The sequence below is a fragment of the Microtus pennsylvanicus genome, chromosome 2 (assembly GCF_037038515.1).
Source record: "Microtus pennsylvanicus isolate mMicPen1 chromosome 2, mMicPen1.hap1, whole genome shotgun sequence".
NCBI classification, from domain to species: Eukaryota; Metazoa; Chordata; class Mammalia; order Rodentia; family Cricetidae; genus Microtus; species Microtus pennsylvanicus.
The window spans coordinates 93,512,966-93,585,054 of NC_134580.1; positions in this window are offsets into that span (position 1 = coordinate 93,512,966).

A 72,089-nucleotide genomic window follows, 5' to 3' on the forward strand; every position below is an offset into this window, starting at 1 on the left:
CCAAATCACACCTGTCAATGACTATGATCAAGAACACAGTGATATCTCATTCTGGAGAGGATTTAGAGCAAGGGGAACAGTCCTCCATTGCTGACATTAGTGCAAACTTGAAAAGCAATATGGTGGTTTTTCAGAAAATTGCAAATCAGCCTAGCTCAAGATCCAGTTTTTAGCATATACCCAAAGTATGTTCAATCATACCACAAGAGTATTTGCTCAGCTATGTTCTAAGAAACAATCTGTAATAGCCAGAAACTAGAAGCAACCTAGATGTCGCACAACTGAATAATGGATAAAGAAAATGTGTTACATTTACATAATGGAGTATTACTTTGCTGATAAAAACAATGACATCATGAAATTTGCAGGCAAATGGATGGAACTAGAAAGAAATCATGCTGAATGAAGTAACTCAGAGCCAGAAAGGAACACACAGTATGTACTCACTTGTAAATGGATATTAGCTGTAAAGTAAAGGATAATCATGCTACAATCCACAGACAGAGTGAGGCTAGGTAACAAGGAAGGATCAAGGGGAGTTGAGCAGATGCTCCTGGAAAAAGAAATAATAAATTTTACATGTGTACTAGGGGTGGATGGAGATGAGAATAAGCAGTATCCGGTGATGTTGGAAAGGATGGAGGGAGAAAGTACTGGGAGAGTTGACTGGAAAGCCTAGTGCAATGGAAACTCCCTAGAATCTATGAGGGCAGCCCTAATAAAGACTCCTAGTAATGAAAGATACAGAGCCTAACTAGCCATCTTCTGTAACCAGGAAAGGCTTCCAGTGGAGAGACTAGAACATCGACCCAGCCACAAAACCTTTGACCTACTTTCAATAAGTACTGAGGTAAAGGGAGCACAGAACTTGTAGGAGTAGCCAACCAGCAGCTGGTCCAATTTGAGACCCACATCACAAGAGGAAACACATGCCTGGCAATGCCTGGAGGTTCAAAAATGAGAGCCTGGATAGCCCAGAGACTTAGGATAGAACCAAACACAATTGAACAACAACAACAACAACAAAATGTCAGTGAAATAATTCCTAATGGTATTCTGCTATACTCATAGATTGGTGCCTAGCTTTAATCATCATCAGAGAGGCTTCATTCAGCAACTGATTCGAACAGAGGTGAAGAAGCACAGCCAAACATTAGACTAAAGTTGGGGAATCCCATGGAAGAAGGGGAAGGATTGTAGGAACCAGAGCAGTCAAGGGCACCATAAGAACACAGCCCACAGAATCATCAAACCTGGTCCCATAGGAGCTTACAGAAACTGAAGCAACAATCAGATAGTCTATATGGGCTAACATAGGTCCTTTTCATATATGGTGCAATTGTATAGCTTGTTGTTCTTGTGGGATTCCTAACCATAAGAGTAGAGGCTGTCTCTGTATCTTTTATCTGCTCTTGGGACCCTTTTTCTCCTGCTGGGTTGTCTCGTCTAGCCTTGATATGTGAGGATATGCCTAGTCTTATTATAACTTGCTATGCCATATTTGGTTGTTATCCTTGGAAGGCCTCTTCTTTTCTGAAGAAAAATGGATGAGTGGATCTGGAAAAGATAGGAGGTGGGTGGTAAGAGTGACAGGGAGGAGAAGAGGGAGAATAAACTGTGTTTGAGATGTAATGTGTGAGAGAAAAATAAAAATAAATTAAAAAAATGATTTTTGGATGGGTAAAGTGTAATGTATGGGTTGATTTTTCATTAAATTTTAAGTAAGTTGAGTTAAAAAGTGCCTCTGCCCAAAGACATTGTTTTTTTTCAATTTTCTGAAGTAAAAATGTTTGAGGGATTATATGGATAATGAATTGGGTTCATCAAAATTATGTGAAAACCAATCACAAACGAGTCTAAATTGTCTAAATTTCTTTAATGGCTATTTCAGCTTGTTCTTTTCTGACAATCCTTCAACAAAATAAAGCACACAAGCAGTTTAGATTATCTGTGAAAAATGAGCTGTTGGCACAGGTACCAGAGCAGCAGCAGAGAACAGATGTCTGTATCTAACTCACCTTACTAGCAGAAGTGTTTTACCAGTGGCTCTGTCCTCAGTGTATCCATAGAGTGTGACATAAATCAACATATCCCAGTAGACCAAGGTATGAGTGGAAAACTGCATATAGTTCTTTTGACATGCAAGACAAATGGATTTTATATCTTAATTTAATATTTAGTGAGAATGTTTCTCCAGATATAGCTAAAACATTTTGCATTCCTAAGTATACTAAAACGTGTTCTTTGTTAATGTTACAAGTTGAGCAGGAAATCTTTTCAGTAAACTAGTAGAGATTGCTACATATTTGGATTTTCAAAATGAATAAATTTGTTTATTTAAGATTTTGGAGGTTTCTAATCATCTGCATATTATTTAATCACACACATCCAATTACACATCCTTCTACAATACAATAGAATCACAAAGCATCTTTGTCTACCTAGAGAGTAGTAATAAAAGTAAGAATTTTGATTTGTAAATACTGAGCCAATTTGAATATGGATATGATCCAACAGTGTAGCTAAAAATACAGCATAAAATATAGAAATGGTTGTATAGTAGTAATAAACTCCAAGCATGACAAAAGGAGATGGATAATGAAAGGGAAAATAAACAAGTTTAATATGTCAAAGATAACAACATATCATAGCAAAATAATCCAGTTTTTTACTTCAGTGTCTGACAACAAATTCTAAAAGTAAATAGTTTATCAGAGACTACTAAATATTAACAATGCAAGGAAGTCCACAGATTCTAATTTTATTCAAATGATCCAAGAAATCCTATAAGCATCACTACAAGACCCTTAGTCCTTATAGAAAACCTGTTGACTATGTGTTTTTGACACAACATTGATGTGGGATTCTCCTCTATATGCTGTGATTACCATTAATGAATAAAGAAGCTGCTTTGGGCCTGTTGATAGGGCAGAATTTAGGTAGGCAAAGAAAACTAAACTGAATGCTGGGAGAAAGAACAGTGGAGTCAGAGAGAAGCCATGTAGCCCACTGGAGACAGATGCCAGTACTTTACCAGGTAAGCCACAGCCACGTGGTGATACATAGATTAATGAAAATGGGTTAAATTAAGATGTAAGTGTTAGCCAATAAGAAGCTAGAGCTAATGGCCCAAGCAGTGATTTAATTAATATAGTTTCTGTGTGATTATTTCTGGGCTAAGTGGAAGGGACAAACAAGCAGTTTCCTCCTTCAACACAACACAGCATGAAACTGTAAAAGTAAATATTAGCCTAGAAATATGTGTTATAGATAAGTGTTTTTTTTTCTCTTATGGCCAAATTTGCTCAACAGGATGAACGTAAAAGAGAAAAATGATGTTTTCTGGTTTTCTGATGATAACTCACCTGCTCTGAAGCCTGATTGTGGTACTCTATCACAGACTGAAGCAATCTACAGATTGCCTTCTAACCCTGCCAAGGAAAAGACTGTTTTGGCATAATTAACAACCAAGCTTTTCAACTGTTTCATTATTACCTCTGGTAAAGAAAAGGATCTGGATTTCAAAAAAGGGGGTGAAATATGTAAAGAATGAGCATTCATTTATATTCATTTCATTTATTTAGTCATTTTTCATTCTACAAAATGGTAGAGGACATCTCCCATGGAGAGTGATTTTGTTGTTGTTCTCCATTTATTGGGCATATTGTGAATTTATTGGTCATCTTGCGTCAAAACAGCACAGGATGAAAAGTGCACTGTGTCCGGCTTGGAAGGAGGTCATGGTCTGAAGGACTCCACCTTGCATCACCTGTTGCCATGTGCCTTTTTGTTTTCTCTCCCACCAGGCAGCACCATAGCAGAAAGTAGGCCTTGACTACCATGATATCAGTCCCATGCCATGTTCTGGGGAGAGGCCATCTGGATTCTATTGCCGATTCTGAAATAGCACTACAGTTGGGCCTGTGCCATTCCAATTTGAATCAACAGGAAAGCACTAGGAACCAAAAAAGAAAGAAAGAAAGAAAGAAAGAAAGAAAGAAAGAAAGAAAGAAAGAAAGAAAGAAAGAAAGAAAGAAAAGAAAAAGGAAATACTAAAGAAAAAATCATGGACTGTTTAAGAATAGAAAAAAAAATCCATTTTTAGGAAGAGCCAAGAAAGGGGGCAGGGATACAAATGTGTTTTCAAAAGAGAAAGGGAAAAAGTTTAACCAGAAAACATGCGCAGGTATGTCTTGTACACTCCAGGTGGGACTGATCGGACAGGCTCCACAAAAGACTGTAGGACCACACCACTTCAGCCCATCATATCGCAAGTTCTACTGACACGCAAGCATAAAAGAACAAGTCTCACTTCATTTCCATCATGCAAAAGCTAGGGTGTCTGACGCGTTATACGATCCTCATCAGTCAATGCCATGGCCCTCAAGTAAATAATGATCTCTTCTTCTCCATGGGGCTGCCGTCAGTAATGAGCACATAATAGTGATATATTAGCATGGTAAATAATGGCAGGCAAAGTTGCAGGAGATGTGTTGACGCTGTCACCGCTAACCTGCTCCTTGCACTGAATTTGTCGTCCTCAACCTAATTTGTTGTTCCAGATGGAAAATCTAAATTTGCCTCGCTTCCCCGACTCACTCCCAGCGCCGGCTCAGAGCAACCCTCTTTAGATTCTGCCCTTCCTCGCTACCTCAGCCACCTCTTTTAATCACTCAGTCAGTAAGGAAACCAGACACAGGAGCTGGCAGTGGTCACACAGATGGAGAAAGGACAGGCCTTCTCCTAGAGGCTCTGCCGTTACTTTGAAGTTTGCTCATCTGGGAGAAATCCAGGTCCAGAGTCACATTTGTGTTTGTTATGCAGCAGGGCAGCCATAGAACTCAGAGCGCAGTGAGGGAGAAACATATGGGGAGGCAGGCTACTCAGGGTCCCGGTGGGGTGCGAGGCATCCCTGATGGAGTGAGCTTTCAAAGTCATCAGGAATTACACACGAGCAGTGTACCTCCTGACACCATCTGGGAAAGGGCCTTGGAAGTTCAAAAGAAGGAAAACAACTTAGCATTCGATCCACAACTAGTGTTTAGATGATCATGGAAAGTTGCGTGCTTAAGATTAACTATTTTGTGATCAAAACTGCTACGTGGGGCTTTTCAAGGAAAGGATGATTTAGGGGGTTCAAAGCCTATAAGTTCAGCATGTGCTGCCCGGAGTTTTTTGAGTCTCATTTGAAATAGCATTATTACTCTTCTATCACTTTATGCTATCTTTGCTTCCTCTCCTGAGTTAGGCCAAAACTTCCCTGTTCTCTCAGAATTGAGGGGGAAAAAAAATGAGGCAAACGATTTGCCTGCTGGTGCAGTGTTATTGAAAAGGAGTGACTCAAAGACCCTGGGTCTTGGCTCGGTTTTCTTCTACACTTTTTGATCTTGCTGCTTTAGAAATGAAAGGAAGTATGAGCAATTGGAAGCAATGAAGAACACTTGCAGATTGATGTTTATTTAAAAACTAGGTTTGATATAAGTCCCCACATAGTGCAGAAGGTCCTTCGCTCTCTGGGCAAAACAACATGTACTAAACAGTTACTAAAATAAATAAGAGAGACTCTAGCTCAATGCTCTGGGCCACATATGCACACTGTTTTCAATAAAACAGCTGGAATGAATCACCAAGAGCCTAAATGGTTTTTAAGATATTTTCAGTTAAGAGAGCTACTCTTACAGCCAGATCCAGCAGGTTGATGTTTTCCACAATATGAGAGGTATATAATAACAAAATAAGCAAGTGTGGTTTTTTTTTAGATGGCATGAAAAATTGATATCAAAAGGTATTGCTTATCAAAGTAACAAATTAAGTTCCTTTGTATTTCTTTTGATACTTCACACTATACAGAGTGCAGTGTCTCCATTTGGTTATGTTCTGCACCTCTTTATGTGGCCTAGATTTTTTTTCTATTTGTTTGTCTGTCTGCCTCTTTCTAGATTGAGCTTAGGATAAAGCATTGCAAATCAGGCTTCAGCCTCAGAGTCATCAATAGACATATTCAATCGACTAGCCTGATTCTTTTACCTCCATATAACTGCCATTACATGTTCCTGCCTGGTTTTGCAATGTCAACATCAGTTTGTTGTAATAAGTTTTATTCATAATATTCATTCAAGTTTTAAAGGACCTGGCATAAAATACTAGGTAGGTGATTTATCAAGCTGTACTGAATAAATTTTGGGAAATCCTCATTTGGATACAAACTTTACCAATAGTCATAGGCAAGAATATACCTTGAAATAAATGCTGGAAAAAATTCCCTTTCCCCATAGATGATCTCCATGGGACTTGAGAAAGAATAATTCCGGACAGGGCTACTCATTCTGACCAATACCAATGGCAGCTGCATAAACCTTGCTTTAGTTCTCTCATCTTGCACATCAATTTTTAAGCCATCTAGTCATAGAACCAGCTCTTTCTTTCCCCCAACAACCAGTCCAACAAGGTCCTGCTTTCTTGAACCTGCTGCCAAATCATCTAATACAATGTACGGTCACACCTGTCCTTTCTAAGCCAATTGTTGTCAGAGGCCCCAAGGCTCTCCATTGTATGTCTGCCTCCATTGCAAGGAAGCCATAAAGCCAACTTCATTCAGTTGTATCTGTCTTCCCCAGAGTTCAGTGATGGAAAAGTATTAATTTATAGCAAGCATGTAAATAGCAAACTATTAAACACTTTTCAAAGTAAAACTACTACTACTTAAAATTATCTCTAAGCAGAAAAATATTCTCTAATATCTATAGCCATTAAAAATTACAATCTCCTATAGACGTCTTGGCAAAAAAACAAACAAACTTGAAATAGTGCTTCAGACTGAGTCTCATGCACTGTGTGCCCACCCTGTGCCAGTTCCTTCACCCACTCAAGGTATTTCCATTGAGAATACAAATCTGGTGACAATAGCTGCAGACACAAGAGTAATAATGGCGATTACAGCCCTTACCATGTTATTTCTGTCAACATATCAAACTCCTGATAGATACACTTTCCAGAATCATGTCATCCTTGTGAATCATGTGTTGAAGTGGGAAATGCCTCCATTGAACATAAAAGGAGTCAAGGTAAAGTAGTTGCTTTTGCATAACTTTAACCAAAATGCCTGTGAGAACACCTGGAATATTAATTTTGAATTGTGGTTTCAGACGATTTAGGGCATGGTGGTTCTGCCCCTGCACATGGGTAGAATAGAAGTGAAGTCAGGAAGTCAGAGTGTGTGCTGGGAAAAGTCCTTTATATCCAGAGAAACGAGAGAGAGAGAGAGAGAGAGAGAGAGAGAGAGAGAGAGAGAGAGAGGGAGGGAGGGAGGGAGGGAGGGAGGGAGGGAGGGAGGGAGGGAGGGAGGGAGGGAGGGAGAGAGAGAGCGAAAGAGGAGGGAGGGAGGGAGGGAGAGAGAGAGAGAGAGAGAATGCAAGATTCTTCCCTAACCAATCTACTGCATCCAGCTAGGCCCTACCTCCCAAAGTTTCCAAAAATGCCCAAAGTCATCATTTAAATATATTCAATGTATGAGTCTGTAGGAGTCACTTCATGTTGAAAAAAATACCACAAAACTATGAGGACTGACTTCCTCCAAAGCATTTACTTTAAAAGACGGCAGAGTAAATTTGATGGAGATCTAACTGATCCTAAGGACTGACTTTTCCCATGCCTCCTTCCTGTCTCATATCTAGAAATGTCAAACTTAAATCCCTAAATTAACTAAGGATAGAAAAGGACATTTTATTTTTAGCTAATTTCTTAATGTTATATACACTATATTCACTTTCAGAAGTTTTTTAAAATTAAAAATTTTCTCTCCTACCTTATATCCTGATCATCCCTTCACTCCTTCCAGTGCCCACACACACACCTCATAAAATGAGGGCGTCTACTCAATTCATATAAATAAAGATAAGAAAGCCATATCTGAAACTCAAATTTCAACCATTGTGAGAGAAGCTGATAACTGAAGTGTTAAGGTTTTAAAGGACCCTCTATTCTTCTGTATTTTAGGCAGTGCTGACCAAGTCATGGGCAGGGGACACAGGAGAGAGGATTAAACTCATTCTCTTTTTTGTATTGTATGTACCTTGTGACTACCATTGCACTTTCAATGGTGTGGCTGTTGGGCAGATGAATCAATTCCAGGGAGGGACACCATGAAAATGTCACAGTCCCAGCTCAGCACAAGTGCTCAGCCAGTCTCAGTTACCCTGTCCCTGGCATATGGGAACAGCACATCTCAGTGCTCACTTGCCAGTCGGTGTCAGTGCCAGGAAACCCGAATCCACATCCCAGAAGATGTTTGGAAGCATTGCAAACAAATGTCAGAGCAGGCATTATACCTCCCCTCATCTCGCTAATGTACATTTGTGGGTCAAGAGGGTGATGCTGGAAAAGATTAATCCTTTGCTAAGTATTATCCATCAGGATGCTTTTAAACGTTGGCATATAAGCAGCTAATAGATTATATACCATAAACACAGCTGTTGGAAGGAAAACTGCATTCCACAAGTCGTACAATTAAATTCTCTAATCTCTACAAGGACTAAAATAAGAAGGGGGAGGGGAAAAGACAAAGATAGATATTGCTTTCTCGGAAAGGACTGTCTCTTTGATGATACCCTTTTTAAATTCTTGCTGTAAATAAGTACATTATCACTATGCTCTGAGTACAGGAGCCCCAGGAAGACCTGTACTATATAAAAGAATCAGAGCAAGGAGAAGATGGATTAGAAAAAAAAACTTTTGTATTTTATCTTTTAAATTGTTTCTTTTATCTTTTTGAAATTTTAAAATAATCACATCATTTCCCTTTTATTTCCCTCTCTCCAAACCCTTTCATATACCCCTCCTTGCTCTCTTCCAAATTCACGACCTCTGTTTTCATTAATTGTTCTTCCATACATACACTTATGTATATATTTATACATACACTCCTAAATAGACAAATGCAACCTGCTTAGCATATAAATTATTTGTATGTAATTCTTGGGTCTTGGAGAGGACCTGCAACCACCACTTCATACTACGCTAGCCTATCATTCCTAACTACATTCTAAATATTTGTCTTTGAATCCACAGATACGTGTAGTCCTCACAACTCATTGAAAAAACTTTGCTTTGCAACAGATGGAGACCTTTACAGAAAACTGTAACCGATCAAAATGCAGAGTTCTGGAGCCCAATCCCAGAGGCTACATCTACAGTACAGTTTGTGTACTCAAAGGCTCAGGGATCATTTCAGAAGAGGAGATTGAAAGATTGCAAGAGCCAGAGAATCAGGGAGTTGGCCTTGAGAGTATGTCTCCTAGGAATGTCAAATGCTAACACTCATAATGTCTCATCAGCATGACTGCCTGAACATGAGCTAAACAAAGACAACAACAATAGACACATTAATATTGATGGGAGGAAAACCCACAGAACAACACCCAATCGCTCTGTACTATTTTATTTTATTGTTATATAAAGTGAATTGCAAATACAAATTAATAGTATTTATCTATTTAAGAGAAAAAATCAGTTAACATTTTATCATGACTTCTAAAGGTATTTTCATTCATCATTGTAGAAACTGAAGATTATTTAACCCATCTCAAAGATTGTCAGTCCTGATTCATAATGAACACAGACACATTTTTAGTTATTGGGCCGCTCCTGTTTTTGCCATAACTTATTCATTAACTCACTGAGTTATAGAATTCACATATGTTCATAGGGACAAATAATATATACCAAACCTACCACATGCTATCTACTTTTATATTTTATAACATTAGATCCCTCATGTATTGAATTATCATTTCCAAAACTTATATTATCAATGTTTCAAACATTTGCTAGTTTCAAAGTAAAAACGTGAGAGCTGTTAGGATCCTACAGTTATTAGTTTGTGTAAAGATAAAGCCTTTCTTCACTCTGAGACTATGACAAATCTATTCAGTATTTCATCTGATACTTCCCTTAGCATTAAACACTGAAAATCTTTAGTAAAATTCATCATGAAGAGTGAGGCAAATATCCAGTTTACCTTTTTAATAAAAATACTTTTTATTTATTCTTTGGAAATCCCATACCAGTATTCAATGTATTTAGATTATATCTCCTTCCTGCAATATCACCCCCTATCTCCTCCAGAATCCTACAAACTTTTTCCTTCCTAACCTTATGGCCTATTTATTTTCCCAACTAATAATCTCTCAGTCGATTTAGCATTGCCTCAACTAATAATCTCTAAGTCCATTTAACATTGCCTACATACCCACAAGTAGAGGGACATCCAATGAAGTGCAAGTAATGTATCAGCAGTTACATCCCCCAAAATGATGCTTACTCACTAAGCAGGCATCAGCTCCCAATAGCTACTTAGCTAAGGATGGACCCTCAGGAGCCTGTCCCTATCTATGCTGGAATTTGATTAGTTTGGCCTTCTGCAGTTCTCTTATGGATAGCCACAGTTGCTGCAAACTCATGTGTGATATGACTATCACACCATATATTGAAGAAATTATTTCACAAATAGCCTCCTCCTTCTTCCATTATATCCTTTCTACACTCTCTTCTACAGAGTTAAGTTTTGAGGAGGCTTTCTGGCAATTTTCAGTGTTCTTTTGCTCTAGAAATATCACTTCGATTATTTTTAACTCAGTCTCTATATCTCTCTAGCAAATGTCTAAAACTGCAGGCTAGGAAATCCAAAATCATGGCTCTGGCAGGTTCAGAACTTAGTGAAGTCTACTCTCTGCTTCCAAGATGGTTTGTTAGATACCGTATTTCCCAAATACAAACACCATGTTCTCACATGGGAGGAAACAGGGCAAAAGGGGAAAAAGTTTCCCCTGCTAACACTTTCATAAGGATGGCGAATCCTGTTCATGAATGGGGACCCTGCCTACATGATTCATCCACTTCTGAGACACCACACCTTCTGATAATTTTGTATTTTGGAACATGAACCATGGAGAAAACAAAATTGTTCATACCATGTCACCAATGCCTGTATTCATCCTCACAGGACATCTTTTGAGTTCATGTCTATGTACCAATTCTTCTCCCCAATAATGAAGCCAGTCCATTTGTGTTAGAGACCTACCTTACCTCAGAAAGATCTTGTCCTAATTGAACAAACTGCAGCAGAACATAGACTACATATCAGTACCTCTCTGCCCAAAAGTACAGTTACCTTCCATTTATACGAATCATTTACCTCTATGTGACATTGGGTCTGTAGTCTCAGCTATAATCCAAACAATAAGCCTGATTCAATACTTGATTCTTACAATGTTCTCAACTATTACACAATCAACTCAAGTTTATATTTAACTAAGCTTATATATCACAGAACTAAATGCCAAAGTGATTCCTCAAAGGAGAAAAAACATACTTGATCATAAACAACTAGTCATCTAGTAAAAGAGAGACTCACACAGTCCACTGTCTAGTCATCATGCCTGTCAGGGATGACAATTTGAGACAGTTTTCCCAGGGCTACTCAAAGATTCTTCCTTGGTATTTTAGGTGGTCGATTTGAGAGGGTAAAGGCTAAAAATGTCTTGAATAGTGAATTTTCAACCCCAGATACTTTTAAAATTACCAGAGAAACAAATTTAAACATCGCATTGTTCTGGCCTTACTTCAAACCAATAAAATCACGATGGTTCAGAATCTGAGCTTGGCTTTGCAATTCTCTGACCTTCCACTCTGTTTCTACCATTTAATAGGAGTATTCTTGACAAGTTACATAACTTCTGTAAAATGTACTTCTGTTTTGCTTAAATCTTTAATGGGACTAGTAAAGTATATACTGTTGGGATGAAGGGGTATTAAATAAAGTACATAAAGCATAATGCCTGATGCATAATGAATATTTGATAATTGTAACAAACATTTAATGAACATTTACTATGCATGTGCAACTGTTCTAAGCACTTTCTATGAATAAAACAACCGTTATGTTTGTAACTCATCTTTCCAATGAAGGATTGGTGCTCAGTATTATAAAGCAAATGTCCATGGTCAGAGCTTGGGTATGGTATTTGTGACCAGCAGACTTAGTTCTATAGTTCAGAATGCTATAAATACCGCAGATTGAGTGGATTAAACTGCAAATACTCATTAGTGTTCAGAGGTTGAAAACATAAGATCATAATGCTCTCATGATCATTTTGGGGGTGGTCAGGGTTCTTTCTACTTTATGAATTATGTCCTCCAAAACTTGTGTGTTGAATACTTGATCTCCAGTATGGCATTATTGAGAGGTGTAACATGTTGCTGCTTAGGTAGAGATTCCATTCTTAAGAGGGGGCTCTTATCATTATAAGGTGAACTTTCTGAAGTGATGTATTGGCACTGATCCTGTGAGGACACAAGGTTTTCTCCTTTTGCATTTAACTTCCTATCATGTGAAAAAGAAGCAAAGCTGCCCCTACTCCTTTCCTGTCAGTGCTTTGATTTAGGGCCCCCAGTCTCCAGAAACACTACTTTTGCATTTATTTCTTTGTAAATTGTCCAGCGATGGTGCTGTAGCTCAGTGGTAGAGTAATTGCCTCTCCTAAGGGCCTAAGTTTAATCCCCATCACTACTTAGATTGTTTGTGAAGGCACATGCTTATAATTTTAGTACTTGAAATAGAAGGCAGGAGGATCAGAAGTTCAACTTTATCCTGGGTCACACAGCAAGTTCAAGAAATAGCCTGGACTAGAAAGTGCCTCAAGACAATAAAACACATAAAACCATCCAGCATAAGCTACACATAGGTAGATTATTAATAGTAGCACAAAGGGAGTAAGAGACCGCTCTTCACGTTGATGATGTCACATTGTCTCTCATGTTTTTCAATTTTTACTAACATCAACTCTGCAAAGGAATGAGTGTCCTTATGGTGTTTTTATTCATGTACAAAATGTTATTAATACTCATTCCCTCCACCATTTGGTGTCTTTTTTGGAGGATATGGACAAGTATTGACCTTGTCTCTTTCTCCCATCTTTGAAAACCAAGGGTGTTGATAGAAAAATGAGGTTCCACCTTCCCAGCCTCATCTAGTTCTAATTGCGTCCACGGGCCCTGTCTCCAAACTTCATCACAGCTAGAATTAGTCTTCATCACAGAGCTTTTAGTAAACACAAAAGTATTAAGTCCAGGTTATTATTAGGACATGTAATCCTTTCTTAATGTCACATGAATAGAGATGACATGGCTTTTTGAGGTAAGTTTTAAGTTGTAAGGGTTTGGATGATGTTTTCAAGAATGTTCTTTTCTTTCTATATTTGTTCTAGAAAAATATTTTTCTAAACAAAAACACTGATAATAGAAAACAGTTACTTTTCTTCAAATCTTTTCATATAAAGACACTAAAGCTTAGAGAAAAAAATGAAAAATTTAAAGTTACGTACCTAGGGTGTAAACAAAGTTGGAAGATGAGTCCCTGTTTGACTGAACGTTTTGCTTCAGAAGTGGGAAGGTGACATTGAGAGGATCATAAGTGACGTGCCAACGTGTTTTGAGTTTCCCAGAACACGTGCATGCTGATGATGGAGCAGCTGAAACCTCTGAGCAGTAAGCAGCCGCAGCGACAGTCACAAGATCACTCCAGCATGTTTGCTCCACTGGCAATGGCAGGTGTCTGGCAGTCTCGTCCCCATGCCTCTCTTCTCTTGTAAGCACAAGCCAGAATCAGTCTGTGCATTTCATCCTTTTAAAGGTGCATTCCTTTGTCTTGCACATAATCACACTTCCTGGGTTTACGTCATCATAGATGAGATCATTTGCAGAAAAGTCCTGCGCCAATATTCTTTTTAACAGGATCACATCAAACCCATTGCTTCCTACAAGTTCAAATGGAAACTCTACCATAGCTTCAAGTCTAATGTGAAGATATACAGCCTTCCCTATTGACCCAGTTAACAAAATTCTGGCTACCTTCTCAGTGATGTCCCCTCTCTGGCACCTTAGTGAGTCTCTGAAACATGACCCATCAACACATTGCCGACTTAGTGAAATGTTAGCCAAGGTAACCACTGTGAACAGGTGCCAAGTAGACCAAGAGTTCTCTCTGGAAAGAAACATGGTCTATGTATTTCCTTAAACATGCTTTCAACATCTATTGTAGTCTTCAAAACAGAACCACATGCCTCTGCCAGTGCCCTCATAGAATCCCAGATGAGACTCTCAAGAAATACTGCACACTGCAATTTGAATCAAAGGATGCAAACTTTCCCAAGAATGCCTAGCAGGAGACACTAAGGGCAGCTGGAAGGATGCTGACAGACCACGAGCAATGAGACTGCAGGCTGGTCTGCTACCGGGAGGCCACTTCTCCCTCTGTTTGTCATGTTGTTTGTCTGCTCGAGGGTTCATCCTAAAGAGGGCTGCAACAGAAGAATGAAATGGCTTGTCATGACTCACGACCCATCCTCTCCCTTGCATGGCAATAGCTACATATCACCTTCCGTCTCCAAGTACAGGAAAGGCATGAACCAAAACATGATCGAAAGGCAGAAGCTGTACAAAATACAGACCTCCTTAGCTCAGCCTTCTTTTACTTGCTCCTGGCTCCTCTAAATCTGTTCTCCAGGAAGAAGCTAACAATAATCTTTATGACACTCATGTTTGCCTCTTTCAGGGGAAGGGTATAATGGGGCAACAGATGAATTTATTTTCACCACATATCAGATATTAGTGAAACAGTGGGTGGCATTTTTCAATATGTCTGAACTCCCACATGAACAACCTTTTTGGAAAGAATGTATGACCTGTTTTTGCTGCTATCTGCCCTTACTATTCACACATACGGAGAGAAGCATGACCAAACTTGGTCCTGATCCTTGTTTTGTTCATGTATGGCCATTAGAGTGAAAATAATAAAGAGCACCTGCCTTGATGTCATTTAAGACCCTAGTTACCAATCCCAGGAGGATATACTTATTCTGAATTCTTATCTTTGTCTTTATCTGTCATGTGGTAAATGTATCTCATTTTTGTAGCACAAGGCCTGAGATTGAGATGCAGATGGTAGCAGGAATAGTAATGAAAAATGGGGAACAACCTTGCCATCATCTCTCTCTCTCTCTCTGTGTGTGTGTGTGTGTGTGTGTGTGTGTGTGTGTGTGTGTGTGTGTGTGCGTCTGCATGAGGTACATCATTTCAGGCAGAAGAGAGACTAAGTCTCATCTCACCACATACTTTTGCGATCATACTTTATCTCAAGAAAAAGTAATCTAGCTACATGGGTGTTGGCTTCTGCAAACCCTAATCAGCACATAAACAGGACAGGGAGGAAGGTACTGGCGAGACTGTAATGGCATCCCACACTAGCCCAGAACTGTCAGTGCTGAGTAGAAGACGGGCACCATAGGACTGAATACAAATATGCATCTGCATAGCATCGTGAAGCAGACAGTGAAGGTATACTGGCCATCCACAGCTATTTGTTGTGTGAAGATTTTAAGGGAGAGAACACACATAGACTACAGAGTCTTGGCCATTGCAGATATTGTATTTACAGTCCTGACTTCAGTAGTAATCCCTTATCAAGTCAAGTGCACATTCTGCAGAAAAGCTCAGAGCCATCACTTCTAAACCCACTGAAATGCGGTTGCCTTGTGTGCTGACCAGGTTTTCGTCAACTTGACACAAGCCCATATCTTCCCCATAAAAGGAAACTCACTTGAGAAAATGTCTCTATCAGGTTGACCTAGAGGGAAATCAATGGGGACATTTCGCTAATTAACAGTTGATATGGATGAGTACAGCCTACTGTAGACTCTGCCATACTAGACAGATGGTCCTGGGTTGTATAAAAATTCAAGCTGAGCAAGCCATGGAATGAAAACCAATAGGAAACAGATTCTTTATTAACCAATGGTAATAAACATATCCACAGCATATATTAGCTCCCACATCAAAGTATTCCTCTGTGACCTCTGCTTCAGTTCCTGCCTCTAGGTTCTTGCCATAAGCTCCTGCCCTGAAGTCAGTCAGTGATGGACTGTGATCTGTAAGCCTAAGCCTTTCCTTCCCAAGTTGCTGTTGGTAGGAATAGGCTATTGCAGCAACAGAAATCTAACTGGGATGCATTATTACCTTCCTTCATTCATCACCGCATATGCTTTTCCTTGCCTCTCTCTCTCTCTCTCTCTCTCTCTCTCTCTCTCTCTCTCTCTCTCTCTCTCTCACACACACACACACACACACACACACACACACACACACACACACACTGCCCATAGCTTTCTTTTCCTGTCATGGTCTTACTTAACCCTCCAAAAAAGATGGTGCAGGGTTGTTTTGATTCTGAAAGTTAACGAATACCTGAGGGCTATGTAAGTATGATGGCCGTGAAAGGTCTTTATTAGAAGGAAACAATAAAAAGGAAAAGAAGAACAAAGTACTGTGGAAAGGAAAGAAAAGCAGGGAGAAAAGACAAAGTAAATTTAAGTGATAAGGGGCAAGCAGCATAGAGAAAGACGGGCTTGCTCAAAACTTATTAATGACTAGGGCTGACAACTGGGCATTTGAGCATATGGGAAGCACTTCTTGTGTTCTTCCAGAAATGCTTGAGAGGGAGTAATGTTCCCATATCAATTTCCAATGTGAATAGATAGTAGATTTCAGTCCCCACTCGTTACAGACAATTCAGTTATGCATGAACTTGAGTTATTTTGGAAGATCTTTTCTCTTTTATTAGATGCCAAGAAGTTGGGACACATTCTTGAGATGTCCACAGGACCTGTGACAGGGTTTGTAAAAATGTACGTGGAATCAAAGACCAAATAAATAAAAGAATCAAAGAAATCTGATGCATACAAACAGCCTATATACTAGAGAAAGTAGCATAATAAACCAGAAATAAACTATCCTTTTAGCAGTTTGGAATTTCCAATGCAAATGCATTTTAAAAGATTGCTACTGGAAAGAAGGCACCCTTTAGAAGGTAGGAGTCTCTTGCTGTGAAGTCTACAGCAGCTCCTTTTGCCACAAAATGACATGGTACATAAACACAAATAACTATAGCTGGTAACTTAGCAACCACAAATATTTACAAATATGCAAGCCAGGCCCCGTCAAAATATCTGGGTAATTATTGGCAAATTGCATGCCATGCAAGTGTTTTGCAACCAAGCGAAATAAGCTGTGTTGTGGGTGGTTGCCACAAGCTCTCTTCCCTGCTGCCTGGAAGTGTCATCCAGCATCCTAGGATTTGGTGGGTTGGATGGATGATACTTAACATTTCTGGATGTGTGTTTTAACACATGCGCTTCCACAGGGGTCTTCCACGTGGCCACACTGCTAGGTTCACTTTAAAAGCTACAGCAATCACAAGTACTTGCTAGAGCATCTTTCTTAAAAAGACAGCCAATAATATTCTTAGAAGAAAGGAGGGTGAATTAGACATGGCTTGCAGTCGAAATAATTTTTCAAGAGAGAATAAATTCATTCTTTTCTAGACGATGTTTATGAATACATCTTGTGTCACATGTCTCTAACATTGTTCAGAAATACTTTTAAAGATCCTATTAAATCCTATTTGATAGTGGGGTGTGTGTGTGTGTGTGTTTAATGAAAGGGGAGGGGAACGAGAAAAGGAGGTAAGAAGGAGGGGAAGGGAAAGGATAGGAGGAGGGAAGGAAGGACAGTTGAAAATATATAATAAAAAAAAGTTGGTGGGAAAATTGACCCTAATGGACTTGTCTGTTATGATGATTGTCATGGATTCATAGATGTGTCTGGATGATAACAAGAAGTCCAGTCAAAATAACTGCATGTTGAGGCAATTAGTAGTTGAACTAGAAACAAAAGATTAGTCTACGTGCCTCATGGGGGAGGACGAAATACCTAAAAATGTAAGGTAACTAAATCTGAATTCAATTTTACACTCCTTATACCTTGTAAGCTAACTTAATCATAAGGACATCTTTAAAATGTATTATAATTCTCCTTCTGCAAATCTTATTTCTCCTCCATGATAGAGCTTGGCATGGAAGCCAATTTATTTTGCTGTTCACAGCATTTCACATTCTTCAGAGAGAAGAGACATTTTCTGCCAAGATTCACACCAAGGCAACTTGATAGTCTTGTCCAAGAAGGATGGAACGTGAAAATAGACGACAATGAAAATTGTGTGATGTCCCTGTCTCTCTGCAGTCAGTCAAGAGCAAAGAAATCTGTGTCACTGCTTGTGGGAACCCTTTCAAATGTTCAGGGAAAACAGCTGACTGCAGGGCAGTGGCCTCTAGTGATTCCTAACTAACCATTTGTTTTCTTGTCTGAAGCTCTAGGGGAAGAAGGAAGGGTCAAATGTTAGCCTTGCATCTCTCCTTTGTAAGTGGGGTAGTCGTGCCAGATATTTTGAGTGACTTATTCAGCCCGATGCTAATAAGCCGAACAACTTGTTTTGGCTAGACATCCCTCCTCTCCATATGGAATTGCTTGTGTGAGTTTCTGGACTATTCTGCGGTCAAAGGGAGGATGTTAAACCCAGAAAAAAAATTCAGTCCTTTCCTTTTCTCTTACATAAATTCACGTTCAAGGCTAGAGTAAACTGCACGGATTGCCAAAATCCTGAGGCTGAAGCCATTACAGAGTCTCCCATAAGCACCATCTTTTATAAATTTGAAGGCATGCCTCTTAAATTGGCCTAAATTTACTGATAAATCTACCATATCTAAACTTGTCTACTTTGAGCCTAGCCTTGGGGACTCCTTGAGAAAGAAAGCATATTTTCACTGACCAAAGTAAATCTTAATTATATATTTGCTTGCCATGAAGAACCATTTCGTTCTGAATGGGAATTTGTAATTGACAAGCTGTGGAAAGTGAGTGGATGCAGAGTATCTTGCAGGAATCTATCAGAAGTATGTGGAATCAGGAATGGCAACTCCCACATGTCTGCGTGATGCTGTGTTCAGCAGGTGTGATGGTTCAGGATAGCTACCAAGTGTCTATTCAGCAATTGTGGCTGGAGCAATACAGCAAAATATACAGTGAAACACCACAGAGGGCCTCACATCAGTGGATGGATACAGTCATTTCTGGCTACTAATTGGTTTCCTGATATTTCTTCCAAATCCGTAGATGATCTTTAAAGCTGTTTCAGGGGCTCAACTGGGAGATGTCTCAGTTTGTTACACAAATCTGAGGACCTGAGTCTAGATCCTCAGAAACCACATAAAACCAGGACAAAGGTGAATATATACAATCCTTGCTCTTCCATCCAAAATAAGAGGTTTAAAAAGAAGACCATGTAAGTTCCAGGACCAGCTAGGTCCCAACATACACAACAGTCCAAGAGACCCCATCTCAAGAAAGGTGGTGAGGACCAACACCCGAGCTTGTCCTCTGCTTTGCACAAGTCTTCAGTGTCACTAATACAGGTGATCAGTCATAGTGACATGCACACATACTTACACATAAAAGATGAACAAGGCATTCCAAAATCTACAAAGTTGAGAGCTATTGTTCCTACATATGTATTGTGTCTTAATAATGAGGAAGGTACCTGGGGAAGACAGAACAACTCTGTGGACTTTTAAGTGAGTCAGCAGCCTTAGGGAGCAGCCCTGTGAATGAAATTTTTTGCTTTGTTTACTTAGGCATTAATTCAAAAATTGTCTTAGTTTATGTCCTATTGTTAGGAAGAGACATCATGACCAAAACAACTCTTATAAAATAAAGCATTTAATTGGGAGCTTGTGTGGTCCATTATTATCATGGTGGAGAGCATGGTAGCATGCAGACAGGGCAGGAGCTGAGAACTTTACTTCCTAATCCACAGAGAGAGAGGGGGAGGGCTGGGCCTGCTGTGGGCCTATGGCATGCTTACAACAAAGTCACACATCCTAATTCTTCTAATCCTTTCAAATTTCCACTCCCTGTTGACTAAACCTTTGTATATGAGAGTTCACAGGGACCATTCTCATTCAAATCATCACAGAACGTGTGTACTGAAAAATTTCCTCAGACTGTTTCCTGCTGGGGTAAAAGTGTTCATAAGTCTGTGCTCAGCACAACATCTCCCCTTCTGTGTCATGGCCCATGATGCAAACTTTTAGGAAAGACTCCACAGCTAGAGGCCCTTCCCCTACTCTTCATTTTCCATCTCAAAAGGGTGAGGAAGTACATATGGATATGTCTCTTCACCAAGCTGTCGGGTTTTTGTTTGTTTTGTTTTGTTTTTTTTTTTTTTTTTTTTTTTGCTTTGTGTCTCAAGTCTGTTTAAGTAGAACGTATTTCACTTAAAGAAAAAAAAAGCACCAAATAATTACACAAGTTAAATGAAGACGGATGCTTACAAGAATTCCCACACTAGCTCAGAATTGAGTATAATAGAGGGTTGTTTATTTAGGAGTAAACTCATAGATTACAGTCCTCTGCTTGAACAAGGAACAGCAGCCAAGTCCTGCAGCTGGAAGAGAGGCCAGATGCATGCTTTACATTGGCATACATACTATAAGAGGCCACACCCAAGTGGGAGGCTATCTTAAAGACTACTGCCTGTAGGAATTCCTACAGCACCTCCCCCTTTTATTTAAATAAGAAAGTTCTAAGCCTAATACAAAATTATATACAATAAGAACAAATATTAAGTATAAAAATTACAATTGTAACTGGCATAAACAATATTAAGCAAGAAACATGTGATAAATGTTTCAGTTATCATATCCTAATCAAGTCTTGTATAATAAATAACTTGGCCAAGCCATGAGAAAAAAAAGTAACTACAACTATCTAGTCTTCAACCCCATCGAAGACCCGAGAAGGGAAATAATATTACTTGAGTAAGCAGAAAGTGCAATCAAGCAACTTCCAAAATGTGCAACAAATGACAGAGGCAACTGGCTACCTGGGCAATCAGCTAAAGTCTCATTTGCAACGTTGGAGCAACCAATTTTGGCTAGGGCCTAGAGTAACTGACAGACCATTTTCAGAAGTAGGAAATTTTTCGAAACCATCTTACCCTGTCCTGGCAAAATTTGACAGTCTTTTTTCTTGTATCCTGTTTGTCCTGTTCGGACATAATGCATTTTGTCAGTGATTGATGTATAAGCAGTTCCTTGCCCAAAGGCCAGTTTTGTCAAGAAGAAAATAAGCTCTAAGTGGAGTGTCTTCAGTGCTCAACATTCTCTCAGAATAGATAGGTGTTACAAAGTTACTTAATTCTACAGCTCTTTGAAGTGGTTGAAGATTACCTATCTATTACCTATACATAAAGAATACAATCTCTATGTATCTAAAGAACCTGATTAGTCTAACTATAAGTATGACAAACATGGATGACTATTGACCTATAATTCTTAACACCTATATAATGTTAAGAATAAGACTTCATATTAGAATATTAAAGAATCTTTAAACAACTGTGCAATGAATGAAGACAATGACAGACAAAATGTAAATAAGGTATAAATATCTTGATGAGAGGTAGGAATGTATATTGCAATATGATAAATATATCCTAAAGTTGTAGCGATATACAAAATGTCTTAAGCAGCGATAGAAGCATGCATGTATACAATATGACAAAATATCTTTGCCTAGGTATACAAATATTATAGACGAAAATAGGAACATGTTCAATATACTTTAAGTTTGTATCAATATACAAGAATCTATACCCATGTAAATTGCCTATAAATAATATCTCACAAGTATTCACTCCATTACTCACTATTATTAGTGTAAGCTCACACTAATCTATTATCCCATCCAATTTTCTCTTTTTTTCAAAGAGATCCCTGAGCTGACATAATTCTCCCCAACACCCAACCCTATAACAATTATAATCAACCACTAAATGATGTCCTTAATCCTAAGGACAAACTTTGTTGGGAAGGGGACATTGTCTTCTAGAATTACTTCCAGCTGTCATGGGGGTGATGCTCTTTTTACGGGATCCTGTGAAAGTAAAATGATGATTAAGTTCCAAGATTACTGTCTCATATAATTGCAAATAGTCTCTGAGTATTTGGTAGGGTTTTTATTTGGAGTTCTGACCAGAACATTGTAAAACGGTATACCATTTCAGCTACCCAAGTTGTAACCATCTTGAGCAGCTGGTACCCAAAACAGGTCTTATAGTAGCACCATCAGAATCATGACATCATATAAGTCAGGTGGAATGATTATTGTGGAGCCCCATCTTCTTCCTGGAAACTTCAAAAAATTACTGCAGGAAAATTCATTGTTCATTGTGAAAAACTTAAACATGGTTTATACAGACATATATAGAATGAAAGGTATGATAGAGACAAAAAAGGTATGAAGAAAAGTAAAATTTTTTGTAAATTATTTTTTATTTCTGTCCCATATCAGCTGGCTCCTGACATGAGACAGATACTCTGAAATTTTTTAACAACATGCTTTAATTTATAGAAGGACAGAGTCATTGTCCAACTCCAAAGTCAGCTTTGATTTTTAAGTGAAACATGACTGTAATTCTGTATAGTATTCAGAGATTCTTATCCTCAGATGACATGTCCTCACAAATGATAATTCTCTTTTCTTGGTGATCCTATCTGGATAATTATCTTTCCCTCTTTAGGCATCTAGATGTCCAGGGTCTCTTGACATTTTGAAAATATGTATTTTCGGGCAAAGACAAGAACAGAACCCTACCCTAACCTGTAGGAGGTTAACAAATAAGGTTGTCATCTCTGTGGATAAGCCATCACTTCTCTTTCTCAAGAGATTTCTCTTTTTCATACTGAATGTTTATTAATTTTAATGGTATCCATAACTTTTCTTCTCCTGTTGAAACAAAAACAAAACCCCTTCCCCAACATAGTACATGTCTTGGCTTCCATTGTGAACTCAGGACATTCTTTATATACACTGGCTGATTCAATTCACAAGACTTTTCTATTACCCAATGTCTCTTTGCTGCTGTTGTCTTTTTCTCATTAGCATTAAGAAAATTCAAGGTTAATAAAGAATTATGCAATCTATTTCTGGGGGTGTTTTCCATTTCTTTCCATTTGTTTAGCATGTCCTGTATAGATCAGTTTGATCTTTCTATAACCTGTAGGATTGTGTGGTATACCTGTAATATGTTTTATATTATAATAAGCAAAATACTGTTACATTTTCTTAGAGACATATGCTGGACCATTATCTGTTTTTATTTGTTCAGGTATACTCATTGTGGCCATAACTTCTAATAAATATGTGATTGCTGAATAAGGCTTTTCTGAGCTCTAAGTAGTTGCCCATTGAAAACCTGAATTAGTGTCAATGGTGTGGTGTACATATTTTAATTTTCGAAATTCTGCAAAGTAGAACACCTCCATCTGCCATATTTTATTCCTTTGAGTACCCTTTGGGTTACTCCCTGCAGGTAGCAGTGTTTGGTTATAGGAAGAGCAAGCAGGACATCTCTTTATAATCTTCTTAGCTTGTTGCCATGTAATGAAAACTTTTTAAATATTTGCTGTTGATATGATGTTTCTTATGAAATTCTGAGGCCTTCGACACATTTCCAATCAATAATCAATCAATTTCTGCATTACCTTGTGCTAGAGGACCTAGAAGACCTGTATGGGATTGGATGTGTGTTAAATATATGGGACAGAGCCTATAACTAATTATATCATATCTTGAACCTGTATGAATATTAAAGTCAATTCTGTATCATCTGGTATAAATTCAGCGGTTTCAATAAGAAAGACAACTCTTTCTGCATATTGTTAATCAGTAACTACATTAAGATGTTCTTTAAAATCCCTTAGCACCATGAGAAAAGCATATAATTCTGCCTTTTGGACAGAATTATATGGGCTTTTTTTCTACTTTACTTAAATATTTGATTGAAAACATGCCTTTTCTTATTTATTTGTATCAGTATAGAATGTACAGACTCCAGTTATTGGTGTGTCCCATACAATATGGGGAAGGATCCAAGTAGTTCTCCTTATAAGGTTAATTCTATCGCTTTTGGGATAATTGCTATTAATCTCTCCTAAAATAAAATAGCACAAGCCCTTTCTGAAGTTCATTGTCTTCCCATAAGTTTTTAATTTCATCAGTAGTAAAAGGCACTATGATCTCTGTTAGGTCTATACCTGCTAGTTGACAAAGTCTCAATTTTCCTTTTTATAACTAATTCAGAGACTTTTTCCACATAATTTTTTAATTTTTTTGCTTGGTTTATGTGGTAAAGATATCCATTATAAGATAATGTCTTCCCTTTGCATTAAACTTCCTGTAGGGGAAATTTTGGAAGGCAATATGACTAAAATGCACTTAAAATTTCAATTCATCCTGTCCACATGTGCCTCCTGTACTTTTCTTTTTGACAACAATCAATTCCTTTTCTGCTTCAGTTGTTAATTCTCTAGGACTATTTAAGTCTTTGTTATAATCATTTTGTTTAAATGAACTATTAGATCAGGTGTTATCCCAACAGCTGGTCGTAGACTAGAAATGTATCCTAAAGGATTTGAAAGTCATTCAGAGTCCCCAATTGGTCTCTCCTACTTTGTGTCTTTTGTGTTCTAGTTTTCTGTAAACCTATTTTATAACATAGGTAATTGACAGAATCTCCTCTTTGTATTGTTTTCAGAAGCAATTTGTAATCCACATTTCTTTGAACATTCTTTCTAAAGTATCTAGTTTGAATCAGATAGTGAAATGTCATCCATCTAATGGTAAACTATAGATTTAGAAAAAAAATTATGTATTATTTCCAATGGCTGACTTAAAAAGTATTGGCATAAATCGGGAAAGTTTTCTTCCATAATTTTGTTGATGAGGGAGGGTGACTTGATTGGGGGAGGGGGAGGGAAATGGGAGGCGGTTTCGGGGAGGAGGCAGAAATCCTTAATAAATAAATAAATAAAAAAGAAAAAAAAGTATTGGCATAGGGTGGGGCTATTGAAAATTCCCTGTGGAAGGATAGTCCACGGGTATCTCCTAGTAAGTGGAGAATTATTATAAGTAGGCACTGCAAAGGCAAATTTTTCTCTGTCCTCTTGTAAAGGTATTGTGAAGAAACAATCTTTCAAATCAATAAGTATGAGAGGCCATCCTTTTGGTAATAGAAAAGGCAGAGGAATTCCAGATTGTATAGGGCCCATACGTTGAATTACCTTATTGACAGCTCTTAGATCTGTCACCATTCTCTATTTACCAGATTTCTTTTTAACAACAAATGCAGAAGAATTCCAAGGGCTGGTTCATTCTTCTATATGAGAGCATGTAGTTGTTCCTGTGCCAGCTGTTTAAAGCCTGAAGTTTGTCTTCTGTTAATGGCCACTGTTTAACGCATATTGGTTTTTCAGTTAACCACTTTAAAGGTAGGGTTGTTGGTACCTCAAAAGGTTTGCTAGTTGCTTTGTGTTCATATACAGCCTGAATGGCTGGTGGCCTTTGTGTATAGTACCTTATAATATCCTTCCCAGAATTATGAATTCCTGGGACTGTAGGAATGTTAATCTGGGTATTCCATTGCTGCAGCAAGTTATGACCCCATAAATTCACAGCAATATTAGCCACCTATGGCCTCAAACTTCCTCTTTGTCCTTCTAACCCCTTGCATTCAACCCATTTCTTGCCTTGATTCACTTGAGACAGAGTTTCAATTTCTTCTTAGAGGCAATTGAACATCTGCCTCTAAGAAGCCAATTTAGATGCCAAGATTCTGGAGTAATGCCACTCATATTCGTACCTGTGTCTATTAAGCCCACAGTTACAATGCCATTTATACACACTCTTAGCTTCGGTGTTTGATCATTTATAGAAGTCTGCCAGAATATATTTTTCCTATTCCCTATTGGAATTTTTGATTTATCCTCCATGTTTATTCCCTCATCCAGAACAGTATGGTCCTTTACAGAAGGCTCTGTATTTTTCAATTTTTTCTAGTGAGACATGTCCTCCATAGTGACTGGGAATGACTGGACCACTTTTGGCTTGGGGCCAATGAGAGCCCCCCCCCCCCAAGGAGTTTCCTAATGGTATTGGGTTGCCTTGTCTGTCTTTTGTTGATCTGCATTCATTGGTCCCATGTCAATCTTTGCCACACCTTCTACATACACTTGAAGGCTGAGCCCTCCTATTCTTTCGATTCCCAGAGGAGATAGTATTCTTAAGAATTCTTTCTCTACAATCCCTTCTCAGATGTCCTATTATATCATATTGGACACATTTGGCATTTTGATGCATCCTCATTCCTTTGGAAATTGCTTTTCCTACCCAAGATTTAGTATTATAGTCAAATGTCTCAATGTTCATTGTATGCAGGATCCATCCATCCATTGGTGCTGATCTAACTTTAAAAAGCCCAAGTATCTCTTTCCATTCTAAGGTGGCATTTTCAAAAGCCAGAGATTCTATAAGGACTTGTTTAGCATCTGGGTCTGTTACTCCTATTTGTACAGCCTTAGCTAATCTTTGTAAAAAGTCACTAAAGGATTCTCTCTGGCCCTCTTTAACCCTGGTATATGATTCAATTGTTTTCTTGGTTCTTGAATCCTGTTCCAAACATTTTAGCCTGCTTTGTGGCATAGGGACAATATTTGTTCATCATAAAGCACTTGAGCCTGTGGGTCAGCATAAGTGCCCTCACAAAGAATTTAATCTTGGGAAGTCTCAAGTCCTTTTGCTTTTCCCTGTTGTTCTAAAATTTTAGCCTCTTCTCTGAAATAACATTTAAACATCAGTTGAGGTTCATCATCCAGGACTGCTGAAACTAACTAAAGCCAGTCATGTGGTATTGCTTTAATGCTAGAAGCCCATGTATTTACCATCTCCCTAACAATTTCAGAGTGCAGTCCATAAGTTAATATTGCTTGCTTAATTTCTTTTAAATCATTCATTCCTATAGGTATCCATCTACCTTTTTTGGGGGGCCATTAAAACTTGATGCTTTGTCAGAGTAGATTACAGGATAGGAAGCTAAAACCCTGAGTAAGTCATCTCTGACAGCTACTGTCAGTGTTAAATCCTGTCCTTGTGCCTTCTTTCCCTGTTCACCAGCTCCAATAATTTCCTCGATCATTTCAAATCTTTTTAGTACTATCTTTTGTAAAGCCTGAATCTCCTGACCTGTATATACTTCTAGTGATTACATTAAGGCATCTAGCCTCTGGTCCTCATTCACCACATGTGATTCCAAGTTTTGAAGTTTTTCCCTTAGAGATAACACCTCATCCTTGGACATTATTTGGATAGCGTGCAGGCTGCCATCCTGGAGAGATACTCTATCTGATAACCTATCATAACTTTTTAACAAATTTTGACTGTCAAATTCAACAGTATGAATTCTTTCAGATAGTTTTTCAATATCCTTTGACATGGATTCAATTTTGTCTTTCAAATTAATGTTACCCTTTATAGTAATATTAATTTTTCAGGTAACTTTTGATGTTTGAAGGCATTAATCCTGTCAGTTAGCTGTTTATTATTAGTCTGTAAAGACTGTATCATTTCTAAAAGTGGCTCTGTTATCAAGCCATTTACTTAAGGATATAATATCCAATAAATGGATGTATCACAATAACCATATACACCTTGCAGAATACAATCCATAGTATTTAGTAAAACTTTACTAAAATTCTCTATGATAATATTGTTTGTAATTAAATAGCTTTCAAGTTTATTGATTTGTTAATTAATAGAATATTTACCTGGTATGAGGTCTGGTAAATTGTTTTAGGTGTAATAATCTTTATTGTCCAGCAGGTGTTGTAGTTTCAGAGTCACAATAAGTGACGCAACCTGGTATCATGAACAGTCCTGAGCTGGTTTGTTTTCACCTTAGTACTGGTTAAATACTGAGAAATATGTTTTGCTTGACAAACTAAAAGCAATTAAATCAATTCTGTACACAGAGCAAGAAGCCCAGAACTCAGGAACCAGGAGCACAAACCAGAAGCTGTGAAACTCATCATGAAGAAAGAACATGGCAGTGTGATAGGGAGGAGTGCAACCTTGGGGAATTTCTAAGTCACTGTATGCTGTTAGCTCTGCTGTGGTGGAGTTTTACAAAATACCACTTAGTAGATAAAAGCAAGCCAAGTGAGCAGGGATGGGAAACTTTCTGGGTTGTGGACCAGTTAGTCCTTTAAGCCAGTCCAACTGGTAGGCATGGAGTTTGGATCCAGATAAAGGCAACCCTTCATAGAAATCCCACACTAGTCAGAATTGAGTAGAATAGAGGGTTATTTATTTACAGGTAGACTCACAGATTAGAGTCCTCTGCTTGAACAGAGAACAGCAACCAAATCCTGCAGCTGGAAGAGAGGCTGAACACATGCTTTACATCAGCATATATAGTATAAAAGGCCACAGCCAATTGGCAGGTAACTTAAAGGCTACTGGCTGTAGGAATTCTTACAGCAGTTAAAAAATTTTAAGAAACAGCAAGATGACATGGTGGGTAATGGTGCTTGCTTTCAAGCCTGATGATCTGAGTTCAATTCCTGAGACCCATGTAATGGAAAGCAAAAAAAAAAAAAAAAAAAAAGAAGAAGACTTCAGAACATTGTCATCTAACCTCCACACATGCGCCCTGGCAAGTGTGTACATACACAATCACACACTAAATAATAATGAATACAATGTTCAAAAACGTATAGTGTCTGTGCTTACTTTGGAGTTTAAGGCACTTAACAGCAATCAGAATGCCTTCCCAGAGTAAATCCACAGTGTACTAAGGACATTAAAGAAAAAGTACAAAGGAAATAATATCTGCAGACTGAATTGCAAATGATGGGGGCGGGCACATTGGCCATGAGCTGGGGATGTGGCACAGTGGTTCTAGTATGTACAATGCTCAGAGCTGAATACATAGTATCACAAAAATATAATGTCAAAGTCATAATCCCCCTCAAGTTGGCATAGAACATTACAAATGCCACAAAATATCCTTCCTTTCCCTGCAGAATCAAGACTTTATTTTTCTTCTTCCAGAAATAAAGACACATGGCACATTTTCTTTCATACAGGGCTTCTTGCATATAGCAGGGTTGCTGATGTATTTAAGAAGAAACCCACCTTAGTGTGCACTGTTCAGGTTTGTTTTTTGACTGTGTAATATTCTATGTGTGACTACCCCATAAAAAATCTAGTTATTCTCCCACTAGTAGTGTTTCGGTGCCGCCTCTAATACCTACTACAAGTTCCACTGAAGATACAACTGTTGGGTTGTGGGGGAAGTAGAGTAAGCGCATGACCAACCACTGCAGCCAACAAACTAGACTCCAACTTCACTGTCTGACAAGAAGTTTCTACTCTTTCCCATGAGCCATCCTTGCTCATACTGCTGAACTTCACACTTTTTAATAAAGCAAAACACAGGATCTGTTCCTTTACAACATTTTCCAAGTCTGCATTGTTTTCTCATTCACATTTAGCTATCTAATCATTTTGGTATTTTATTTTGTGTATGATGGGGAAAAGGCCCAATTGTATTTCATTTGCTTGTTGAGTGTTTTTTTTTTTATGTAATCCAGGATAGATTCAAATTCACTAAGAAACTGATGATGACATTGAGTTTCTTATCAATTGCTCTTATTGTCTAGGTGTTGGATTTCAGACATGTGTCTTGATGCTCAGTTTGAGTTTCTTGTGTTTTTGCTTGTTTTTATGAATACCTGAACTCAAATATTAGAGGCTATTCCTTTTTTCAGATAAAATTTAGACTGTGGTGTCTTTGGCTATTTCAATGCACATGAATGTACTACTGGATAGCTCCATATTCTTATTTTTAAGTAGGCTGGGTTAAATACTTTTCTCATGATTACACCTCGTGTCATGGTTATTTTTAATTCTTCTTCTCCTAGTGACCACCTGACAATCAGTAGGTGCTCATAAACATGTGAATGTGAAGCAGCAAACACCTTTGTTTCTCTCTAATGAATGAATGTAAACAACTACTTATATTTATTGCTGCACATATAACTAGTCCTAAGAAGGATTTTGTCTTAAAATTCCTAGAATTATTGTCTTATAGTTTGCTTATATAATAACCCTCCAAGATGTTTAAACAAAAGAGAAGCATAAACTGTGAAGATTGTATGAAGCTTCTTCAATGAGAAACTGAAAAGGTAATGATAATTCTACTTTAATCCAAGCAGTCATGAGATACATAGCCTGAACTATTTTCTTTTAGTTCCATAACCTGTTTCTTTATAGTATGACAAATCGTTTTGCTTTCAAGTTTAAAATAACCTCTAGTGTCTCTCATCTAAATTCTGTAAATCCAGAAAAATGATGATGAAGAGGTAAACAGACTGTAAAAAAACAGTGACTTGACTGATTCAAATTAGAATAAAATATACAAAATCACATCGGAACACGAGCACATGTCAGGGCACTTGGAGTGACCTGTGCAAATGAAGACATGTATACTATAATATATTAAAATCATAAATATACATTTTACAAATTTATAGAATATCTACAAAGATTGGGATAAACAAGATGTTTTATTTCAAAAATTATAAATATCTATCTCATGGTGCAAAGTGTCCATTGTACTAGGAAGATGGACATATATATAGTTTCTATCGCTGTTAAAAAAAGTGTAAAAATGACTAAAAGAGAGTAAATAAGAATACAAAAAGAAAAATAGAGCCAATATCGCTGAGTAACCGATAAGAGAAAGAATAAAAACAAGTAATATCAATATAGAAAATCTAAACACAATGTTCAAAAGCATTAACCTAACATGACCACTAGAATTTTTGTACCCAATGACCACAAAATAAACTACTACAGTTTGTTCTTCTTATTGTGGCATGAATAAGCTATAAAGATCAGCAGATAGCTATGGAATCATACTTTTTGTGTTACATAAATTAGAAAATGAAACACATCCTGTTTCCTACTTAGTGATAAAAACATTACATGTCAGAATTCATGCTCTGCTGCTTATGGTATTTGTAGATGAAATTTAAAATCTTAATTGAGTTTATACTTTTGAAAGTAAGCATGAATGTCAATGATTTACATGCCACTTCAAGAAATTAGAAAAATCACAACAAAGTAAACCTCAAAAAGAAGAGGGTTTTTTTATTTTATTTGTACATATAGATTTACCCAAATTAGCACAAGGAAAAAATCCAGAAAATCTGAAGAGTCTTCTGTCTCATAAAGAGAACATGTATTGTCTAAAATTTTCCTTACTGACTAAAATTTGGAGACATGATTGGTATAGTTTAGGAGAAACACTACCACTGTTTTGCAAACATTTCTTGAAAATGACACCAGAGTATGCTCTGGTGGGTTCTATGATGCTAATGCAATTTGTCTTTAAAAATTGACTAAATGTAAGAAGAAGGAATTACTAACCAATCACAAATATGAGAACAGATTTGTATTTCAATCCATCATGATATAAAATGATACTTCATTACTGTGCAACTTTTTTCAGTGAATCTCTTGCATTAGTGCACAGGTATTGATTGACATTTATTGTCTATCTTGAGAAAGGTTTATGAAAAAAATACCCTTAAACATAGAATTAGTACCTCCTCCTGCACCAGCACAAAGCATGAGAGGAAAGAATTCTCCTGACCTTTAAAATGTATCTGAATTCCTGTGACCTTGTATCTCTCCTTCATACGGGGCTTTGAAGGTGATTGTGATGGGGAGTAGACAAAACAGTTCCTCATTTTCCAACATGTTCCAGAATTCTCCTACCTACAGTGGGTATGCATTTCTACTATCCAGACACTTCCCCCAACACACCCAAGCCCATGGAGCGTTCCTCATGGCTAGACTAAAAGGAAAACACTTGGAGCCAATAGATTTGAAAAATATTTCTCAAGGTAGACCCCAAACCTGAGAATATTTGCATCTCATGAAAGTTCTCACTTACAGGCCTATGTTACTGAGAAAGATCTTAATAACCAAGTATGTAAGAGGGTGGCCTCCTAGAAGCATATAAACAAAGGGACCAGGAAACAGAGAAGAGGTGGTGTGTGGATTAAAAACCTCTTTATTACTCCAATGTGTGTTTGTACATTCATAATATGTGTGGAACTATGCATGCCACAGCATACATTACAAGTTGGAGGAGAACTCTCTGTAGTCAGGTCTCTTCTTCCACCATTATGTGAGTTTCAAATCAAACTCATTTATCTCATGAATAAACACCTTTACCTGCTGAGACCATCCTTGATTAATGTGTCTTTCAAGCTCCTAAAAATGACTGACAAGGCTGCATATGAGTTTTGTATCCATATCAATGCAAGACATGCCAATTGACTTTCATCCTATTGTTTTAAGGGTTTTGTACCTATGTACCATACCACTGTCTCACAATTCTCATAGTCTGGTCCATATATTTAATATGCTCCATAAATTCCATGTTTCAAAAAGAAAGTATCAAATATTAAGGACTACAATGCTAACAAGGTGTACATTCCTAACTAACCAAGGAAGTATTTTGCAACTATCATACAATGAGAGGTCTTTAGGCAGATCCAATAGAATTCTAATATGTCTGTTTTCATGATCATACCTCATGGTTCAAACTTAGTTAAGAATACATGTCTTTGTGTGGGTATAGATGGGATTCGTGTAGGTGTGGATGCCTACAGGAGATTGACATCTACGTGTCTTCCTCAATTGTTCTCCATCTTATGTATTATATTATATTACGTTATGTTATATTATCAAGTCTCCCACTTGAAACCAGAGCAATTGATTCAGCTAGAATAGCTCCCCAGATTCCTCTGGGGATCTCTTGTCTCTGCCTTCTAGCCATTGGGATTATGAGCAAGTCACCATGCCCTCCTGGAATTTACTTGGGTACTGAGGACTTGAACTCGGGTGCTGCGGGAGAATTGTCTGTATTCTGTCAATCATGTTTTAAATAAATGCTGATTGGCCAGGCAGGAAGTATAGGTGGGTCAACCAGACAGGAAGTAGAGGTGGGGTGATGATAACAGGAGAATGCTGGAAAGGAGGAAGCCCATTCCTCCCATTCATGCCCAGACCACTGAGAAGCAAGATGTGATCTATCTGGCTGAGAAAGGTACCAAGCCATGTGGCTAACATAGGTAAGAACAATGGGTTAATATAAGCTACAAAAGCTAATAAGTAGCCTGAGCTAATGGACCAATCAGTTTATGTCTAATGCAGACTCTCTGGGTGATTTCTTTGGGGCTTGCCAGCTGTGAGGTACTGGGCAGGACAGAAATCCCAACAAGCAAGCTGGTCCTCCATGTTACACTCAGGTCCTCACACATATGGGGCAAACACTTTACTCACTGGGTCATCTCGCCAGTCCAAGCTACCTCATTTGTAAAAAAACAAGATTAGCATGTTCCAATATCCTTTTCATAAATGTCATCTCTGGACAAATATTGCAAAGTCATTTTTTTATTGCTTGGAACCTTGACAGATACAGAAGTATACATGCTACAAGATAACAGAATTTACTGGACTCAAAATATGGTAATAAGATAGATCTCCTACTTAATTCATAGAATTTTCTTTCTAAATATATATTAAATATGACAGAAGTGCTGAGTTAAGATTGCCATTTTGACTTTGTTGGGCATAATTTTTCCACAGTAGAGATGTGCTCTGAAAAGTTTTAGCCATTTCCACGTGTGTTGACTTTGATTCTCACACCGCTTCTCATACCCAAGTTAACTCTATCCACTTCCCTCTTTATTTATAAGTTTACTACAACTTTCCCCTCCGACTTTCTCCCGTTTGCCATGATCTGGTAATTAGAGCATCCATTTGTGCAAGCAAGTGTCTCTAAATGCGTATGTCATCAGCTGAGTAATAGCAACCAAAACTATCATTTCCTGGCTAACGGCTTATTAAGTGTTACCTGAAACAGCTGTCTCATACCAATAATCTGCATCATACCAGATGACTCTACGCTGGTCAGTCCATGCCCACCAAATGGTTTGTTAATTTACCTGATGGCTAGGGTTCTGTTTATGATCCCTTGCCATACGCTCTGATTCCACGAAAGGCTAATCACTGCCTGTTAGCTAATTTTCTAAGCATACTCATAAAAATCTCTACTCTAGAACTCTATTTTCAGGTTGGCCAGCCAAAAGTTTGTGGTTAATATTCACAGAAAGTATCCTAAATTTTAACAAAACTGACAAAAACAAACAAACAAAAAAGAAACAATGTTCCTAAGTTTTCAGAATCCAGTGACCTCTACTTAACAACTTCGGAAGGTGAAACACACAATGGCACTATTCAACTTGTGGCACAGCCATAACCTGTCATCTCGAAGTCATTGGGTCAGAGGTCAGTTCAATTGCTAACATAACTCGCACCTCTTGGCACATTCCAGGTCGGGACTAATAATGATTTCATTAACAGGGCTGTTAGAAACAGAATACATAAAAATCAGACACACTCCGGTTTGCATCATCAATAATCAATTACTCTAATTTATGAGGGAAACATATCAACAATGGCAATAAACATAAAACACTAAAAAATATAATGGTCTAAGGCATTAATAGGAAAATGGTGAGATTTATAGAAAAAGAACATAAAAGTTCTTGGAAAATAAATGCTATGTTTAAAGAAAGAAACTATGACATTATTGGATGTTAATTCTGAAACTGATAAATAACATAATTACAAACACAGCATAGTGATAATTTTGCCTTATTTTCCATTTTTTTTTTTTGGTTTCTGACGTATTGTTCATGGACCATAAAAATCACTTCCTCTGTGGGGTGCATTGACTGCTTACCACTCTCACGGTGGTACGGTCACACCTACATCATCTTTAGAAGGTTCCCACACATATTCCAAGAAGACACCGCCTCCTCATGATTCTCATTTTCATCCCTTCTCCCCCCACATAACAACTAGCTTCCTTCACCTGTCTGTCTCTACACATTTGCACTTCTATAAAATTGTAAACACGTGTCATATGCTTGTGCCTGGTTTTTCCACTTTCCGGACTGCTCTTGAGCAGCAGTTCTCAACCTGTGGGTCACAATCCTTTTCGGGAGTCTAAAGAACCTTTCATAAGGGTTGTCTAAGACCATTGGAAACATAGCTCTTTACATTACCATTCATAAAGGTAGCAAAACTACAGTTATGAAGTAACAATAAAAATAATTTTATAGTTAAGGGTCCCCACAACATGAGAAACTGTATTAAGGGGTCACAACATTAGGAAGGTTGAGAACCACTTTGTGGAGGATTACCTGTGCACGTATCGGTAGCTTGTTCTTTTCTATTGGGAATTACTATTCCGCTGCATTGATATGGCTATCAAGACAACTCTGAGACAATCGATGCAGTGAGTATGTTAAAAGTCTCAAAAATTCCTGAAGTTGCAGATGAGAAATCTTGTTGATATGACATGGTAAGTCTGCAATACAATGAATTATGTAGGTATATAGTCATTGTACTTATTGTATATAGTTTTCTCATGTTAGTTATAGTCTCCTTTTTTATTTAGACAAGTGACATTTCAATTGTGTTTTAATAAATAAAGACTGCCTGAAGATCTGAGAATAAAACAGTCCAACTGGTCAGCCCAGGTTTTGATAACACATCTTTTTAACCCCACTAACCACACTAATTACCATAGAAATCAGATGATTCATGCCTTTAATCACAGTGCTGCATGTCTTTAATCTCAGCCCTAGAGAGGATTATAAAATGGGAGGAAACAGCTCTCAACACACAGCCACATTCTGAGATTCCTGGAGGCAGGATCGCCATTTCAGACTAAGGTAGAGGTAAGAGCTAGTAGCTGGCTGTTTTGCTTTTCAGATCTTCAGGTTGAACCCCAATTTCTAACCCTGAGCTTTTATTAATCATGCTTCACAGGCATTTCTCATATATATGTATATATATATATATATATATATATATATATATATGCACAAATTAATTTATCACCAAACAAATCAAATCAAACAGTATTTTATCAAAGACATTGAATCACTGGTACTGAAAACAAATAGGTTTTTGCTTGCTTGTAAGATTGTTTGTTTTTCTTTGTAAGACAAAAGCTATAAGTAAAAAGACTACAAAAAGCATTAGGTATCCATGAGGAGAGATGTTGCCTTGGAGACATTGTTCCTTTTTCGCCGCTCGGGTGTTAAAGAATCACAATCTTTAACAACAAAAAGAACATTACAGATTATCAACATCCACAATTTACAGTTATTTTGAGAAACAGTTAAGAATGCATAAGCCTAAAATTATTATTTAACACAAAAATTCATTATAGTTTACCCAAAGAGCATTAAAAATTCATTCAATGGTCCCTACCAGTTCATAGTCTGCAGAAAAACACATGTTACTCTTTTGACTAATATTGACTTGTTTTCAGTTGGACCAGAAGATAAACAACGGTACAACAGTGGTGAGATTTGGCACATATCATGTTATTTGTATATATGCAAGTGTGTGTGTGTGTGTGTGTGTGTGTGTGTGTGTGTGTGTGTGTGCACTTAGTTAAAGAAGGTCCCACGGGCACAGACTGGGTCTGGTGTGCATGCCTCTGTGGATGTATGTGTGTGTGTATGTCTATGTTCACGCATATGTACATGAGCATGTTTTGTGTATGCATGTATGTGTGCAAGTGCATGTGTACATGAATGTAGAGTCCAGAGGTCAATGAGGAGTCCCTTTCTATAATACCTCTCCTTTTTTTTTAGGTGACAGGGTCTTGCATAGAACTTGGAACTCATCAATTTCTCTAAACCACTTGGCCAGTAAGCCCAGGAATTCTACTGTCTGAGTCCCCAGCGTCAGCATTACAAATGAATGCCACTATGCTTCCATGCTAAGCATTTCTTTAAATTATTTTATTGTATGTATATGGATGTTTCTCTTGAATGTGTGTCTGTGCACCATATGTATGCCTGGCCCCCACAGAAACTAGAGGAGGTCATGGGCTCTCCTGGAACTGGAATTCCAGATGGTTGTGAGCTACTCAAAGTTGAGTCCTTTGGAAGAACAAGTGCTCGTAACTGCTGAACCATCGTTCCAGGCCCAGTGTGCTCAGATTTTTGGGGGTGAGATCTCATTTGCTCAGCAAGCACTTCAACAATGAAACCACCTCCCCAGTTTGTCAGTTTTAATTTTTATCTATACTACTTCTCTCATAATAAACATGCTAGGTCTACACAGCATTTTTAAAACTAACACACTTTTTGTTGAACAAAATTTTTTAACATTAACTCTGTTTTACTTTCTTTGATAGTTTTTAGCTTTCTCTCCTTTTTTATATTTCCAACTTTGCAAAGATGGGAAGTATTTCAAATTAAAATATTTTTTTTAAAAAAACTTCACAGTTGTCAACATGAAGTAAATTTTCACAAGAACTCAAATTCATTTATCGTTCAGCTTCACAATCTGCTGAGTTTAGTTTTCAACCTTGATTGTCATCATAAACTCAGAAGAGAACTTTCTGTGAACAATGCTTGGAGACAATTTAGAGGACAGAACTAGAAAGAAAATGGAGATGACTTGGTGCCTCTGGGTTGCAGAGTTAATTTTTATACATGAAAATGTGTGACTTACAGGCTCAATAACATGGAAGCCCACTTCATTCTTCCATACAGTAGTTGTCCAAGCTCGCAGACATAAATCATATGAAACAGCTTTGTATATGGCCCCTTGATCATTATCACAAAGGTTGACTCTTTCTAAAAACTTAGCTATTGCTAAGGGTTCTCAGAGTTTGCTTAAGGAACAAAGGTCATGGGGAAGCTTCTTTATGAGTACTCCAAAATTCAGGGAGTTGTCATTTTTTAGGTTTTATATCTCATCAAAGGTTGCTGGAAGGGAGTCCTTTCTGGCCCTGTAAAAAGGCCACAGCTGTTGCTTTGCCCCCACATCATGACAGCCATGTCAGTGCTTTCTTTGATCATCCTCCTTCTATGGACTGTGTGCTTACATCAGCACCAACCTCCTCTTTGCCAGTAAGGCCTCCGAAAAGCACATCACTGGGCCAACTCGTGAACAGGCCCTTACACACAGATGTTCTGGCTTGAATTCAGGATACCAGCTCAAATAAAATATCCCTGCAGATAACCCGAATCACGGTAAACAAATCCTGCCTGCACTCCAGGCACGAAACATCCACACACAAGAAGAAGAGCATCCGATGCTTATATGGGACATGTGTTTGTTCTCTTCCTCTTTAAGCTCAGCGCCCAATCCAATTATTCACTCATTGGGGATCTGCTCATGATTCATGCATCTCAGGGTTGGAGAATTGTTGTTTGAAAAAAAAATATTTTTGGTATGACAAGTTGAAAATTTTAGCTCATAAGCTAAGATTACCTCAAAATAAATATGTTAAATAAGATCTACAAGATGCAAATGTAAGGACTGCAGGCACACAAGACAGCTAAAATACAATTTTTCATAAGGAATTGACATTTCTCATAAGATTCTTTACATTTCCCTTCTCACCATTTATTTTGAGAATGTCCAATGTGTGCATTTTTTTCATCAGCTCCTATGGTTAAGTGTAAAGTGTTTCCCCAGAAAAAGAATTCCTGAAAGATTTCTTGAAATTGCCTTCTGTGGTTTCCTTCCTTACTGTAGCTAACTATAAAATCCTTACACTGTGCAACTAAAAGACTAGATTCTCTCCATAATTCATAATGATTCTTGAATAAAACAACCCTTCTGAGCTCCGAGCTACATAATCAAACACAACTATCGGCTTCTGATGTTAAACAAAATGATCCCTTTAATAGTTGGGGGGGGGGGAGCAGGTGTCCACATTTTCCCGCAGGTGAAGAAGATAACCACCTACCTTCCCACCACTTCAGCACTATATCAGGTAAAGTACCCCTGCCACCGAGACTCAGTTTCCAAGCCAGCTCAATCCATCACAGCTCCACAGCCCAGAACTTCCTTCCATGTCAACCAGAGCTCTAGAGAGCTTCCAGGATGTTTAAGCCTCCAACTACTTCCCCAGAGAAGAAAAATCGTGGTCATGAAGACATTTATCAAAAATGGTATTTTTCCTGAGAATTTTCAACTTTGCCCAAATATCTTCTCCTTCCTAGTCTAAGCAAATTAAGAATTCAAGATGGCTCACGGTTGCTCAGGGGAATCCCTTTAATCTAGAGGGTTCTCTGGTTCTAAGGCCCGTCTCCTCTTTCCTTTTATATCTACCATGCTTTGGGGGGACACACAAGTTTGTTCTCTCCCAGTTAGCCCTTTTGTGCATTCCCATTCACCTGCTCACACTCGCCCTCTGGGCTCATGGGGTGTACCAGAACAGGCTTTCTTCTCCATGGTAAAAAGCTAATGGCTGTTCCTGATCCCTGGGAAACATGGGCCAGGCAGTCTTATGGGTGCTCTGCACACTATTTTGGTCTTAGTTCATGTGTCTACTCTTCGAAGAGGCCTTCTCTGATCACCCAAACAATGTGGTTTCAGCTATGACCCCATGTGTCACCCTTCTGTCTCAGACTCACTCTTATCTGGAGCTAACTTGGCTATATTTGTTCCTTTGTTTATTCTCTGCCCTTCCCATTCTCCATTAGTACATATGTTTTATGAGAACCGGGCTTTGACGTGCCCATAGTCAGCACACAGCACACATTTCATGGATCAGAGATTGCAGCAAATTGCATTGTGCCCAAGACAAAAACATCATATTCTTTGGCTTGTCAGTCTCCTTTTACTACCTTTTTGTCTTCCTCACCCTGAGCAAGAACTACTAGTCCTCTGGCTGATCGACTCAGACATCCTTGAGTCACCGGACACTCATTTAGTTTCCACAAAGTGAATTCTGGATTCCAACCATGCATTCTGTACTTTTACTATTTAACAGAGTCTTCCCAAATCCCGAAGGTACATCCCAAGCCATCCTGAAGCATACAGAGCCTTCAAGGTTACCACACATCAATGCAAGCCCCACTGTAGGCAACTTCCAAACACAGTATCCAAATAGTCAAAGCAACTTGACTACATATCATATCTTTCAGAGGTTGGATTCCAATTTGTTAACTTTAAAATGCAAGGCAGGTTTAAAGATTAACAATTTGCTTGGATAAAAGAAAAGGGGAAAAATATAATTAATCATTTGCCTGTCCCCCAACACTAGTTTACAAAACCATGGTGCAACTTTATTGAGCTCAAAATTGAAGGGTGGCAAGGTTAATATGTAGCTTTAGACCTCACAGTTTCATTAACAAACACATTACAAGCTGTAAAGCTGAACTGACATTAATGCTAGGCCCAAACAAAGTAAATAATTACTGGCTTGGCAAATGAGGAAGTACTTGCAGAGTTTGTTTACATTGGGTTTTTGGAAAATTCATGTTGGCAAAAAGTCAAATACAGTTTGACTAGTAATTGTGACAATTGCTCGCAGATGGGGCTGGATGAACAACAAAAGAATGGATTTATGGCTTCTCTCTCTCCCTGTATTTTCCCCTTTGTTGCCTCCCCCCACCCCGTACCATTTTGGATCAATAAAGAACGTGCAGCCACAAAGATAAGTGGGTTACATGGCAGATGGGCCTTGGAATGTCTAAAAATCTCATGTTGAATTTTGTCTCTTGGACCTAGATTGGAAAAGACACAGCTGCATTCAAGCTGCCGCTGAAAAAAATCTACGTGCCTTCAAAATGCCCGTGCGTGCGGAGGGACGCAGAACCTGGGCGGAGGCCTGCTTTCGAGTTTTCCAGCAGAAAAACTAGTTGGCTTTGTGTTAGCATACTGAGAACAAGCCACTGAGTTCCCAAGACTTGAGGAGAGGAGGGTAGCTAAAAAGGATCCATTTCATTTTCCCTAGCTGGTCTGGAAGCGTTAACAGGAATCAAGGAGGAAGACATTCACCCAGCTGGAAAGCAGTTCTGCGGGGCAAATTGAGGTCTGTGACATGTAATTTGAAACGATTTTGGTTTTCTCTCATCAAAAATCAGTATCTTGCCAACTAACAGCTAATACACACACACACACACACACACACACACACACAAACACACACACACACACACCCTCATCCCTCCAAACCCTGGAATCTAAATCTCTTTATTCTCAGGAGGTAAGATTTCAGTGGTTTTGAGTGTAAGTGCGAAGTCTCGATCTTTCGGATCCCTTTTCTGCTAGCTTTGACTGGCGAGAGTCAGAAGATCCTGAGAGGTCGTAATGCTTAAGTGAATCGTTCATCACCAACCTTCTCAAAACCTTTCCTTCCTAGTGAAATAGCGAGCTCCATATCCTTTGTGACTCAGTCACAGTCACTGTCTGTCCCAACTATCATGCTATCTTATTTTTTATTTTATTAAAAGATATTTAAACAATATATTCTAATCAGTTTCCCCCAACTCCTCCCAGATCCTTACTACCTCCACACCCACAGAACTCCAAGACCTTTATTCTTCTTTCTCTTTAGAAAGCAAAAAAACAAGAGGGAGAAAGAGAGAGAGATAAACAGAGAGAGAAAGAAAAAGGAAGTAAGGAAGGATGCAGGGAGGGAGAAAAAGAAGAGGCGGGAAAGAGGGAGAAGGAACGAAGGAAGTAGGGAAGAAAGGAAGGAAAGAAGAAAGGAAAAAAGAAAGGAAGCCACAAGACTCACACATACAGACACACACACAAAAAAAATCAAAAACTGCAGTATTCAGTGAAATGACACATAAGACAAAAAACACCCAAACAAAGCAATATGAGACAGAAGACAAAAGTCTACAAATACACCATTAGGTTAAATTGTTTTTGCTGTGTAGTACTGGACATGGTGCCTACCCTAAAGTATGGCTAATATAGCTAATGAGAATACATTGAAAAAAATATCTTTTTTCTTTGTAAATGAGTGACGGTTTCTTGGTTAGATTGGGAACCTGGGTATACTTCACCTTCTCAGTGTTTGGATCTCCTTTGGCTTGAATTTGTACAGGCTCTATGCATGTTGCTGCCACAATCTGTGTTAGTGCACACATGGGCCGGTCCTGTTGTGTGTAGACAAGAATGTTTCCATCTCTCCTGACCCTCGCAATCATTCTGCCTCCTCTTCAGCATAGCTCTCTGAGCCCAAGGACTGAAGTTTGTTGAAGACATCCCATTTATGACTTTAGAGTGTTCCACAATCTTTTACTCTGTGCACATTGTCCAGCTGTGAGTTTTTATGTTTGCTTTCATATACTGCAAGAAAAAGCTTTTCTGATGATGGCTAAATAAGGCAAATGCCTATTGGTTTAGTAGAATATTGTTGGTAGTCTTTTTTTTTTTTTATAGCAGAGGAGTAGGATCTGTATCTCCCCTGGGCCCATGGTCTATCTAATCTTAGATTGATGGCCCAAAGAGCCTTTTTAAGCATAGACTCATTTCTATTTTATTTAGAAGGCAATGATTATTCAGCATCATGTAATAATCACTCAAGGAGTATTAAGAAAGATGACTTGGGAAAGATAGACCCCAAAGAAGGAAAATAATATATATTATTATGTAATAATTTATATAATATATAATAAATAATACATGTATTTTCTACATATAGTTATAGGTATAGAGAAATAGGAGGGAGACTGGAGTTCTAACTGGTAGAGTGGATCTTAAATCCAATAAATCGGTGATTGGTCCCTCCGATGACGTTTGTGCCACTATTGCTTTAGCATGCCTTGAAGTTGGGTCAGAGATGTTGATCACAGGGTTTGTATCTGCATTGATGTTTACCTTTCTCCTCTGGTAATATGAAAGTACCTAGTAGAAATGAACACTAGAAAATAGGGGTGAAGATTCTAGTTAGCCACCATCTTTACATCTACATGGTCTATGAGACTGTAATTGTCCAAAGATATCAGACCTACTGTCAGTCTGTAGAGAGCAACAAACAGCCTCAGTAGTGGCCTGAGATGTGTGGTGGCTCCCATGTGGGCCCCTTGGCCAGCAATCAACTGGATATAGCCACTGGTGGCACTGGAGTTTTTATTTCTTGGAAAAAGATATTTGGTTGTGCCATTCACATCCCCATTTTTATTATTCCAATTAGATTTCTTTCATCTAAGTATATATTTTAAGAGTCTTACACAATGAAATGTTTCGATATGACTCTTCAAATGTCCCTTAGTGTTAGTTGTCCCTCTCCATATTCCCTCTCTTACCCCTCTAATCCATCCTCCTCCCCATTTAATACTCCCACTCCTGTGTCTCTATAACCATATATTCTAGTCCTCTCTCTTGGAGGACACTCTCTGCCAGCCATCTTCTTTAATACTCCTTTGGATTATTATTACATGAGGCGCAATAAAAGATCATTGTCTCCTAAATAAACCAGAAGCTAGTCTTTGTTCAAAATTTGTCACATTTGAACCCCTGAGATACTGTGCCTAATTATTGCTAACATTCTTGATTGTATCATCCAAGTTTTGAGATTTATCATAACCCTACCATAAAAACTGTAAACATTGATTCGAAAGAAAAAACTGTCAAATTTACTAACATTTACATAAAATGTCAAAACCTATTATGCTTTTCTCCCAAATTCTCCAACTTCTAATATTTCCAATTTTCAACATCCCTGATCATGAAATTTGGATCATGTAAGATACTATGAGGAGCTGAATGGAAGCAAAATACTCGCAATTAGTTGTCATTCTTGCAACAGTCTCTGCACTTGATATGAATGAAGATATCAAGGCAGGGGAAGACATAGTATTCTTTGCTCACAGATTTTCGGAGCCTCATTAAAAGCTTTGTACATCATTCCAGCAAAACTCTAATTTTGCATTTCTTTTTATATCATAAAGCAGTATCTTAAGTTTAAAACTTTGGTTTTCAAGACAGGGTTTCTCTGTAGCTTTGGAGCATGTCCTGGAACCTGCTCTGTAGACCAGACTGTCCTCAAACTCACATAGATCTGCTTTCCCCTGCCTCCAGAGTGCTGGGATTCAAGGTAATTTGTGGAGGTTTTTTTTTGGGGGGGGTCTTTTTTTTTTAAGTTAAGTTTAAAACTTTATTTTTTCAAAATGCACTTTATACAAATTTGGAAACTCTATATTTTCTATTCTCTTCTTTCTTTGTAACATTTTAGAAACCACGGCAAGATGGGTAGGCAAGCCCTTGAATATTGAGTGTATGTTTTGATTTTCTTAAGTCTGCAGATAGTTTACCTGTACATATGTCAGCACACCATGTGTATGCATGCTGTCTGAGGAGAGAAGAAAAGGAAATTGAAATTCCTAAAACTAAAGATGCAGATGGTGATGAGCCTGCTACCATGTGAGTGCTGGGAACCAAACCCAAGTCCGTGGTAAGAGCCATCAGTGCTCTTAACCATTGAGCAATCTCTCAGCAGTCAATTATCATGTATAAAACACCCCTGAATCAGACAATGTCATCTTTCTTTCAGGGCAACAGCTGCTGGTTGAGCCGAATTTAGACTGCTGAATAGCTGACATGCAGAAACCAGAATTATAACCACAGGTAAAAATGGATACATTAGAGGTAAATTCTGTAAGAAAAAAAAAGAAGTAGAAAGCAATTATAAGGGGAGTGCTTAAATTAGGTATGAAGGGTTTACACTATTGATTAAAGCATCTTCAAAATCAATAAAGGAATACGCTGTAGCAACCAACTTGCAGAAACCTTCAAGAAAAACCATCTCATTCAGTTCAAAGTTTAGAAACTTCTGCTTTCACAGGTAAAGAAGCCCATGCTATGTCATATGTGTGTATATATAAATACATATACATTAATTATAATATATAGTAAATCAAATAACTACAAACTGAGAGTCTAAAATCAAATGTCTGTGATTGGGTCTAGACAACTTTTTAAAGAAGGAAGGCATTTTTTAAAATGTGAGAGTGAAAATTGCAAAATGTATTTTGTTATATTTAACTAAATTGTCTCATTTTTTACTACTTTGTAATTTCTCCAGATAAAGACTTTCTATATTAAGAATTACAGTGCATACTATTGTATCCTTTTTTCCACATAGGCTAATAATGCTTATTTTGAATAGGACTATATTAATCCACAAAAACGTTTAGATTTCTTCAGACTGTGACTTTCCCTCATTCTGTTGTATGCCCCCTCGTTTCAACTAAGAACATATTTTATAAGTGAGTTTATAAGCAACCATTTCTATCAATCACGTTCCTGGAAACCTATTTATGATAGCTTCACCATGTGAATTCGACAACATGCAAGTCAAGATCAATGATAGTAACTGCCAAGGGCATCCACTGAACGAGATGCCAAGCAGCTGAACTGACTTGTAGGCATCATCCATTCCAGGAAAAAATTTCATCTCTAGAGTTACATAAAACAGGACAACGCATGGTTCCTTTGGTACAGTATGACTTCATAAGAGACTGAGTGTCTTGTGTCTCCCCGAAAGAAATATCTGCAGGGCACCATTAACTCAAGTAAAATCTGTGGATGTAGACTTCCTGATATCGGATATTAAGTAATAAGCAACCAGTCAAAAAGGATATCAAGAATGCTGTTAAACCCTGTGGAAAACCTTGGGAAATACATGAAAGTATGTGTTAATCTCCAAAAAGATCCACAAAAGACTACTGTCAGAAGATACTGATGAGAATCTGAACATTCAGTAGAAGCACAGGGTACCAATGCCACTTTAACAAGTATACCAGGCAAGTAATACATTTCTTTGTTGGGAATGAGATGAGGGAATGTGACTGACCATATGCCTACAAGAAGAACAAGGTTTATCCTATGTGTGATGACAGAGGTCTTTTAAACAACTTAATTTGAATTAGTACTTGGGTATTTTAATTAAAGTTGATAATACTTTCTACTGAGTAAAGCGTTACTTGGGAAGCCAGAGGATATATAGTAGATAACTCAGTATAAATCTAACCCTGAATAATGTAAAACACAAACAAAATAAAGAAAAGGTTTTTATGATTTGTTTCTAATATACCCGATAATCCTTAAATTTATTGTAGTTACTTTTTCTTTTGTTGTACTAATTCTTAACTTTCATCTAGTGCTTGGTGGCTACAGACTTGAAAAATCATGGTTTCTTGGCTGAGACATCATTTCTGAATTGTTATGGCACCATCATCTACAAAAGAAATATACTTCAAACTAGATTTAAAAAAAAAAAACAAGGTTGGTCCTCATGACTGAGAGCTGACGACAGTCTTACTTTCTCATTTTTCTTTTCTCCTCTATTAGGATTCCTTTCCTCGTTTGATTTGCATCTGTTACTCTGTCAGGCTATATGTCTATCACAAAAGTAGTCGCCAGGAACAAGAAAATAGTCTTTGATTGTCCACCTGCCCCTATACCCAGCTCTGTGGCACAGGTAATGCTGGTGAGGACATGACGGATATTCCCACCACACACAGCGGAGTGTATAGAAGTGGCTGCCCCAAGGAAAAGTACATTGCTCAAACACCAAGAGGAAAATGGAATGGGCAACTGACATCCCTTCTGATCACACAGACGTAATGGTGCACAGTGAGCTGCACGTCTCAAATAAGGTAGGACTGCTGTCTTCTCAGATTTTTGGTTCTGAGCCATCTCTCCATCCCCAGATTTCTGTCCTCGATAAAGAAAAATATCCTGGTAGAAAACAGAAGGAAAGATTTCAATGAAATTCCCAACATTTTTATGATCTGTTAAGGTTTTTAAAAATAGATTCACAATTTAGTTAACACCCTTCCCTCCAAAGAGTGAAGCAGAACTCTTGTCTGCTTGAGTGTGGGCTGGACCTCCTGACTTGCAAAATGAACAGAAGGTTGTGAAACTGATATTTGACTTTTGAGGCTAATTCACAAGGAAGAGTTTCTTCCCCCGCCCCTCCTCTCAGAATATGAATAAAGAATATGAATATATATATATATATATATATATATATATATATATATATATTCATTCTTCACTCAGAAGAATCAGTAGCCACTTCATAAAGATTTAAGAACCCGCTTGGAAGAGATATATGGAAATGTCCCTGAGATGAAGCCCTCTATCAATATTCAACAACAATATTTGAAACCACCTTGGAATCCTCTCTCCTCTCCCTATCAGGATTTTGTTTTTTTTTTTTTGGAATGACTGGTCATTCATAACTAAATGAATGCTAATGTCCCTTGCTAAAGACCCAGATCTACAGAGAATGTAAGAGTAATTTACAGATGTCATTTTTAACCACTAAGTTTCAGGATTATCCCTTTCACAGAAATAGTTCAATACTACACATATCCAATAAAGTTAATAGTACATTCTCTGGGGATAAAAAGCCAAGAAATTGTGGTAAGTAACCTGTCTTCCGTGAGACTTGGCACAACATTAATATGATAATATAACTGGATTTACAGAAATAAAAAGACACAAAGAGATGGAGGAAAGACAATCCTTGTGATTATTCAAGCTTTCTTGATGGTATAATGTTGTTATTCAACTCTGTGTTTCTAAAGCATTTGGAAAACTCTGGCCCTAGACCATGTTTTGGGAAAGATAGAAAAGATACTGATTGTTCTCTCTCTCTCTCTCTCTCTCTCTCTCTCTCTCTCTCTCTCTCTCTCTCTCTGTCTGTTTGTCTCCCTCTGTCTCCACCCACTCTCCTTCACACAAGTAACATAATATAACACCTGAGGCCAGATCACCTAACTGATCAGGATAGTGTGAAGCATTGGCCTCAGAAACATTTAAAGAAGAAACACAAATTTCAATAACAAAGGTAAATAAAGATTAGGTATAATACTTCAAAAGAATGTTAAATCCAGACAAAAGGCTACTCATGACCCATGTCACCAAGCTACAATGACAGACAAAAAATGTTAAACATAGACAAAAGCCTACTCATGACCCATGTCATGACAACTCCTCCCAGGTTGTCAGCACAGGTGTGAGCACAGCCTCCTCCCGTCGGTCCTACAAGCACTAAGATGCTCTGTTCACGTGCACAAGGTAGAACTCGGCATATCCCTTGTTTTGTTGTTTTCAGTGCTGGGCTTTGAACCCAGAGACCTGTGCATGATGGGCCAATGCTGAGCTGTGTTCACAAACCATGTAAAATCATCTTTTGGGCTCATATTAAGAAAAGATATCTGGATTAGTACATAGAAGCTCTCAGTTCTCTGCTTCTAGCCAAATGTCATAGAGTGGGATACTGCAGCTCAGTATCCTCTCTGGTGAGGGGTATCATAGGATGGGATATCTTAGATTTTGTGCAGACAGACATTTTTCTCATACTTGTTCCACAGATGACAAGCCTTTCCCTTGGAGGTCTCCAGGGGTGGGAGCCTTGACTTTGTTCTTCGGCGTAGAGAATAGGATATAACACAGCAAGTCCTGATGAAAGATAAAGAGTCAAGGTCTGAATAACCCAGCCTGTAAACAGAGCTGAAGGGTGCTGGATTTGAACTCCCTAGGAAGCATGGAAGGTAGAGACTGACAAAAGAAGGGAGGAAGGTGGATGTGGGAGACAATCCTGCCCTGATTGTGAAACTCTAAGCTATTCCCTAATTCGTCCCAAGGAAAAATCAGTTTCTCATTGGTGTGTTGGCTTATTAATTTACAAATTGAAAATCAATCCACATACATTTTTAACAATGTTCCAATTTTCTTTATGGAGTTTAGTGCACAGAATGGAGTTTCACAGAATGAAACCAAGGGTTGCTCAGCTTCTGATTCACTTTAGACTCTCATTATAGTTTAAAGGGAACACTTTAAGTATCACCCCGACGTGAATTACATCTGCAGATATAATTGATAAAACAGAAGCTGATTTCATTCTATGTTCTTGTATCTCTTCAGATACTATTTATCCATCTTCAAAACTGTATGGATGAATGTTAACTTGGTTTGTTTGGCTTTGCTTTGTCTTCTGTTTTTCTCTTTATTGTGAGGAGGCTAGGATTTTAGGACTGGGCTTTCTTTTCAAACTGCACAGAGATCTGAGCAATGGGATTGTAACAGAGCCTCGGTGTGACTTTTGTCATAACGGCAGCATGTGGACAGCTGCCAGTCGGCCTGGTATCCTCCTCGGCAACTCAGCACAGGACCTTCTATTTTTTGCTCTTCTATATGAATGAGCGCTTTCTCAGGAAAATGTTATGTCTATAATTATCTCAGGGCTGCTCATTTCTTCTCCCAACCAGCAGGGACCACTTGTGGGAAAAGTAGGCGCTAGCTCTTGGCTTTTTTTTAAGGTATTTATGAATACTGTTCTTGCTTGGTTTTATTATTCTTTTCAGCTCTATCTGACCTGTTTCTTCTCTTGAGATTCCATAGTATAGTCCCGTAATTCGTGGATAAACCTTTTTTGGGTTTTGGTTTTGGTTTTTTCATAAAATAATCCAGATAGTAAAATCATAAGTTTTGTCAGTCATATTGTCTCTGTTGCAACTCTGGTAGTAAATTCTGATATTATAGTATAATAGTAAATATAAAATGAATGGGAATTTGTCAATAAAACTTTATTCAAAAGAATATATGAACAAGATGAATTTGGTCCCTGGACTATCATGATGCATTTTATTTTAGTTAACAACCATGACATAGGACAAAGAATATGTCCATGGGATAATAAACTTCTTAACAATCAAAAAGCATCATTTTCTTTACTGGGTACTTATTTTAACAAGATTATGACTCTCCAAGGGGGAAGACTTTGCTTTTTTCATCTTTTTCTTAATAAAAGCTCTACGATTTGTCTCCACTGCCTAAGAATGAGCTTAAATGTGTCATTTTTTTCTATGCTGTTTTCTACTTTTCTGAGTAAGATCTGTAAACCAGACTCAAAAAGTAATAATGGAACAGTCACTCAATTAAAACTAAAGCATAAATTGTAGTTGGCAAGATGGCTGATGGATCGGTAGCACATCAACACAGGCAGGATCTGAAGGTCTGAGTGGAGATAGCTCCCTTCTACCAGGAACTGTATCCGTCCAGTCTTCAACTGGACACTACAGGTCAGGAATTTGAATATCACTGACAAATTAAAGCAAGGTTAGAGGGTGGTAATGGAAGAAGCAGAGGGACTTGCAATGATCTTGTGTGAGGAATAAAGAAAACAGGACTGTTCAGTGAAGGGAAAATTCAAGGGGAAAAAAGAATTTTCTTCACATATTTGAAAGGCTGCATTTAGAATAAGGATTGAATTTTTTAGCAAGGTTTTGGAGATATAAACTAAAAGAGAAATTTTAAAGAAAATATCATCTAAACTTTTAAAAGTTTTCTAAGAAAGGTGAGTATGCAAAGTCATGTATTTAAAGAGATTTAGTGATTTATTTATTTTGTTTAGCATGTGTTTGTACATGTGTGTGCATATATGTATGTGCATGCATGTGCATTTGTGTGCCCATGCATTTAATTGTGTACACCTATGTGTATGCACGTGTGTGCACATATGTGTGTACATGAATGTTTGTGTGTTCGTGCATGTTTGCGTGCTCATGTGTGTTTGTGCATGTTTGTGTGTGTATGTATATGTACATGTGTGTGTATGCATGCAAATTGCACCATAATGTTAGTGGGAGTCCAAGGTCCTCCCCCCTCCATCCAGATCTAGGAAGGTGAACATCCAAACAGTCTAGGCTCCCACAAAGCCAGTCCATGCAGTAGAATCAAAACCCAGTGCCATTGTCCTTGGCTTCTCAGTCAGCCTTCGTTGTCAGCCACATCCACAGAGTCTGGTTTGATCACATGCTTGTTCAGTCCCGGTCCAGCTGGCCTTGGTGAGCTCCCATTAGATCAGTCCCATTGTCTCAGTGGGTGGACACACCCCCTGAGGTCCTGACTTTCTTGCTCATGTTCTCTGTCCTTCTGTTCCTCGTTTGGACCTTGGGAGCTCAGTCCAGTGCTCCAGTGTGGGTCTCTGTCTCTATCTCCATCCATCGCCAGATGAAGGTTCTATGGTGATGTGCAAGATATTCATCAGTATGGCTATAGGATAGGGCCAGTTCAGGCACCTTCTCCTTTGCTGCAAAAGGAACAAGCTGTGGACATCTCCTTGGACACTTGGGAACCCCTCTAGAGTCAAGTCTTTTGCCAACCCTAAAATGGCTCTCTTAATTAGGATATCTACTTCCCAAAAGATGCCCTATCATACTACAAAAGCATTTGTTCAACTATGTTCATAGCAGCACTATTTGTAATAGCCAAAACCTGGAAACAACCTAGGTGCTCCTTAGTAGAAGAATGGATAAAGAAGGTGTGGCACATATACACTTTAGAGTTCTACTCAGCGGTAAAAACAATGACATCTTGAGTTTTGCATGCAAATGGATGGAAATAGAAAACACTATCCTGCGTGAGATAACTCAGACCTAAAAAGATGAATATGGTATGTACCCACTCATAAGTGGATTCTAGCCATAAATTCGTGATCTTAGAGAAGCTAAACAAGAAGGTGAACCCAAAGAAAAACATATCGTTATCCTCCTGGATATTGGAAGTAGACAAGATTGCCAGGCAAGAGTTGGAAGCTTGGGGGTGCGAGTTGGGTAGGGGTAAGGGGAGATGGGGAGAGAGAAGGGAGAAGGGGAGGATTGGGGAGATCTTGGGGGAATGGGATGGTTGAGATATTTTTTGATTTCTCTGTAGCTTTGGAAACTGCCCTGGAACTAGCATTTGTAAACTAGGCTAGCCTCAAACCCACAGAGATCTGCCTGCCTCTGTCTCCCGAGTGCTGGGTTTAAAGGTGTGAGCCACCACTGCCTGACTCAGCCCACTTTTTTTACAACCCACAATCACCTTCCCAGGGGTAGCACTGTCCTCAGTGGGCTGGGCTTCCTCACATCACTAGTTAGTCAAGAAAATATCCCCACAGCCTTCCCTACAGGCCATCTGATCCAGGTGTTTTCTCATGGAGGGTCCCTCTTCCTAGATGATTCTAGCATGTGTTAGCTAAGGTGACAAACTGACCAGCACACCAGCTTCCTTAGCCACTTTTCTCTTTGTTGTGGGAAAAATACCCAATAAAACCAATATTTATAAAAGGGAATTTTTTTTTTGCTTTAAAAATCAGGAGATACAGTCCATCATGGAAGAGAAAATACGGTGTCAGGAGGAGGAGATAGCTGGGTCACATTGCATCCATAGTCAGGAATAGAGAAAAGAATGCTTCTGCAAGGCCTTCTTTCTCTTTTCTGTTTAGAGTAGGAGATCAATCCATTGTATAGTATGTTCACAGATATTCTCAGAGACATATCCAGGGATTTGTTTTCATGACTTTTCTAAGTTCCATCAAAATGACAGTCAAAATTTAGTATCATGAGTCTTTACAACTTCAGAAGAAGAATAAAAATCCAACAGTCACTTGGTAGAAACAGTGGCTCTATCCAGGAAACTCTCTAACAATACTTAATCCTTCAAGTAACAAAATTACATCTTCAACTAAATTCCAGCTGAAGAGAGGTTACAAAGTAATGTTCAGAGTGTTAGTCAAACTTAAAACTCTACTTTACCTAAACTTTTACCCCTTTCTCCAATTTTCCTTGTGCAGCTATTGTATAAATTATTTTGAGGAAGATAATTGTGAATTAAAGGCTTATATGGACTTTGTTTGCCTAAGAACTAAAAACAGGGATGTATAGACATATTGCCTTCCACGCATGCATGTGCACACACGCACACACGCGCGAGCGCACACACACACACACACACAATACTGGTGTTGGCAGCAGTGTGGAACTGTGATGAGGGAAAGGGGCAAACACTGCACCAGCTTCTACCCACCGCTATGTCAATGCACATAAATTCTAATTTGTAACACCCCTGCAGTTCCATTGTATGGCTCCATTAGTCTATGCATGAATTATTTACACATGATACATCATAATGGCATCAGAACCATTTATGATATCAATTCATACTATTACAGAACAGGTAATCTTCAGCTGTCCAACACAACCTGTGTTAATTAGATCTCCAAGAAACTTCGCTAGTCAATCATTTCCACAAAGCCCGTTCCTGCCCCATCTCCTCAAGTGAGCCTCCCTCTCACTCCGTTCTGCGTCTTTCATTTTCACCCTACCTATGGAATAAATGACAGAATTGAGTGGTTAAGACATAAATCTTTGTGTTGCTTTGCAGATTTAACTCTTGCATCCCCGAGTAAATGTGGGTTGATTATTGCAGGACAAAAACCCTGATCTCATGGTTTCTCTTTTGTGACTTCCACATTTTCCAGCAATGCTATAAATGCAGTACATTTCCAGTACATTCTAAGTGAATGACTTAACTGCCCCCACAAAGAAGGATGGCTTGCGAATTTTAACATGGTGGGTTTATTTGACAGATTCATTTTGAAGAGTCACGGAAGTTTCGGATAAAGGTTTAACATTGTTATGAAATGTTAGTCATGCTTTGTTTTATTTTTTTCAATTAATTAATTGAAGACACATTTTCTGTAACATTAATGAAAACTTCATTGCTTTTAGGTTAAGATGTGTATTAGTTAGTTCTATGGCATACTGACTACCCTAAGCAGTCAGCTTGTTACTGTTTTTCCACTCTATAATTCTTCAGGGCATATAACAATGGGCAGTTACAACAGAGTTCTTACGGTGGAAAGACAATGTATGAGCCCGTCCTGCTTGGATTTTTGTTAACTTGACACAAACTAGAGTTGTCAGAGAAGACGACCCTGAACTGAGAAAATGCCTCGCCCCCTTGCCTATAGCTAGCTAGGTCTGTAGGGCATTTTCCTGATTAATGATTCAGACAGGAAGGTCAGCTCACTTGGAGCAGGACCACCTCTGAGGAGGTGGATCTGAAGTGTGTGAGAAAGTAGGCTGAGCAAATTAGTATAAGGAAAGCGTGGCTTCTTCCTCAGTTCCTGCCTCCAAAGTCCTTCCCTGCTTGAGTTTCCCGTTGATTTTCCTCAATAGTAGACTGGGATGTGGAAGTATAGGCAAAATAACCCCCAGCTGCCTATGGTAAAATTCTTTATGAGCACAATAGTAAGCAAACTAAAACAGGGGGAATCACGCAGCTCTGTCCTGTGTATTCAACATAGAGTCAGTAATTCATAAAGAGACTCTTAACTGCAGAATACAAATGCATACAGAAATATGCAGGTGCCTTCAGTTCTTATCTCAAAGAATGGTCATTAAATGAGCACACATATGACCAGCAGCAAGGCAAAGTGACAGGAAGTTATCAGCGCTCCAAAAGCTTCTGCAATGTGTAAGTCATCACAACCTCATTGCTACCAAGAATAATGGCTATTCTGCCTTTTTTATAGCACTGATTATTTTTACCCAGGTTTTGATGTTTTTACCCAGTTTTAGACTTTACAAAAGTTAAATTGAATTTATTGTATATTCTCCTGAATTGTTTCTTTCATCCAAGTACTTTAGTCAACGCTGTTGTGTGGATTTTTCCATTTACAGTGACATATGAACTCAATCTATGAATCTCCCAAAATATATTTATATATTCTACAGATATTTGGGCTGGTTGGGATTTTATTAAAAATGTCTTGAGCCAGGCATGGTGATAAATGTCTGTATTCCCAGCAGTTAGGAGGCTGAGCAGGAAAACTGTGAAGCTGAGGCTACTTAGGACTCTATAACTAGACAATGTCTCTGAGTAAACACATGCATTGTTCCTAAACATCACACGGGAGGTTACCTATGAGTTATTATACTCATATTTACAATAGAACATAATTCAGTATGTTTCTATTTTATAAGAAATGGCCAACTAAGTTTTCAAATTGATTTTTTCCGTTTTACACAGCTATCAGTTATAAAGCAAACTTGTAATTTCTCAAGCTGTGGGTGCTGCCCAGTGAGTAAAGTACTTGATGCATGAGAATGAGGACCTGAGGATGGATCCCTAGAATCCATACGAAGCCAGTGCTCCTCCGGTAGGACGGGAGAGTCTCCAGAGACACGTTGGCTAGCTAGCCTGAAGGACACAGAGGTGAACAGTAGAGACCTGCCTCAAACAAGATGAAAGGAAAAGACTGAAGCCTCAGGCTGTCTTCTGGGCTGGGGTACAAGTTCACGTCAAAGAGGAAAAGCATGAGATCTAATGTCCAGATGACAGCAGAAGAAATAAAAAGGGCTTGCTTGGAAAAAAAGAAACAAAAAGCGATAACTTAAACCCCTTCTGCATTTTCATTCCATCCAGGGCCTCTACGGATGGGTTGTACCTATCTGCACTCAGCTTGGGGCTTCCTCACTCAGCTAACCAAAGGGTCAGATGTCTCTGGAAACATCCTCATGGACAAACTCAAAAGTGGGCTTTATCAGTAGAAAACCTGACACTTTCATCAGGCTTAATTTTTCATCCACTTCATAGTACATATCCGAAAGTTATTAAAAACTTACATACAATGTCCTTTTTCAAAAAGTCTTATCATTGTTATAAGAAGTTAACTAGAAGGTTTGTGTGTCAAGATTTCTTTGTTTAATCTTCTTTTCATATTTGTGTTCCTGGTGATTGCCATGGTCTTGTGTATGCTGGGCAAATAATCTACCACTCGGTTACAGTCCCAGCTTTCCCCTAGACGTATTGAATTTAATGGATCATTATCATTCACGCATTTGGGGAAATGCTTGGCCATTAACTTTTCAAATGTTACTTCTATTTTACTCCTCTTATTTGTTAAAATAAGATACCTGAATGCATCTGGCAGCTTTGTATGTAGTACTACAACTCACATACTACAAACTATAAGCTCCTTATTCTCTTTTCCATACGTCTAATCATTTCACTCTCTATGCTTCAGTATGGATATTTTGTATTAAACTGTCCTCCTGGTCACAAATCTTGCTTTCTGATGCATTGAATCTATAGCTACTGATTATATATTGAATACATAGCTAGTTGAATATATAGCTACTGAGTTAAATTCCTAAACTGTCATTTCATGCTTAAATTTTCCTTTTATTATGTAGAGTCCTCATTCTTTCATGAAATTCTCCATCTTTTCATCTATAAGTCTTCATCTTTTAATCCCATGTGCTCAACTCTATTATTAATACAATGTTATAAATGTAAAATATATATCCAGTCAATGGATAACCCTTGGTTAGGTTTCTTGTGTTCTTACAATGTACTGATTCTCCTGATTTTATCTTTCAAGCAAGCAAAGTAATTTCAGAATCAATGCCAAGTGTTTTTGTGTGAAGGTACTAGAGAGGCTGTGCTCATCTTCAATGATGCTTGTAGTCTCTTCTTCTGGAGTGCAGGGATGCAGAGAAACACTGAATGTAGTCAAACTTTGGTTCACATTTACTTATATGGCACAGTCCTCCTGGAATTTCAAAAGGAAGCAAGTGTACTCTTTATAGCAGGACATAAAGTCTTGATCTCCTGACCCTAGAGTTGATAAAGTGTGCCCTGTTTTTCTATCTTCAGCTAACCTGCCTATCTTCCCACAGACCAGATTTCAGAGTCAGAAAGTATCAGAGAGGAAAAACCAAGCTTGAATTTAAGGTGTTACATAAATTTCCCTAGATTCTTTGGTGATGTTCAATCTGGCAACCACTACCCTTGGTTTAGGGAAAGTCTAAAAATTTGCCTTCGTATGTATTCCCAAACTTTGAGAAGGTCGGACAGTTTTAAAAAATTTCAAAATATCATCCTACTTCTTTACGACCCTCTCATTTTTGTCTTCTTAGGCCCCATTATCCATTGCTTCAACATGCTCTGATACTACCAAACATGATTTTTTTTAACCAAATCACCTTTCTAATTATTCTTAGTGAGAACCTTTGTATAGTAATAATGATGCAATGTTATAGAATACTTATAAATACATATTTATTTGTATATGAAATTGTTTTGAAAATTTGGCAGACAATACCTGCCCTGTGTGAAAAAAGAATATTTGGAATTATTGGTTTGAAACCCAAATGAAGGTAATCATGGTAGATGAGGCATTTAGCAAGGTTTTTAGTCTGTATTTCAAATGAACTTGGAAATATTATAATTAAAACTTATTATCTAAGTCTAGTAGCAGTTAACCAAGCTGGCAAAGTAAGATTGTTTGAACCCATGAAGCACAAATAAACCTGAGAAAATGTCACAAGGATGCTTAGAATATAGAAATGTCAATACTCTGTTGTTATTACGTAGTATAATTTTTCAAAGTACTACCACTGGGGGAAACTGAGAAAAGGGCAAACAGTATTTCTCTGTGTTATTTCTTTAACGTGCATATGAATCTTAATTCAAAGACATAGCATTTAATTTAATAAAATCGGTTCCTTACAGAAGTGGGATATACCAATTAACACTATAGTAAATGTTAGTAGAATCAAATTTTGCTGTGAATTAAATAAATGATATGCTTTAAGATGCTACTGAACAAATGTTTACTGCCCTCCCAACTTCCTATGCTAAGTAGTAACACACAAGGCGATGGTATTTGGAGGTAGCCCGTAAGTGGGACTGATGCCCTTCTAAAAGAAGCCCTAAAATTTCCTCATACCCTTCTGCCATTTGAAGTTAGAGACAGAAAGATGGCTTTTACCAGAGAGTACACTTGAAGCTGGACTTTCTACCCTTTAGAATGTGATAGACTTTCATCATTTAGAAGCCACTTGACATTTGGTGCTCTGTTGCAGTACCCCTAGAGAACTAAGACAGCTTATACAAATTGCTTCTTCTCATCGTGTCTGTACTATTATGCCTGGGCTGTTGAAGGAGTTCCTTCCTTGGAACATACTACTGCAATGTCTTTGCACATGATTCCAAAATCACTTTATCTAAAACACACCTTTGTACCTGTCCCATATCACTAATTATTCCTCATGTGTAGATAAATTGACAACTTTTAAAATGTGATTAATTTGTGTGTGTGTGTGCGTGTGTGTGTGTGTGTGTGTGTGTGTGTGTGTGTGTGTGTGTGGTGTGGTGTGTATTTGAATTTATGTGCAATGTCTCATTGTCCTGGTAATGTCTTGTTGTCCTGGTCTTTGTTGGTTCATCCAAAAAGGGATGATCATGTGTAGTCATGATTAATTTTAGAACTTTACAGAGTATTAAGTAGCTTGTTTGAAACTCTTACTATAATGACTTGCATGCAACATAACTTGGTTAAATCATTTTTCCTTCCTACTTTTTTTTCTCATAACCAGGATAATTAGTGGCCTATTCTTCCTTACTGTGGTTTTTCTTTCAAAGTATATTTTAAACCTATGTCTCCAGGAAATTCTCCAAATCACTTCTATTTTAGTCAATAATCTACTTAGAAGAAAACTTTTATTAGAAAATGAACTGAGTTTCCTTAAAATACTCCAGTGTCATTACCTTCAGAGCAAAATTTTGTAAAGCTCAACTCCACACCCACACATCGTCCACCCATAGATCAAAACAATGCGGACAACTCAACAGATTGGAACCTGACTTAAGGAATCACATGTGGTGGATATTACCAAATCTCCAAAATGGGTTGTGATTCCTGAAGCAATAGCCTTGAACAAGCACCAAGTGGGTCTCTTGTCTCTGGAATACATCTACTCAGCATGCTTTAGGAACCTTTCAAGAGATAAAAAGGAGATGCGACCTGGACAAATTTCAGGAACAGTTCAAATATAAGTGGGGCCTGTATGAATGAAGGTCTCCCAGTGGAAAAACTGTATAACTAGACAAGTAAAATAACATTCGATTGTCCTTTTACTACGCCAGGACAAAGAGACTGACTGACATTTCACCTGTCTGTTTTGAGCAAGCCATCAGCTCATATGCCTTCCTGAGATCAATAGAAGAGATATGTGGGCCTACTCTTTCCCAACCTCAACACCCTGCTGGTCAAGAGAGGGAGCTAACAGGAGTGAAGAAACACAAAAGAACAAAGACACTCTCAGAGAGGTTAAGCTATGGCAAATGCCATTTACAATGCCTTCGCACTACAGGCAGAGAGGTGGATGATCCTTCTGGGACAGGTATTTGCAGGAAATTGTTTTTCACCAACAGTTCAAAGACATGACTTCTGCTATGAGCTTTGTCTCCTGCCAACTCTGTGCTCTGTGTATTTTACTTCTACTAAGTCTCAGTGCCTTTACATGCCTAGGCAGCATGAGGTCACCACAGGCCTTTCGGCAATGGCACTACTGGCCTCATATTTTAGTCCTTTGATTATGTGAAGGATCAGTAAGAGAAACATATGAAGAATTTTTTAAATTATTCATAATCTGGGTTAAAATTTCCTGAGTTTGGATGTTGAAGTGAAAATAGAATAAAGCTAAACTTTTATTTTATGTGATAAGGATGAGATAGGGAAGAATATAAAGGACTAAATGAGGAGGGTGAGTCTAGGAATGTGTGTTTCTTTCTCCACGAGGGTTGGGTAGGCTGTTCCTAAAAGCAGCAAATGACGCAGACGCTCTGCTTGTTTGGAGAAGATTGCCTTTGATCCTGAAGTACTACACTGTGACTGAGAAACTTCTGAGCCCAGGGAGCCCTATGAAACAACTCTACTCATGATCAAGGGGAAAACAGATGACTCTCCCTTCTTCTAAGGTACATAAAGGAAACATGTTGGCTACTTTTCTCACCACTGTGAATCAAGGATCTGTAAAAAGGAAATTAAGAAATGACAGCTTATTTTGACTAATGGTTTGAAGGATATGGTCAGTCATGAACAAAGAGACGGGGCTACTGAATCCACTGGGTCTATGGTGGGAGATCTCGCACAGTTTATGGTACCCGAGTAGATGGCAAAACAGAGAGAAATGGGGCTAGGTCTCAGGCCAGATTATAACCCTTAACATCCTTCTGCTGACAGCCTGCTTCCTCTATGCAAGCCCCACCTCTTAAAGGTTCTACAACCTCCCGAAACTGCACTGTCCATGGAAACAAGTGTTCAGTCACAGGGACCTGCGGGGATGTTTCACATTCCAGCCTAACACTGGCTTTTAGGACTGCTTATCAGTGTGGTCATATTGTGAATTTCCACATCTAGGCATTTGGAAAAGGAAGGTGAGTCATTATTTCTGATTAATCTATGATTTAGTGTGCTGCTTACTTAAAATCAACAAGCTCCGCATCCTTTCAAAGGACTTGATTTTTGTCATCAAATTTTCTTCGAAACGTCTTGGTGAGAGCAATGGGGGGGAGATTATTGAAAAAGAACAGTGGATGGCAGTGTTGGTTTGCAGCTCTAAAGGCAAGCAATGGGAAGTGCAATTTCTCAAAGAAAGTAGCACAGACTTGATCTTCTGAAAGAGCCATGTGGAAGTGGCTCTAAATTCATGAAAAGCACGTGTCTGTAGGTTCAAAGCATGATGAGAGAACTATCTCAAATAATCTGAGAATCCGTTTTAAAACATGGAAAAAAACCTATAAAAAACAATGATTCCTTATAACTCAGTTTTACGTGCCATCTTCATATTTCTTATAGTAGCTAAATGGTACTTAATTACCCCACAAGACTAACAAGTCAATAGACAGTGATCAAGGAATAGAAATGGCTGCAGATGGAGACTGCTCTTTTATTCCCCGGCAGCCCAGATCCACATAATCACACAGAAACTATAATTACAACACTGCCCTATTAGCTCAGGCTTCTTATTAACTAACTCTTGCATCTTAAATTAACCCAGTTCTATTAATCTGTCTATCCCTATGAGGCTGTGGTCTACCAGTAAGGTTCCACTGAGCCCTTCTCCTTCAGCAGCTACGTGGCATCTCCTTAACTCCACCTACTCTCTGAATATATCTCTTTTAGCCTGGCTATATTCTGCCCTGCCATAGGCCAAAGGAACTTTATTTATGAACCAATAAAAGCAACACACATACAGAAGGACATCCCACATCAAGTGGCATACTAAAGCACATGGTGGCCTTGTGTCTTTATAGAGTGTGTGGGGAGATTTTACTTTTTCCACAGTTTCTCCTCCCTTCCTCTTGCTTCTCCCACTTCCCCCTCCATCCACTCCTCAGAAAAAGTAAGGCCACCCAAAGGGACTTAACAAGGCCTGACACATTCAGTTGAGGCAAGGCCAACACCTTTCTCCCCACATCAAGACTGAGCAACGCATCCCACTATAGGAAATGGGCTTCAAAAATCAGTTAAGAGAGAGGGACCTGACAGGAAGGGAATGGATACAGTTCATCCAGGGAACTGCTTTTCAATTTAATCTAGCAATGAATAAAGAGTAACATTCAAATACGTGGCTCCTTGGATGTTTGAATTATGAGGCTTTGGGTTTTTTCCCCATATCTTACACTTTCTATGTCTTCCATTTTACCATTGTATACTAAATTGAATGCCGACTCATTCATGCATGCATGCCTTCACTCATTCAACAAAAATATTTAATCATGTGTGAAATAAAAGGAACCCGGTACACTAACTTCTCCATGAAAAATGAAATAGACATGGAAAAGATGCAGTGTGAAGATAGCTAAGTTGTTTGTTCAGATGTCTCTAGTGGAATGAAAACACAATGCATTTTTTCTCAAATCATTATCCTTTGGAGTATGTCATACTTTGCTGTCCTGTGAACATATATGAAAAATAGTTCCAGAGGGACCTTGCCTATTCTTCTAGGAGACCCAGGTTTAATTCCCAGAACCCATAGGGTGGCTCACAACCATCTCTAAGTCCCATGTAGTCCCATGGAATATAATGCTCTCTTCCAAACTCTGTGACATCAGGCACATGCATGGCACACAGATATGCATGTAGACAAACATTCCCAAACATAAATAAAATGAAATTAATTCATTTTAAAATAAAAACTACACTTTTTGAGTATATTTTAAATCTTTCAAACATTTTCTGTTATTAAAATTTTTCTTTATTTTCAATTATTTCATGTTCAAAACATATTCTTTCTACCACATTTAAAAATACTCATTTCAGGCCAGGTATGTGGCTGAGGGGACTTGAAGAAAGAATAAGCAGGTGATATTTCTTATTCTTTCTTCTCAACTTTAACCTTATTTGGGGGATTAGAAAGTGCTGGGGCTGTACACTGGAAGGCACACTCTGCCCTGAAACAGATTCTCCATCACGCATTTAAAGTTTAATTCTATAGTCATAACTCAATGCTTTCCTGTGCATTTCTGCCTGAATCAGCACCCCTGTGTGTGAAGACTAGGAGGCTTACCTCAACATTTTCCAGAGTTTCTAGTGCTTTTCTCCATAAAAATAACATTCAAATTCTTTTTCAATCCTTTGTCCCAGTCTCCTGGCCACTGCAATGCCCACTGACACATGAAGAATTAGAATCCATTGTTGATGTCCAATACAAATACATTCTGCTAATCTTTTGATGTTCTGCGTCTCATCTCGTTCTTCGCAAGTATTTGCGTCCTACTCTGATAAATGTGGAGCAAATGAACAAGTCAGCATCTTAGCCAAAAAATTAATTGAGAAAAGAGAAGCCAATCTGCCTTCCCAGAAACATCCTTGACTTTTTAGACCTCTTCTCCCATGGGACTAATTTAAAGAGACTATGTCCTTAGACATGATAGAAGAATACATGTTAGAGTAAAGTGTCTTAGCTGGTGTTGTGGCAATGAGGACACTGATTTGATACAGAAGGATTGAGAGGGAAACATAGACCAGGGACCCTGACAAAGTTTCTACCAGCAAGTACTTTGCTGGTAACGGCATCAAGATTGAAAGAAAGGACTTAGGACATAAGAGTCGGTAAGATGGGAAAGAGACACATTTAGTTTGGGGCATAAGGCATTGAATATATAGGCTATATTAGATGCTAACAAGACTTGGAAAACAAATAAGGACTACAATAGAAGGAAGAGATTCCAAACCTGAATGAAGAATATAGACTTTCACTAAAGGCACAAAACTGTAAGGTGTACAAACTATCCATTCATCAAAGATTTTCTCAGGTTGGCCATGAACAAATTGAAGCATGAAGAGAACAGGGAAATAAGATCCAAATCTAAAATAAGGCCCTGAAAACCTGAAGGGATTGATAAGTGAAGAGGGTTTTTAAAACATATTGTCTACTTAGCAGTCTAAAATTGACAGGAGTAAAGGTTCAAAAAGACTAAAAGATATAAAAGAAGAAGCTCTTTACAAATCTTATATTAAAGCTTTTTAAATGCACTCAAAAGAAACAGCAAACATAAAAACAGAGAGCCAGAAGACTGTGGAGCTTCTCATAAAAATGGATGGAAATGTTTGGGCTAGTACACAACACACAAATCACTAACAGCGAAAAAAAATTTAATTACCATGGTATCCTCCAAATTGAATACAGTTTCGTGTGTGTGTGTGTGTGTGTGTGTGGAGTGGATGAGGAAGTAAACACCAGGCAGTGTATAATTTCTAAATCAAAAATGTCATAAATTTATTTTTGAATTTCAAGAGTAATAATTTAATAACAATTTTAACTTGCTTAATGTTTCAAGTTAGCATGTAAACAATGGAACTCATTAAGCCATTTCCATACCTACATACCATTATGTTTTGTTCTCACTCACTCCCTTCTCCCATCCACCTGGCTCCCTTCTCACTGCCCTTCTACTTTATTACATGTGATTTATTCATCTGTTTCTCACTTTCCATAAGAAAGTTTATTCTTGCCGGGCGATGGTGGTGCATGCCTTTAATCCCAGCACTCGGGAGGCAGATGCAGGCGGATCTCTGTGAGTTTGAGACCAGCCTGGTCTACAAAGCTAGTTCCAGGACAGGCTCCAAAGCCACAGAGAAACCCTGTCTCGGAAAACCAAAAAAAAAAAAAAAAAAAAAAAAAAAAAAAAAGAAAGTTTATTCTTCTCCTCTTAAGATCCCCCTTCTACTTTTATTACCTTCACAGATACACAGAGACAGAGAGACACAAAGAGACATATACACATATATAGACATATGCATGATTTTAAATCCATGTTCTACCTAGAAAATGAGTGGTATTTGGCTTTTTCCGTCATGCTTATTTTATTTAATGCTTTCCAGTCGCACGCATTTTTCTAATAATGTCATGATTTTGTTGTTAGCAAATTTACATTTTACTACTAATTCTTTTAGTTAGCATATAAAATAATTGGTTACATTATGACATTTTCAAGTTGCAGATCATTCAGCTTTGCTCATACCTGGAAGAACAATACAGGAGAATCCATGGGTCCAAGTCCAGCCTTCTTCCACCAGCCACCAGTACCACTTACTAAAGTTAAGATCCTATGAATAACCCTTCTTAAGAAACCAACAGACCTTGTTGGGAAGAGTAGGTGTTATTCCTTCCTCTTTAAAGAAGATGCCAAACAATTTATCCTCAAAGTAACTGCCTCGAATTTCCTATGACATTAATAATCTCTAGGCATTGTCATCTAAATGCTGACTTCGTTGTACAGAACATCTCATTTGTGGGCTGAGGATGTAGCTCAATTGGTAGAACGCTTGGCCAGCATCAGTAAAGCCTGGGTTCAGTGTTCAGCACCTCTAATTTAGGTGTGGTGCTGAGGGCATATCAAAAGGATCAGGAATTCAAGGTCGTGCTCAGCTATATAGTAAGTTAGAGGTCAGCCTGGGCTACTTGAGACACTGTCTCAAAATAGTAACAGCAACAAAACAACTTTATATACAGAAGATTGCATGCACATTTTGACTAGTTCCTATTCTGTACAAAAACCATACTTTCATGGAAAACCGAGAGTTTCAGATTGCCCAAATAAACAGCAGATGTACCTATGGTTTTCCTTGTCTACATTTGTCTCATATGATAAAGGAAATAGCTTTTAACAATTCTTGAGGAGATGGTGTCATGGGAAGGAAAATAGCAGCTAGGGACTAGGACCTAGGATGCGCACATATTCTCTTAGCAACCCATCATATTTAAGATATCAAGTAGGAAACAAAATCCTTGAGGCCTCCACAAGTAGCTGTAGCCCATCGGTTCTTGAAAATCTGTCTGGTGGACAACTCAGTTATGCAATGTAAATAGAGGTCATATTATGTGATAAATAGCTCATCACAAAATGCTAGAAAACTAGAGAATTACTGACAGTTCAAAGTTGGTGCACACAAATGGCCCAAATTACAACTTATAAAAGATAGTAATTGCTCAAGAAAAATGAATTGATGCCAATAGTTGGATTTGGTCATTTCACTTTTATCATGGGTTTGCACTCCCTCAAATGGATGACAGTTTTTGCAATATGAATCAGATGACATTCTGTAGCATAGCTGTTATACTGAACCAGTCCCCCTAACCTTCAAGTTCATAACTACTCAGACTTAGTAATTTACACTTTGACTTCTCTAGGTGCTTTCTTCCCTTGTTTGTACCCTGGAATACTATTTCAACAGCAAACTTTAAGGTACAATAAAGCCATAAAATCTGCATCAGTACACATAATTGAATAAATTATTGTGGCCACCAACCACAGAAACAAATTTCAAAGTGTGTTTGGGGACATGGGTTGCATTAACATTTGTAATATCTGTGATATCATTACTTTTGTGAATATCTTCAGTGAGCTATTGTGTCATTGCTCACATTTAAAGTGTCAGTTCTCTTGACTTCCTTATGGTGAACACCCTTAGTCTCAAGAGGAAAATAAATGACAGACTAGATGCCAAATTCAAGGAGTGCCATGTCATACCTTAGGGGCAAAACAAACTGTAAATTGTTAAAGAAGGCACAGATGATAAGGGCAAGAAAATGATTGATCTCCCAAGAGCTTTGCTCCTGATGATAGTTAATCTTCCTTGTCAACTTTACCAGACTTGGAGTCAACTATGATAATTATTTCTGGCCATGTCTGCTAGGGTCTTCCCAGAGAGGTTTATTGAGGATGGACGGGGTCCTGGATGAAGACCCACACTGAGGAAAAATAAGAAGAGTAGGAAGGCAGTCATACGCATTCCTCTCTACTACGTGTTCTGCCCAGTGCACGAACTGACTCCTGATGCCATGCCTTTCCTTCCATGGTGAGTTATATATGCTTGTACCATGAGAAAAACATAAACCCTCTCTTCTATTGCACTATGGAAATGAGAAAGCAACTAGAACAATCCTTATGGAACCACCTTCTTCTTCTTCTTCTTCTTCTTCTTCTTCTTCTTCTTCTTCTTCTTCTTCTTCTTCTTCTTCTTCTTCTTCTTCTTCTTCTTCTTCCTCTTTCTACAAATATTAAAAGTTTCAGTGTTCACACTACTGGGGAAACATGAACCTATACTCGTACTTGCCAATTGGTATCACAAGTTTCAAATATATAGATCAGTTTTATCACATATCTGTCAGTTACAAAACATTCTTCCTGTTAGAGCTTATTATTTTGGACATTTAGAAGGCAATTAAAACCCTGGTAGGCAAGGTGAACTGACCACATGCAAGTAGGCCAACAGATGTCAAGACAGTTGATGAATTATATTTTACTATGAGTGCCTACAAAAGCTCTCCTAGAAAACATGGGCACTGGAATTGATAGACTGAGTAAAGAAGATTGCTCTTATGAGCGCAAATTGACACTGAGAATGCTCATGATAGCATGGATGGAGCCAAACAGCATATAAAAATGAATTTACACTCTATTTGAGCCAGAAGACTTGAGAAAACCTGTCTTCTGTGCATTAAGGGCAATATCCTAGTTTTGATTTGAAATTAGAATAACATATACCCTTGATCAAGCAATAACAAAATATTACAAAAGTAAGTGTATCTTGAAAGAGAGTTTAGCTAGCCAACCAGGAATAAGCATAGAAGTGGAGCAGGAAGTGAATGGTTGATTGAAATTTGAGCAGAGGAATACTTGAGCTATATGTGGTAGAGGATTTTAAAATACAGAAATTTTTTGGGATCAAGAAAAATTGCCTTTCTGTTAGGAACTATGACCCCCTTTAAACCATAGTGCCTACTTGTCAGGTAAGATGTGCCCACTCATGCAATAGTGGTGTAAATGTTATAGCAGTATCTAGTAACTCTTGCATTAGATTTGAGGCCTACTCAGAAGACGGGATGCATGCCTGTAACTCCATCCAAACCCTAAGGTATAACTCACTAAGTTTGTTTAGTTAAATTGAGAGTGTCAAACTACAGTCTAAATACGATGTTCGCCCCAAATGCAGACACCACTTGCATCCTTAATTAGAGTCTCTTTATAGTGATCAACAGTGAAGGCAGAGATTCATGGCTGATCTAGGTGCTTTAAATTAAGGACAGTTGCATTTTCAGCCCTAAATAGAACAATTTTACCATCTCTGTAAATCTCAAGGAACATTGCTGAAAAGGAAGCAGAAAGAATGGGATAGCTAGAACACTATCTTCAAAGGAACAACATAGTTATTACAAAATGACCTAATGGAATCTGTATTATCAGCATTGGACCTAAACAATACTGGGCTTGGACCAGGATCCAGTGGACAGTCTGAACTCAGGGCCCCATGATGGTCCTGGTTAAAATCAGTGAGTTACAAAACAAAACAGAAAAACATGAATGTGCTAGGGATGGCTGTGGAGAAGAAAAGTAAGAGAAGAGAACGGGTAAGCACAGTGTACTATGTATGTGTATGAAATTTTCCAAAAATAAATTTAATCAATAAAAATTAAAGGAAAAGAAAAATGGCATTCCATAGAAGTAGGAACCCTCTTTATTACCTCGTTGAATCTGGATGAGGTCAAACTTCTTTTCTGTTGGTCTTCTTAGACAGAATTTCAGAGGATGGTACTCATACAATGCTTTAAACCAAAAATTTTAGGACTTAAGACCACGTGGAAATACACTGTTTTATTTTTCCACATAAATTGAACAAAATAAATAATTGTATTTGCAAGTTGTGAGGTTTTGATGTGGAATGCTCTTAGAATGCAGCTTCATATCTACTGGACAATAATTAGCTATTTGACCCTTGCTAGCTTAAATACTGGAACAGCAGAGTAATATAGTATTCAGTTGTGGCTCCAAAACTGTCTTCTAATCAATGACATGGAGTACTTTCCCTTCATGGGCTACAATTCCATACAATTTGTGATGAAAGTTCAAATTTATCTCACATACTTAGTCAAAAGGGGTATTTCTGTAGCCATGAGTTGCACATGACCCTATACATGACATTTACAGTCCCTATCAGGGTTCTAGGTTATTTTTATACAATACAAATTTATAAAATGCTTTCTACATTTAACAAGTTGCAATGCTACCAATTCATTATACAAACCATGTTATTTCCTTAGATTTAAGACAGTTACATAACCTTTGTCTATAAAAATATAAGGGTTTTCCAGAGACAAAAAAGAGAAATGTTTCTTTTCTTCATAATAGATATTAGATTTCTGAATATTAAATTGAAAAGCTTGACAATTTCTACATTTGTCCTTCACCCTAATGCCTGTATTGTGATGTAAGGAAGGTAGATTTCTCAGATATAAGCGAGGAGGTCTTGCCTCAAGTACTCCCAGTTAGGTCCAGTGATTGTAATAGGTTAGCACTACCAAGGGTAGTTCAAATCCCAGAATGCAGGATCGTGTCTTCTAATCAACCGGCTACGGATTGATGTTAACCATCTACTCATGTTACTGTTGGGGAAATTGTGTGAGAACCACTGTCCCCATCATCTAGTTGACTATTTTGAACCACAAACACTTGATCACTTCAGGCAAAGACAGGGCCTGCTTGGCATAAACACTTTTATAAAGCTGAACACAATGACACTTGGTGCCTCCTTCTGAAAATGAAATGCTTTGTAATCTTAGGGGCTTCTAATCTGTTAACCAGCTGTACGGACGACCTGGATTTATTCAACTGTTATCACCAAACTGACCTAGGTTATAATGACAGATAATGTTACAATGAACAAAAGTATCATCTTTCTTAGGCTTTGCTTTCCTGTGAAAAGAGAAATTGATGTTCAAAGATTCCACTGTTCACTCCTCTTTAAATGTAAATATGTCAGAGATATATTAAAATGCCATTCGACATGGACTACTATTTTTAAAACAAAGTTGTCATTTGACTCCTGGTGAATTGCTCATAAATTCGGGACTGAATAAAGAGATCAGATTACATTATGCGTTTTGGTATCTATAACTTTCTGCAATGAATTAAAACTGGCTGATGGTGTCTCCAGTGCATGTCATTTTCCGTTGATTCATGTACTGCAATATAACCTTCAAAATTCCCTTATGCCAACAAACACTCAGATATGCTGAGTACGGGAAGAGATTAAAGTGGCTACAAGATTGAAAACGGTATGAAGGCATCAGATAATGCAGTAGAGGTAAAATGGAAGTGTAAACAAAGCCAGTAAATGTGGAAATTACTGTTCATATAACCCACTGCTGAATTCAATGGAGAGTTTAACTCCCTGCCAAATATATATTAATACTGAACAAATTGGTAAGATCAATACACCCAGCCTGTTTCATTCTTATTAAAGTATTTTTCTCTTTGAGGTTGAGCATAAGTAAGGCATTGCCATTCTCCTTCGGAAAATGTAATATTTCCCCAATAGGGATTGAGCACTCAGGTGCACTCAGACTCCCAGCTCTGATAAACTCTGAGCAGATGATTTTCCTCCACTCTTTAAAATTGAAGTTATGCACAGAAATAACCTTTCATATTTTCCTGCACCGTAGCTTTTTGATTCCGCGTTGTGAAAGCCAATCCATCCTTTAAAGGCTCTTTAGGCTTGGGTAGGGAGGGGGCATTATTACTGGGCTAGGAACGTCTATTGTTTCAGTACTAGCTAGATCTATGGATGAATGCTTTCAACAGAAGTTAAAAGAGATAATGAGTCTTTAATGATACAAAATCAGAGCCTTGTGTGCCTAGTGAAGCTTGACACAGCTCCAGCTTGCAGCTAGCAAGGAAAGCTCATCCGCTCTGTTTTATAGGTCCCAAATACCAGCAAAGTGACTTCCTAGAAAAATGCATATCCTTTAAGACAGGACCAGCCTTGTCTGTCTATTAGGTTAAACTGTTTTTTGATGCAAACCTAGATAGGATGGTAAAGCTATACTCCTTCCCTTCAGTTCATCGCTCCGAAAGCTGAAGGTGAATGCATTTCCACCCCTCAAAGCAGTACCTTCTATTTCACTCTGGACTTTATGAAGATCAATTTCCTTTTGTGTGTATTTCTTTCTCTTCCTCTCCACCAAAATATAAACAGGAAATGCCAAGGTCATTTCTCTGAGCGTGCCCTCTGCTATTCTGTAGGATTGCATGCGTCCATGGAAAAAGAATTGCTGTCCTCTGAGAATTAGGAAACTGGTTTGAATCTCAGCTATACGAATGTGCACAGCCAAAAACTTCTGGAGAGCAAGGGGATGGAAGTCCCCCTCTGTGAACACAAGCCAGGCTTCTTGATGCTAAATCAGATTTGCTTCTGGGAGGATTGGCATGTCTGATATGATTAGGAAGCTTCTGCTGTGCTGATTATAAATTAAAATTAAGAAAAACAGATTGATCTGGAAAATAGGAACCATAAGGCCAAATTTCTGTGTTCTACCTTCTGCAAGGAGGTTTTAGGAGTGACAGAGATGAGAAGTATTTACAAAAGGAATCTGAACTAGGTTCTTGTGTAAATATTTGCATGCTGACGTCATTGTTACAGAGGTGTCCAGATCTCCACAAGAGTGGAGAGAGGAAACCCATACAAATCCATTTGTTGTGTATTGAGCACTTCCTTTTAACACCCCACTGCCCGCCCACACAATTTCTAAGAGTGAATTTGGGGACTAAAGCAAGGTGGAATTACAGGAGCAAAAAGCTGATATGGCTATTATCAGTTTGTTGTTGTTTAAAGAAAACTTGATTTTCTTCCTTGCTCATTCATTCTCACTCATTCTTCTTTCCCACCATTCATTTGTTTTTTTTTTTGAACAAAGGTGTGCCACTGGGAAATAATCATTCAAGATGCAGTAGATGGGGGAGGAATGTGAGAAACACTTAGGAGAGATAGGAGGTGGGGAGCACAGGGGGAGAAGAAACACAAAGTGTATTTCTTTTTTTTTCTTTTTCTTTTTTTCTACATACCAACCACAGTTCCCTGTCCTTTCCCTCCTCCCCCTTTCCCTCCACATCCTCCCCACCCCCATCAACTCAGAAAAGGTAAGGTTTCCCATGGGAAGTCAACAAAGCCTGGCATATCAAGTTGAGGCAGGACCAAGCTCCTCTCCAGACTGCATCATGGCAGAACAAGGCATCCCACCTCAGCAAATGGGCCCCCAAAAATCCAGTTCTTGCATCACAGATAAATTCTGGCTCCACTGCCAGGGCCCCTACACAACTGCCACACACATTCAGAGGGCCAAGTTCGGTCCCATGCAGGCTCCTCAGCTTCACCTGTGTGTCCAGAGTCCATGAGCTCTCACTAGCTCAAGTGGACTGTCTCTGCAAGTCCCCCCATCATGATCTTGAGTCCCATTGCTCATATAATCCCTTTCTCCCTCTCTTAGAATGGACTCCAAGAGCTTGGCCAATTGCTTGAGTGTGGGTCTCTGCATCTGTTTCCATCAGTTACTGGATGAAGGCTCTATGATGGCAATTAGGATAGTCACCAATCTGATTCCAGGAGAAGGGCAGTTCAGGCACCCTCTCTTCTATTGCTAGGAGTCTTAGCTGGGGTCATCTTTGTGGATTCCTTGGTGTTTTCCTAGGACCAGGTTTCTCCCTAACCTCATAATGGCTCCCTCTATCAAGATATCTCTCATTGCTCTCTCTCTGTGTCTTTCAGGACCTTCCCCAAATTGACCATTCTGTTCCCTCATGTTTTGATTTCCCTTTCCCTCCCCTCTTTCTCTCCCATTCACAATTTATCCAGGAGGGCTTATACATTTCCTCTTCCTGAGGCAACTGGTGGTTTCACTCTTAAGATCCTTTTTGTTACCTAGCTTCTTTGTGACCGTGGGTTGTAGCCTGGTTATCCTTTGTTTCACATCTAATATCTGTTTATGAGTGAGTACATGTTGTGTTTATCTTTCCAAGTTTGGGTTACCACACTCAGAATGATTTTTTTCTAGGTTCATCCACTTATCTTCATATTTAATCATGTCATATTTTTTACTGCTTTGAGTAGTACTCCATTGTGTAAATGTACCACATTTTCCTTATCCATTCTTCAGCAGAGGGACATCTAGATTGTTTCCAGGTACTGGCTATTACAAATAATGCTGCTATGAACATTGTTGAGATAATGTCCTTGTGGTATGACTGAGCATCCTTTGGGTATATGCCTAAGAGTGGTATTGCTGGGTCTTGAGGTAGATTGATTTCCAATTTACTGAGAAACTGCCATACTGATTTCCAAAGTGGCTGTACAAGTTTGCTCTCCCACCAACAGTGGAGGAGTGCTCCCCTTGCTCCGCATCCTCTTCAACATAAGC